General features: G+C 33.4%; 5 protein-coding genes, 1 long non-coding RNA gene and 3 other non-coding genes across 13 annotated transcripts; 7 read left to right on the top strand and 2 right to left on the bottom strand.

Annotated features, from left to right (window-relative positions):
- Positions 1-16,246: 16,246 nt before the first annotated feature.
- On the top strand, positions 16,247-22,319 carry LOC108479557 (putative DUF21 domain-containing protein At3g13070, chloroplastic). The gene is made up of 14 exons (XM_017782237.2): positions 16,247-17,034; positions 17,883-17,980; positions 18,086-18,179; positions 18,382-18,459; positions 18,652-18,755; positions 18,917-18,998; positions 19,320-19,459; positions 19,538-19,616; positions 19,727-19,790; positions 19,977-20,068; positions 20,348-20,413; positions 20,803-20,919; positions 21,313-21,492; positions 21,840-22,319. The coding sequence occupies exons 1-14, from the start codon at positions 16,510-16,512 to the stop codon at positions 22,092-22,094; spliced, it is 1,974 nt and encodes a 657-aa protein (XP_017637726.1). The 5' UTR covers positions 16,247-16,509; the 3' UTR covers positions 22,095-22,319.
- On the bottom strand, positions 21,895-23,732 carry LOC108479558 (uncharacterized). Its single transcript, XM_017782238.2, has one exon. It carries the CDS (start codon positions 23,730-23,732, stop codon positions 22,359-22,361), a length of 1,374 nt encoding a protein of 457 aa, XP_017637727.2. The 3' UTR covers positions 21,895-22,358.
- Positions 23,733-27,706: 3,974 nt separating this feature from the next.
- Positions 27,707-30,607, top strand: LOC108478823 (uncharacterized). 2 transcript variants are annotated; one of them, XR_001870357.2, is made up of 3 exons: positions 27,707-28,308; positions 29,118-30,181; positions 30,279-30,607. It is a non-coding gene; the product is annotated as an uncharacterized LOC108478823 (long non-coding RNA). The 2 variants fall into 2 exon arrangements; XR_008274588.1 differs by having other exon boundaries at positions 29,159-30,181.
- On the top strand, positions 27,784-27,886 carry LOC128284937 (U6 spliceosomal RNA). Its single transcript, XR_008275355.1, has one exon. It is a non-coding gene; the product is annotated as a U6 spliceosomal RNA (small nuclear RNA).
- On the top strand, positions 28,218-28,320 carry LOC128284960 (U6 spliceosomal RNA). The gene has a single exon (XR_008275377.1). It is a non-coding gene; the product is annotated as a U6 spliceosomal RNA (small nuclear RNA).
- A 2,936-nt stretch (positions 30,608-33,543) lies between the features above and the next one.
- On the top strand, positions 33,544-35,923 carry LOC128284134 (uncharacterized). 3 transcript variants are annotated; one of them, XM_053021776.1, is made up of 3 exons: positions 33,544-33,719; positions 35,434-35,565; positions 35,662-35,923. In XM_053021776.1, the coding sequence occupies exons 1-3, from the start codon at positions 33,696-33,698 to the stop codon at positions 35,812-35,814; spliced, it is 309 nt and encodes a 102-aa protein (XP_052877736.1). In that variant the 5' UTR covers positions 33,544-33,695; the 3' UTR covers positions 35,815-35,923. The 3 variants fall into 3 exon arrangements, 2 of the variants coding, with proteins under 2 accessions (XP_052877736.1, XP_052877737.1); XM_053021777.1 differs by having other exon boundaries at positions 35,497-35,565; XR_008274461.1 differs by having other exon boundaries at positions 33,544-33,904; positions 35,497-35,923.
- On the top strand, positions 33,629-33,731 carry LOC128284949 (U6 spliceosomal RNA). Its single transcript, XR_008275366.1, has one exon. It is a non-coding gene; the product is annotated as a U6 spliceosomal RNA (small nuclear RNA).
- Positions 35,924-36,469: 546 nt separating the features above from the next.
- LOC108476616 (protein transport protein Sec24-like At3g07100) lies at positions 36,470-43,103 on the bottom strand. Its single transcript, XM_017778883.2, has 13 exons — positions 42,848-43,103; positions 41,261-42,347; positions 41,016-41,154; positions 40,312-40,502; positions 39,682-39,789; positions 39,373-39,576; positions 39,026-39,257; positions 38,770-38,919; positions 38,395-38,551; positions 38,133-38,260; positions 37,711-38,033; positions 37,439-37,627; positions 36,470-37,252 (listed from the first exon to the last, which is right to left on the bottom strand). The coding sequence occupies exons 2-13, from the start codon at positions 42,290-42,292 to the stop codon at positions 37,019-37,021; spliced, it is 3,087 nt and encodes a 1,028-aa protein (XP_017634372.1). The 5' UTR covers positions 42,293-42,347; positions 42,848-43,103; the 3' UTR covers positions 36,470-37,018.
- A 1,572-nt stretch (positions 43,104-44,675) lies between these two features.
- Positions 44,676-52,299, top strand: LOC108479061 (chloroplastic import inner membrane translocase subunit TIM22-2-like). 2 transcript variants are annotated; one of them, XM_017781487.2, is made up of 5 exons: positions 44,676-44,862; positions 51,473-51,537; positions 51,643-51,715; positions 51,800-51,853; positions 51,934-52,299. In XM_017781487.2, the coding sequence occupies exons 1-5, from the start codon at positions 44,676-44,678 to the stop codon at positions 52,176-52,178; spliced, it is 624 nt and encodes a 207-aa protein (XP_017636976.1). In that variant the 3' UTR covers positions 52,179-52,299. The 2 variants fall into 2 exon arrangements, 1 of the variants encoding a protein (XP_017636976.1); XR_008274462.1 differs by lacking the exons at positions 44,676-44,862; positions 51,800-51,853; positions 51,934-52,299 and adding an exon at positions 51,112-51,374.
- Positions 52,300-52,515: the final 216 nt, after the last annotated feature.

The raw sequence follows: 52,515 nt of genomic DNA on the forward strand, positions 1-52,515 counted from the left end.
ATGTCAAATATAAACCTCGTGTACCATACCCCAACGCGACAAGGAAAGACCGCTCAGATGAACAATTTGGTAAATTCTTTAAACTCTTAAAAAAATTACATGCTAACTTACCGTTTATTGAAGCCCTATCGCAGATGCCAAACGCAATAAAATTTTTAAAAGAGCTTTTAACAAATAAGCGGAAGTTGGACGAAGCGTCGTATATGGAGCTAAATGCAATGTGCTCAGCTATTCTGAAAAATAAGCTACTGAACAAACTAAAAGATCCAGGGAGTTTTACGATTCCTTGCTTAATTGCTAGTTTAGATGTTAATAATGCGTTAGCTAATTTAGGGGCTAGTATCAACGTCATGCCTTATAAAATGTTTAAGCAACTAGGTCTCGAAAAACCCAAATAGACTAGGATGAGCATTCAATTAGTAGATAAATCTATAAGATTTCCTAGAGGTATTACTGAAGATGTGCTAGTCAAAATCGATAAATTTATATTTCTCATTGACTTCATTGTCTTAGACATAGAGGATGATAGCAATACTCCTTTAATCTTAGGAAGACCCTTTTTAATAACTGCTAAAACAATTATTGATGTTGGCACAGGTGAACTCACGCTTCGCGTAGGAGACAAAACACTCACCCTTCAAGCTCTCAATTCTGACAACACATTGGAAATTGAAGGTGATCATCTAAACCATTCTATTAAAGCTGACCACATGATACAACCCGCTTTGCAGGAAATAAGTCTGAAGGAAGTACAAGAGCCACTCTCAAACAATAGTAGAGGATCTATTCATGAAGAACGAACGCTGCAAATAGAGGAGCTAGATGAATGGCGAACACATACACCGAGAACACACGATAAACCGAAACTACGCCAGAACGAACCCGATACCTCTCCAAATCAACTTAAGGTTGGTGATAAAGTCCTATTAGATGCTGCAGATCCCCACATTGTCACTACCACATCAAATGAGGAAATCCCTCTTAAGGTACTCAGCATTTTTCTATTCGGTACAGTGGAGGTGAGTCATCCCAAGTTTCGCACTTTTAAGGTAAACAACACCCGTTTAAAACCTTATTTTAAGATTGATAGCAAGAATGAGGAGTATAAACTCCTTGAACCACTATGATCATTCAACGAAGAGTTGAGTCGAGCTTAGACTATAAATAAGCGCTTCTCGGGAGGCAATCCGAGCACTAACTGTATTAACTTCTTTCAAAATTTAGTCTTCAACATCTAACTTACTTACGGAGCTCTTTAATACAGGTTTTCCAAAGAGACACGGCCAAGCACACGGGCGTGCTTATGGTCGTGTGAAAATAGGGCAAGGATTTTCCCAAGACGGGCTACGATAAAACGCTACGGTCGTGCGACATGGTCGTGGTCGAGTCTATCAAAACAACACGGGCGTGCGACACGCCCGTGTGGAAGACCCGTGGTTAAAACTGAGAAACTAGCACGGGCGTGCAACACGCCCGTGTCTAGCACCCATGGACCACACTGTCAGAATGATACGGGCGTGCGAAAACCTACACGACCACCGGAGAAGCGAATCACATCACACACGGCCGTGTAACATGATCATAAAGGCACATGCCCTATAAACACGGGCGTGCAAGAAGGCCGTGTGATGACACCACAATTCGCGATGATACAGACGGGACGCGAACCACACGAGCGTGTGCACCGACTGTACTACTTGAAAAATTAGAATAATTATCTTATTTTACTTTTTTTTATTAAGTTTTTAAGATTCACTTGTTTTCCTTTTAAAAATTGCTTATCTTCAGAGTCAAGCTTGCCATCCAGAGTTATCTCCAATACTCGATCTCGCCAATCCAAGAATATCATCCATTCTTAATACAGGAAGTTTCACTTCTCCCCCTATCTTCTTTTTATATTTTAATATCTATCTTTGTACATTGAGGGCAATGTACGTCTTAAGTGTGGGGGGGATATTTATTTCATTATCAGAAAAATCCCTGAATGATTGCCTTGTTCTCTTGGAAAGCTCTCATATCATATTTAGGATAAATTTTAATTAATTTATGATTTTAATTGATATATCTTAAATTAAAACATAGGCAATTATGCATCGATTGTTTAAACTTTAAGGCATTAGAGAATCAAGCATGATGAGTTGTTTTTTAAGAATTTAAATTCTTAGGTTGTTTCCCCAAAGTTTAGGTATTACTTTGGATTGGAATTTACAAGTTTTTAAAATCCAAAAGCCATAATTTTTGTGAGATTTTTAAACCTTTTGAGCATCTATTAATTCTTTCATGCTCACTTTTATTATTGCTTTGAGTGCGTCAGTATTGAACTGTTATTCTAAAACTTGCTTGACTATGCATGTCGAGACCACACCATTTGATTTGATATGTCAAAATGATTAAGGCACTTAGGATTAACCCACTCATGCCATGAAAAGCCTACCTCCACGATTAACCCCTATTAAACCCCGTTGAGTCTAACAAACCATTCTTTGTATTACCCTTAATATTAACCCTTAACCCATTATTGTTGAAATCCCCAAAATTAATCCCTATTTTTGTTGAGATTTGAGTTGAATGGATTGCTTAGCTATATTTTCTTCTTAATAGTTAGTCTATGTTATTTAACTTGTTCTTAAAAAAAACTATATATATTTATTAATAATTCCATATTCTGAGAAGAAGCTCTGTTGTATGCAAGTGAAAATTAACTCTTTTTTTAGTTAGGGAATTTTTCAATTTAATCTCGATTTTAACCCTTTCTTTCAGTTTGTGGCCACACTCCCTAACCAAGCCTCATTACAACCTTCTGAAGACCTTTTGATTGACGTATCATCTTAAATTATAGTGGTAGAGATTTGATTTTCATGCAAGCCTATGGTGATGACTTTTCATTATTGACTTTTGAGTGCTTCATTTATTGTCCTTAAACACCTTGAGTGATTTGAGTGAATCTTTAGTGAGGATGTAAAACTCTGTGATATTCTGAATCAAAAGTAATTACTTAGATAAGGGGAGACACATATGTTTGCATGAATAAAATGCTCAACTTGGAATGTTTGGAACTTTTATGTTCTTTTAGTTGAATTCTCAATGTATGATTACGTATGGATTAATGTGAGATATTATCGATAGAAATTATAAGTTGAGAAGAATTTATTTTGATTATAAGTTGAAAATTTTGCTTGAGGACAAGCAAATGCTTAAGTGTGGGGGTATGATAAACCGTAAATTATACATATTTTCACCCTATGTTTAATGCATTTTATGGATGATTTCCCATTAGAATTGGCGAATTTGATGCTCCTAATGCTTTAATTTCATGTTTTATACTTAGGAGAGCATAGGAGAGCGAAAAAAACGAGAAACAGGCCAAAAACAGAGAAAATGGGCCAAAGTATGAAATTAACACGGCCTGGACCTCCTCATACAGGCATACCACATGGCCGTGTCAATTTGGCAGGCTCGAACACAGCCTGAAGTAATTGAACACGGGCCTGTGCCACGAGCGTGTCCCGGCCGAGCCCAAGTTGAGTCCAATTCAGAAAAGGCTAATTTTGAGGGCTTTTAGGCATTTCAAAGCCTATAAATACACCCTAGAGGAGGAAGAAAAAGAACACGGAGAATAGGGAGTAAGGAATTACTCCAAGGAAGCCGATTGACCCATCTCAGAAGCTGGATTCATCATCAAAATTAATGATCTCTCCTCAATTTCCCTTCAGGAGTTTTGGGTTTTCTTTATGTTTTGTATTATTTATTATTCTGAGATGTTTTCTTATTTAGTTATGAACTAAAACCCCTAAATACCTAAGGAGAATGAAACCTAAGACGAATTTTGTTATTATTTTCTGAATCGTATGATAAATATTTAACTTGTTCTTAATTATGTGTTCTTAATTCTTGTTTTGATATCCCAAGATACTGATTCAAGATAAGCTCTTACTCAGAGGAGGAATAGACCATGTTTAAGAGTACATTTGTCATAATTAAGCGGAGTTGATTGCGCGCCTAGACATAGGGTGACAAGATTTTGCCGGATTAGGGTGAAATCTAATAGGGGGATCCATAGATCGAGTTAATGCAACCCTAGAGTGTTAATTAGAGAAAAGTCTCAATTATTCAATCTAGGGATTAGACGTTATTAATCTTGAATAGGGATAATAACATAACTTAGGGATCTCTACGGAACAAGTTGAATGAATAAATCGTCTGATTCGGAGCCAGAATAACAAGTAAAGTCTAGGTGGATTTTTCCTTAGGTATTGTCTTAAGTCAATCGATTTTCCCCAAAAGCAATTCCCCAATTATTTTCTTTGTGAGTTCTTAGTTTAGATAATTAGTTAATTAAAACAAAATCTTTTTATTATTAGGCTGGATAATAAAAGGATAGTCATTACTAGTACTTTTAGTTCCTTTGGGTTCGACAATCTGTGTAATACCCCGTACCTGTATTCATTGCCGGAATAGGGTACGAGATATTACCGGAGTTTACGAATTAAATTTTTTTTTAACTCAATATAACCCCTTTATAGATATCTAACCTTTCCTGCAATTTTAAACCAAAAACAATCCACATCAACCAATCCAATTCAACATATTTTGAAGATAGATTAACGCATATAGATTCACGCATATTTATAAGATAACATCATCACATACCAAAAACCAGGTTTGGTAACCATACTAATTGTAATGGCGTAAATTCAATGTTATCGGAACAGTGGTTTCGTAACCACAAATCCGATTTAAAGAGAAATTTATTTCAATATTTTTGCTTGAAAATTTATATGATAGGAAAATCGTATGAAAATATTGATAGGAAAATTTTATCAATTTAGTGATTAGTTAGAAAAAGAAATTATTGAAGAAATTGGGTAAAATAAGGTATCGGGACCTCTATCTCGTAAAACCGAGTCAAAAATAATTTTATAAATATTTATGAAATGTTATTAATGTGGTATTAAAATTTCGTTAGGAAATTTTAATGTTTGGGTAGTCAATTAAATGAAAAGGACTGAATTGTAATAGGTGTAAAAGTTGCTAGAGTGATTAAATAGCTTATTAGTCTAATGAGAAAGGATTTAAAAGGCAATTAGACCCAAAAGTTATTTGGGCTGGACGGCAAAGGTATGAAATCAGCAGAAAAATTGATAAATTAAGGGTAAAATTAGAATATTGCAAAATTAACTAAATAAAACTAGGACTAAATAGGAAATATCTAGATTTCTCTTCATTTCTCTTCAATTCCAGCAGCTAAAAACGCCATAGGAGGGTTCTATAAGCTGGTATTTCATAATTTTGCACCAAGTGAGTTAATCCTTGCCTTTTCTTGTAATTTTGTGTTTCTAAGACTTTTACAACTAGATCCTACTATTAAATTCATTAGTTTTTGATTTCATGGGTGAAATTTAAAGTCACCATGGTTGAGTGCTTTAAGTTTATGATGAAATAGAATGAAATTAAAGCTTTAATTTGTTTATGAGATGATTTTATTAGGCAATTTCAATGGAAATTGATTTTTGGGACCTAATTGTGAAAATGTTTGGAATTAAAGTCTATTGCTGAAATTCTGATTCCTAAAGGTTGTAAACTAGTTTAAGGTGATAGAATAAAATGTTAATTGAGAAAAATCATCTCAATTGAGAGGCTACTTGAGTAGGGACGAAATTATCATTTATTAAAAGCTTAGGGGAAAAATGGTAATAAATAGCTTGCACTAAAACAGTTTGGACAGCAGCAGTAGACTAACTTTGAAAAATCACCAAAAATTGTAGGAATCGAATTAGAAGATAAACAAAATATGGAATTAAAGCTTATTGAGTCTAGTTTCTCATAGAAGAAATATTGTAAGCAATGGATTTGTAAATTTTGAGATATAATGAATTTTGTGAGACAAGGTCAAAACGAATTCGGGTTCCCCTGTTCTGACTTTGAAAAATTATAAAAAATTGAATAAAAATAATTAGGGACTTAAATTTATATGTATAGAATTCTGAATGAGTCTATTTTTAATAGAAAGAAACAAGAACATCATTTGAATTCTGTATAAAGAGATAATTTATTTTAGTGAAGAAGAATCAGAACTGTTAGACAACAGAACAGGGGTGACTTTGAAGAATAAACTGTACTTATTGGCTAAACCAAAATTCTGAAAATTTTATGGTAAAATATATATGAGTCTAGTTTCAGGAAAATTAACGTATCTTAATTTGGAGTTCCGTAGCTCAAGTTATAAATAATTTAGTGACTATGACTCAAGTAGACAGCTTTGAATGAACTATAAATAATAGTTGAATTATAGAGAATGTTGCATTTGAACATGAAATGTATTAAATTGATAATTAAATTTATTTATTTAGATCCAGAAGATTCAAATCTGAAGCTAGATCGAGGAAAGGAAAAAGTTCGGATTAATAGATTTTTACTGTTTACAAACAAGTATCAAGGTAAGTTCATGTAACTTGAATTATATTCTTAAATGCTTGAAATGCATGTTTTTGATATGAATATGATTTGAATGTTCATTGTATGAAAATTTATGAAACATTGATATATTTGATAAAATGGGAAGAAATCCGTTTGAATGAAAGGAAAATTCGATGGATCTCGAAAAGGAATTGACGGTAAAAGTATCTAGCCGGACTTGTGATCCTATCTGATATAGCCCTCCAAAGAATATGTGTAAAATGGATTTATTCGGACGGGTAATCCAATTAGGTGCGAATTTAGCTTTGATGGTAATTCAGATCAAGCTCATTAAAGTAATTGTAGCAGGATTTAGCTTTGGGTGGTAATCCAGACAATACTCTATGAGTTTATATTGCGAGGATTTAGCTCGACCGTAATCCATTGCAAGGTTGAGGTTCATGAGTGTGCTCTCTGAAATAGAAATGTCGCACATGAATATGAATTGACGGACCGAATTGTACACTAAAAGTGTACCTCTGAAAATCCATCGAAATTCGATAAATTCAACGGGATAAATATGAAAAATAATAAGGAATGAAAATCATGGTATTGATGAGTACATCAATCATGGTATATATATATATTATTGATACATGGAAATTATTGTACTAACTTGAATGTTGAGTTTGTGCATGTTAGGGTAATAATGCATTGAATGGATATATGAATGTTTATTATATTGTATTGAAAATATTAGGTAAGTATAATTCTTGTTACATGAGCTTACTAAGCACAAAGTGCTTACCGTTTCCTTTTCCTGTTTTGTAGTGTTAAGAGCTCGGAGGTCGGATTTGGTGGAGACACATCACATTATCAACCTCGGGATTTCGGTATATAAAGAAACTTTATTTTGGAAATCAATGGCATGTATAAGCTAACAAAGTAAATGTTAACGTGAAATGAATGTAAAGTTAGCCATTAGTATGGTTAACAAACTTGGTTATAGATGTGTGATGACGTTATCTTATATAAATGCATGAATCTATCATGAAAATATGTTGAATTGAAAAAAAAAAAATTTAATTCGTAAACTCCGGTAATGCCTCGTACCCTATTCCGGCAATGAATACGGGTAGGGGTATTACACTAATGGCTAACTTTACATTCATTTCACGTTAACATTACTTTATTAGCTTATACATGCTATTGATTTTCAAAATAAAGTTTTTATTTATATACCGAAATCCTGATGTTGATAGTGTGATGTGTCTCTGACCAAATCCGACCTTCGAGCTCTTAACACTACAAAACAGGGGAAAATGAAACAGGGTAAGCACTTTGTGCTTAGTAAGCTCATGTAACAAGAATTATACTTACCTAATATTTTCAATACAATACAATAAACATTCATATATCCATTCAATGCATTATTACCCTAATATGCACAAACTCAACATTCAAGTTAGTACAATAATTTTCATGTACCAATAATATATACCATGATTGATGAACTCATCAATACCATGATTTTCATTCCCTTATTATTTTTCCATATTTATCCCGTTGAATTTCTTAGAATTTTCGATGGATTTTCAGAGGTACACTTTTAGTGTACATTTCCGGGTCTGTCAATTCATATTTATATGCGCACATTTCCATTTCAGATAGCACACTCCCGCGAACCTCTTCCTTACAAATGATTACCACCCAAAGCTAAATCCCATGTAATATAAACTCATAGAGTATTGTCGAATTACCACCAAAGCTAAATCCTGCAATGACAATTACTCTAATGAGCTTGATCCAATTACCATCAAAGCTAAATTCAGACTTGATTCGGATTACCCGTCCAAGCTAAATCCATTTTACACATATTCTTCGGGAGGGCTATATCAGGATAGGATCACCCGTCTGGGTTAGATCCTTTTTACCGTCAATTCATTTTCAAAGATCCATCGAAATTTCCTTTCATTCAATCGGGATTTCTTCCTCTTTTATCAAATATATCAATATTTCATTAATTTTCATACAATGAACATTCAAATTATTTTTACATCAATAACATACATTTCAAGTATTTAAGAATATAATTCAAGTTACATGAACTTACCTTGATACTTGTTTGTGTACAAAAATCTACTAATCTGAACTTTTCCTTTCCTCGATCTAGCTTCATATTTGAATCTTCGGATCTAAATAAATAAATTTAATTATCAATTTAATACATTTCATGTTCATATGCAACAATTTCTATAATTTCATTATTATTATTTATAGTTTATTCAAAGTTGTCTATTTGAGTCATAGTCACTAAATTATTTATAACTCGAGCTACATAACTCCAAATTAAGATCCATTAATTTTCCATGTAACTAGACTCATATATCTTCTTACAATAAAATTTTCAGAATTTTTGGTTTATCAAATAAGTATATTTTATTCTTTAAAGTCACCCGTATTCTGCTGTCTGACAGTTCTGACCCTTCTTCACTAAAAATTAATTATCTCTTCGTACAGGATTCAGATGATGTTCCCGTTTATTTCTCTTAAAAATAAACTCATTCAGGATTCTATACATATAAATTTAAGCCCATAATTATTTTTATTCAATTTTTTTATGATTTTTCAAATTCAGAATAGGGGAACTTGAATTCATTCTGACCTTGTCTCACAAAATTTATTATATCTCAAAATTTACAAATCCATTGCTTACACTGTTTATTCTATGAGAAACTACACTCAATAAGCTTTAATTTCATATTTTTTTTTATCTTCTAATTAGATTTCTACAATTTATGGTGATTTTTCAAAGTTAGTCTACTGCTGCTGTCCAATATTGTTTTAGTGCAAGCTGTTTATTACCATTTTTCCCCTAAGCTTTTAATAAATAACAATTTCGTCCCTACTCAATTAGCCTCTCAATTGAGCTGATTTTTCTCAATTAACAATTTATTCTATGACCTTAAACTAGTTTACAACCTTTAGGAATCAAAATTTCAGCAATAGACTTTAATTCCAAACATTTTCACAATTAGGTCCTAAAAATCAATTTCTATTGAAATTACCTAATAAAATCATCTCATAAACAAATTAAAACTTTAATTTCATTCTATTTCATTATAAAATTATAGCACTCAACCATGGTGACTTTCAATTTCATCCATGAAATCAAAAACTAATGCATTTAATAGTAGGACCTAGTTGTAAAAGTCTTAGAAACACAAAAGTTACAAGAAAAAGGCAAGGATTAACCCACTTGGTGCAAAAATTATGGAATACCAGCTTAGAGAACCCTCCTATGGCGTTTTTAGCTGCTGGAATTGAAGAGAAATGAAGAGAAATCTAGATATTTCCTATTTAGTCCTAGCTTTATTTAGTTAATTTTGCAATATTCCAATTTTGCCCTTAATTTATCAATTTTCCTGTTGATTTCATGCCCTTGCCGTCCAGCCCAAATAAATTTTGGGTCTAATTTCCTTTTAAATCCTCTCTCATTAGCCACTTAAGCTATTTAATCATCCCATCCACTTTGACACCTTTTACAATTTAGTTCTTTTCATTTAATTAACTATCCAAACATTAAAATTTCCTAAAGAAATTTTAATACCACATTACTAACATTTCATAAATATTTATAAAATTATTTTCTACTCGGTTTTAAGAGATAGAGGTCCCGATACCTTATTTTACCCAATTTTTTCAATAATTTCTTTTTCTAACTAATCACTAAATCGGTAATTTTTTTCTATCAATATTTTCATACGGTTTTCCTATCATATCAATTTTCATGCAAAAATATTGAAATAAATTTCTCTTCAAATCGGATTTGTGATTACGAAATCACTATTCCGATAACCTTGAATTTAGGCCATTACAATTCGGTCTTGCTAAAACTATACTACTGTTCGATAGGTACACTTGCCTACATCGCGATAATAGTTAGTTCAAGAACGAGCAATTATAAATATTTAAAACCTATCACGAAATCATGCTGTAACGCCCCTAACCCGAATCCGTCACCGGAATAGAGTTACAGAGCATTACCGAAGTTACCGCTTTATTTATCAGATATTTCATTTCATCTAACGTTCATATTTGAAACTAATTAAAATCAAACATATTGTCACTTTACGTACTTATTTTTCTCGATATGTTTTACTTGAATTTATTACTCGTCTCAATTTACTTAATTTCCTTATTTTAACGTATCAAAGATAATCACATATTTACATGTCATGATAAATATCATTCTCTTGCCATTTCTCTATAAACATAAATCAGGTAATTCATTATATCGATATTTCATGTATTTAAAAAAAATACAATTAAAGTTACACTAATTTACCTCGTTGCTTGTTCATGTTTATAATTTCATTAATCCGATATCTTTTCTTTTCCACGTTCAAGTCTCGTATTCGAGTCATCCGGATCTTTATAAATAAATTTGATCGTCATTTTCATTTATTTCATATTCTAATACATTCAATTAATGCTCTAAACAAAATTATCATTTTACCCCTAAACTTTTAATTAATTATGATTTCATCCTTCGGTTAAAAAAAATAAAATAAAGTTTTTGCAATTTTTTTCTTATTTCCAGGTGTTATTCTCATACAAATTGATAACAACCCATGAATTCTATAAAATATCAGAATTTTCCATAATTTCAACAATTTTTAATTTAATCCTTAAAACATGTTTTTCCCCGATCTTGAGCTAAATTAATAATTTCATTCAATTTTGTAATTTTAAATAATAAAATAATCCATTTCATGCAAATTGGTCATTTCTAACATTTTTACAAAATTACCCATATACTTTTATTCAATTTAGTCCTTGAGCCTAAAACATACAAATTAGCCATGCTAGCTAAATATTCATACATATTTTCCTCCCCCTCCTCTCCATTTCACATCCTTAATTTATATAACATGATACAAGTAACATTATCAATAATTTCACTATTTACTTATATGTATATTCAAAACTGTCCATTTGCGTCGTAGTCACTAAATTATTTATATCTTGAGCTACAGAACTCAAAATTAAGATACGCTAATTTTCCATGAAACTAGACTTACGCATCTTCTTACCATAAAATTTTCAGAATTTTTTACTTATCCAATAAGTAAATTTTATTCTTTAAATTCACCCTTATTCTGCTGTCTGACAGTTTCGATCCTTCTTTACTAAAAATTAATTATCTCATTGTACAAGATTCGGATGATATTATAGTTTGTTTCTATTAAAAATAGACTAATTAATTATTTTAAACATATAAATTTAAGAACCTAATTATTTTTATCCAATTTTTTATGATTTTCTAAATTCAGAACAGGGGAACCCGAAATCATTCTGACCTTGTCTCACAAAATTTATTATATCTCATGATTCACAATTCCATTGCCTACACCATTTCTTCTATAAGAAACTAGACTCAATAATATTTAATTTCATATTTTTTTCATACTCTAGTTCGATTTTCACAATTTATGGTGATTTTTCAATTAGCCTACTGCTGCTGTTCAAAACTGTTTTAGTGCAAGATGTTTATTTACCATATTTATAACACCCTTATTTTCTTTCTCTACACTATTTCTGATTACTTTTTCTTATTTTCTCTTCACTAACATATCAAGAACATAAGACCATATATAAGAAAACTCTACATTAACATCAATTCCATGCTTTTTCAATAATATTAATCTTAAAAATATATTGAAATCTTGATGTTCTTACCTTGTTCCATTGATTTCAATTTTTAACTTGATTTTCTTTCTTCTCCAGCTTCTATTTCTTGAATCTAACTTGATATTCTAACTCCCCATAGTCTTCTTGTCATCTTTCTCTCTTGATGGCTATGGAAATTCTTTTGATTTCTAGGTGAAAATGGTGAATTTTTGGTGGAATGACCAAATTGTAAGAAAAGGAAAACTTTCTTTCTTCTTCTTATTCTCATGTTAGTTGCATGAGAAAGGTGATCATCCTCCTCTTTATTTTATATATATATATATTAAATAAAATAATAATAAAATAATAAAATATCATTTAAAAATCAATTTAAAGTATTAATAAACTAATATTTATTTATTTAATTTATCTAAAATTTCTCCAACATCATCATTGTCTCTAGATTTCTCTCTCTTGCAATTGACCATTTTTCCTTTTGTGATCTTTTAAAATTTCATTCTTAAGTCATCACTTAAATGGGTAAAATTGTAATTTAGTCCCTCAAGATTCTTCACCTATTCAATTAGGTCCTAATTCATCAATTTTCCTTGGTTTCTAGATCATTCCACCCTTAAAATATTTACACTATTATTCCTTCAAATTTTTATATTTACACCTTAATCCCTCAAATTTTGAGTATTTACTCTTGGCCACAAAACTTTTCTTACTTTTACAATTTAGTCCTTTCTTGAATTAATATGTCATAATATACTTCCCAGTAGCATAACTCAAATTTTCCTCTTCTTGTCACTTTATTTCCTTATTTTACGATATTAAAGATAATATCTTACTGTAGAAATTTTCAGGGTGTTACACACGCGATCAATAGTACCTAAACAATAATCAGTAACAGTAGCAGTAACAGTAACATTATTCGACACACAAAGTGCCGAATTGATAATAGTAATAGTAACAATATTCGACACATAAAGTGCCGAATAGATAACAGTAACAGTAGCAGTAACAGTAAACGACACACAAAGTGCCTAATCAGTAAAGCCGACTAATCCTGTACACTTTCATATCCTATGGCATGCGAACTATATCCGACTAGCCCGACTAGTTAATAGGGTATTTAATTCACTATTTAGTTCAATTTCCAATTCAATTCAGTATCAATCACAGTTTCCTTTCTTCGATTAACTTTACAGTATTACAGTAATTCAATTCATCAATAATTTCACAATTTAGTTCAGTTCCATTTCCACATACTCAGTCATATATTTTCATTTCAATTTCATCATTTCCCAAATCAATATATATATAAATATTTAATATAACTTACATTCATATTCAATTCCACATCAATCACATTTATCCATATAAATTCAATAAATTTAACATATACCAATTAATCCATTTTAATCATAAAACACAATAATTCTTACCTTAACATTTGTCATATACTTTAGATAAAAATATAACAATCAATAATTAAGCTCAGATTATAGAAATACAAACCGTAATTTTCGAGCTAACCCCCGTCGACTTTGCCTTTTTCTTTGCTTAGCCGAAATTTTCCGGCACAATATTAGCTATTAAAGTTTAAAGCTTCAAAACCTCTATTTCTCCATTTTTCTTTCTTTTCCCTTTCTTTCCCCCATTTTCGTTTCTGTTTCTTTATTTTTGTTTCCTTTCTTTTTCTTTCTTTATTTACTATATATATAATATAATAATAACAATAGAAAAAAAAATAATATATAGAAACAACTTCTGACATCACCGCAGCCCATTTTAAAGAAAAATATCAAAGTTTCGGATAGCATTGACAAGGCGTTGGTAAGGCCTGGTATCCCTCGTTCCTAATCGGGCAATTTCATTTAAATAAGCCCGGTATTATTATTTTAATAGTTTATATTTTTATAAATTTTAAAAAATAAATCAAATTCTTATATTTTTAAGGGTTTAAAGTACAATTTTATTTTTCTAATTTAAAATTTTAGAACTGGGTCGAGGCCCCTACCAGCCAGCTTTAATTTTGCCCCTAATGAAATATAACTTTCAAAGATGTTCCAAATTTAAGGAGAAACTTCGAAAAATTTAACATATTTGCATCCAAATTCGAATAAATTGGGAATGTCTAACTTTAAGTTTAATAAACTTCTAATAAACTTTTCCAACCTTTTTAGTCGAAGGGTAAAAGAGTTTTATACATTAGAAAAATGAGTAAAACGACAATTTTTATAATAATTGACAAAAAAATGTTAAATTTTATGAGATGAATTTATTTAATGATTTGACATTAAATTAAAATATAACATGGTATTTTAAAAGGCATAACTGTTCACTCAATTTATTATATCTTAAAATTTTTAAACAATTGAATTTTACTCGACCCTTCATATCCTATTCACGTGTTAGATGCAATAGTTCAAGTTTTTTAAACTATAATAGATTGAGTGAAAGTGCCATGTTATGTTTTAAACTAATCCTCATATATTGAGAGGAAGTCAATTTCTTTCGGAGAAGTCTTCTGAGTGCCATTCGTTCTAACCCCTCAATAGGTTTATATTATCCTTGAATCTAGTTAGAGTTTTGTCTCTCGACTCTTCAAAGAGTTCAAGTCGAAGATAAGGTTCATAGAACAAGAGCACCTTGTTGGATCATGTAGTTGATCAAGTAGTAGCATATGTGTCCTTAAATGCCATATAAAGGGTAAGGATTCAAATAATGCAACATTCATGTCCCTTTCGTAGGTGACCTAATCCGACGAAGGACATCTATTCTAAAAGACTAACATTCAACTCATACTTTCTTTAAAATTAGGAGGTAAAACTTAAACTCGAGAACCAAAATACAATGTGCATTATTTTTTTAGCTGGCTAATATAATTTTACTGGATTTTTGTAAATTCTATTATATTATATTACACTACAATTGAAGGTTAGTTGAAAGTACCATCAAATGTCGAAATGAAGAGTAAAGAGCATGCAAATGAAATCCGTGGAAAGTGGTGGAAAAAAAACCCCTACAATTACGGTTGTTCATTTTCAAATGATTTAATATCTGTTTTGGCCCCTGTACTATAGTAAAATTATCATTTTGACTCTTTTACTATTTTTTGGTCACTTTGCCCCCTCAACTTTCATTCCATCCATCACTTTAGCCCCTTGATCATTTCTATTTAAAAAAATTTCTGCGTGACCATTTAAGTTAATCAAATGTGAACATGTAGATAGCCAAAATGAGGATTTTGCTATAGTATAGGGCCAAAATAAGAATTTCACTATCGTTCAAGGGCCAAAGTGGGAGTTTTGTCTTAATAGAAATAGTGAAAGGGCTAATGTGAGGAACAGATTGAAAGTATAAGAAGCCAAATGATCTAAAGAAAATAGAAAGACCAAAGTAAGAATTTCACTATAATACAAGGGCTAAAACAAATATTAAGCCTTTTCAAATTCAATTAATTCTTGCTTTTCCTATTTTCTTTTTTTTACTTGTCCTGGAGTTTTTCAGTTAAGACTTTTTATATAAAAACTTATAATTTATTTTTAATTTATAAATACAAATATAATCATAATATATATTCAAATAATTATAAATATAATCAAATCAATATAAAATACTATGCATGATAACAATAGAATAAAAATATCAAAAATTTCCATACCTCAATTTTACTATCTTAATCATAACCTAGTTAGCAACAACTATTATATTAGGCTCAAACCCTTTTGTTTTTTAAGTTAGTCACTGAATTTAATAACTATTCTAATATTAAAGCATGGACTAGGAAATTATTCTCACATTGAGGCATGAGCTTTTTCATTTTATTTTATCCTAAGTTAGTATTTGGATTTGACAATTGTTCTCGTATTAGGACTTGAACTTTAAGGCTTTCAAAGAAATATCAAGGATTAACTTGAATAAAAAAAGTTCAGGCATCAATGTGGGAACAATTGTCAAGTTTAAGGAACAACTTGAACAAATAAAGTTCAAGCCCTAATGTAAAAATAATTGTTAAATTCAGAGACTAACTTGAAATAAAAAAGTTCAAGCCTCAATTTAAAATAATTGTAAAATTCAAGTCCCAAAAAATAGTCTTATACTTAAGATTTTAAGCTTACTAAATAATAAATAATATAATTATGTAAAAACATATTGATATTATTAAAATTAAAGTCTATATTTTAATTCCTATCACATTTCCTAGTAGGAGAGGAGAGTCAGTTTTAGGGGAGAAATGTAAATGTAAAATCAATGGGGCAAGTTTCGTGATTTCCGAAACACTAACTTGCCATCCCACTTGCAGCTAACTAGAATCTTTCCTTCACCAAACGACTCTTCCTTTGAAACCTGAAAATCCCTTCTTCTTCTTTTTTTGCTTAAACAAGTTTCGATCTTTTTTTTTTAATTATTGATTTATTCTTATTGATAAAAATGGCACTTGAATCCTCAATTTGCAGCCGACCCACTTTCATTTATTCAACAAAGTCCTCATCTTTCATGTTTTTTAATCGAAATTTGAAGAACCAATCAAAGTTTTTACCCAAAACCAATCACTACCCAACTCCTGTTATCTCCACCTGTTCAAATCCCAAAGCTTTCAAAGCTTTTGGAATCCCCAAAAATGGTAGTTTTGGTCACGTGGGATCGTTGAGGGAAGAAAATGAAGGTGTGGGGAATGATCAAAAATTGGTTTTGGTGAAAAGGGGTATTTTGGTGGCAATGGTTTGTGGTGTATTGGTGTTTGGATGCAAAAGAGTTTTTGCTGTAGATGGAGTGGCTAATGCTGGTTATGGAGTTATTGGGCAGTGCATATTGTTATTGAGGAATGCTTGGCCTAAGGCATCTATGATTCTTAAAGTGTTTAAGGAACAAGGTCTGGTTTTGACAGCTCTTTTGGGTCTTTCAGCTTTCTTCTCGATGGCAGAGACTGCTATAACTACATTATGGCCTTGGAAGGTAATGATTTCTTTGACCCTGGGTTTGATGGCTTTTATACTTATAAATGCATATTTGTTGCTATGGAAATCAAAATGAATAGGATAGGGATTGTTGCAAGTTGAAAAGATTGTAGATGCTTTAGTCTGTTTGTAAATACTGTCTTATGTTATACCAACTCTTTATGCCTGTGTTTGACTCATATATGGACACAAATATGTAGTATCATCGTCTAAATATATAGAAAAACTTTGAAAAAAATGAGTATACCTGTGTAAGGCACGTACTCATATCCAATGCTCACTTATCTTAGTATCATAGATTTTGTCTTTTGATTTTCATTTTTGTGACTGCTATGCAGATTCCTTGGTGACTTGAGATATCTGGCTTAAGTTAATATAAGATTAAATCTTGGTTTGCCATGTGAACATTCTATATGAATTCCATTTCTTATTATTAGTTTATCATGGTTGAATTTGGATGAAAATCATCTCTTCTAGATATGAGCTTAATCATTGTAACTTATAAAAGGAAGCAAATTGTTAATGGTGAGCAACAGTGGAAGAAAGATGGAAGCACCTTAGAGTGAAAAGGGAGAAGAAAGGTGATTGGAAGAAGGAAAACAAAGAAAGAGAATAATAGAGAAAGACAAACAATTTATAGAATAAGCCAGAGAACAACTTAGAAGTATTTACTATTTCCACTATTAAACCTAAGTCTACATTGGTTAAGTAGTATTGCATTTTGGTCAAGCCATCAGGCATGCCTTTTGAAGTATAGATTGTACTCTTTTTTTTTTTTAATTTTCATGTCATCAAACCTTTAAGAATTCTTTCGTTCATTGATCATCTGATGTTACTTTGTGTCAGGTGCGTGAACTGGCTGATAAAGACTCTGAAGATGGTGTTTTTAAAATGCTTTCCAGTGATGTAACACGCTTTCTCACGACCATTCTTATTGGCACCACGTACTCTTCTTTTTATGCCATCACCTTGACCAGTTCCATTTCCATTTTTCTTTTCAGGTTTAGCTTGAAAGTGTTTCTTATTGTGGATTTTATTTCTCTACTCAGGGTGGTCAATATTGGAGCTACTGCTTTAGTCACAGATGCTGCCACAGCTATATTTGGGGAAGCTGGTGTTAGTGCAGCAACTGGAGTAATGACCGTATGTACCAATATCTTTTTCTTAGATTTCTTTTTGGGGTTGTGTTGCGTCTGTGGCATGCATGCCATCTTTTTGTCTTTCTTATATCATAATTTTGTGAGAAGTCATCGAGGTGGTTGGTCTATATTTAGACAAGTAAAATAACATATCGACTTATGCAATAAAATATGAAAACCAGTTACCTTTTATCGTATGGTGCTAGGTTGCCATATTGCTTCTCACTGAGATTACTCCAAAGAGTATAGCTGTTCACAATCCCACAGAAGTTGCCAGATTTGTGGTAAGTTTCTTTATTCTGTCTCCCCTCTCGCTTGGTGTTTAAATTTTATTGCCATCCAGATATTTGTGAAAGCAGCATTGCCTTTCTTTCCTGTCTTTCATTCTTCCTGCTTCATTGCTCTCTTGATGCTTTGCTATAGTTATCATTACCAATTAAAAATTGGCTGACTAACTGTGGTTGAAATGTTTCTAGGTCAGGCCAGTGGCATGGCTTTCTGTAATACTATATCCGGTAGGAAGAGTTGTGACGTATTTATCGATGGGAATGCTCAAAATTCTTGGTCTAAAAGGAAAGAGGTGAAGAAAATAATTATTTGGATTTAATCTATCTGCATCTTCTAAATCATCATGCATTTTCTCTTCTTTTTTTTTTTTCAATGGTCTGTCAAATTCTCAACATATGTCTTCATTGTGTTATAGGCCTTCTAAATGACTTATGGATTATATCTTTATTTTAGTGAACCTTATGTTACTGAAGAGGAATTAAAGTTAATGTTACGAGGGGCAGAGTTGAGTGGAGCAATAGAGGAGGAGGAGCAGGTAACCATATATATCACATATATTATAAGTAAATATGTATAACTTTGATTGAGCATTTGATTAACACATAAAATTTTATATGGATATTTGTTGTTATCTTCTGTTCTGTAGCACTAGACCAGTATGTCTTCAATGAATCCAAAATGGATAAGTCCAGCTTAGCTATCTGCTACAATGCCAATGTACAGGCATGCTGCAGTCATTGCTTTCAATGGTCCCTGTTTATGTTTGACTATTGGCATAAATCTAAATGAATCATTGATTAGTTCCTCTATCTTTGTTTATGGTTCTGGTGCTCTTATTATTGGAATCCCTGTGCAGGATATGATTGAAAATGTATTAGAGATAAAAGATACCCATGTTAGAGAGGTGATGACACCTCTTGTTGATGTAGTTGCAATTGATGCAAGCTCAACTCTTGTTGAGTTCCACAATTTGTGGTTGACTCATCAATATTCAAGGTAAATAACCTTAGTGATTAATCTCTTTGGCTGTTTTTCCTTAAAAACACGCTAAGAAATTTGTAAACTTCTTTGCAGGGTGCCTGCTTTTGAGCAGCGTATTGACAATATAGTAGGTATTGCATATGCCATGGATCTTCTAGATTATGTTCCAAAGGTAAGACAAGTTTCTACTCTTTGCTTCTTCTTCATCGGTAAGACTTTGCTTGTTGATGTATGCAACAATATCATAGTATGCAGAATTATATAATCTGTTTGATTTTGAAGGGTGAACTGCTAGAAAGTACTACTGTGGGAGATATGGCTCACAAACCTGCATACTTTGTGCCTGGTAATTCTGTTGGTTTCAACCTTTGAATTAATTTTACCTTTTTATCTCACTATTCATTAGGCTACATGGTAGATATTGCTTCAGTTTATTTTCATTCATTAATCCATTAACATATTTTGACAAGGTGTGACCATAGATTATATTCTAAGAAGCTATAACACATAGTATTCTCATTTTTTTTTGCAGATTCAATGTTAGTCTGGAATCTTCTTAGAGAGTTTCGAATCAGGAAGGTTCACATGGCTGTTGTCCTTAATGAATATGGTGGAACAGTCGGGGTATGCGGTATACTTAATTTAGAATGATTTTGTTTTTACATTTTTACTCTTGAATGATTCTTGTTGGAGTTTTTGTTAAAATGCACTTTTTCATGGTTTAAGGTGTTTAATCGGAGGCACTTCTGTTGCATGTTTCTGTGCCTGCATAAAATAGCATTATTTTATCTGTAGGGCATAAGTTAATTGATTTACTATGCAACAAGCCAATGAGTAATAGTACATTTCTTCTTTTGGAATCCCACTATATATTCTTTGTCTCATTTTTTTTATGCTGAACAGATAGTCACCTTAGAAGATGTGGTTGAGGAGATTGTTGGTGAAATTTTCGATGAAAATGATTCAAAAGTAAGTCTTTTCTACCTCTTTGATTGCTTTATTACTTAGTTTCTTTGCTATAAACTTCATATTCCTAAATATATAGGTTTATTCAAAATGCACTTTCCGTTATTCCACAAGGGGGGGACGGTTACGATTGTTATGCTTCAAATTTTTTGCTCACTTGATATCTGGTTCTTATATTTATCTTTCAATCTCTTCGCTTCTCAAAAATATTCTCTTTTTATCTATTATGTTGGCATTGCATATCTTCACTTCCACAAAATTTAGAGACCAAATGAGGAGGATCAAGTGAGATATTAATAATATGCTATCACTACATGTGTCGACCTTAAAAGCTATGGACATTATTTTCAAGTTTATATGGTCTTAGCCATTTCTGTTTCTTGCTATGACAGGAGGAGATCCAGAAGAAAACTGGCTATATCGTAATGCGGGCTGAGGGTATCTTTGATGTTGATGCTAATACATCTATTGATCAACTTTCTGAAGATCTAAATATCAAAATGCCAGAGGTTTATTACTGATATAAAGCCTCATGCATAAAATTTCATTCTATTTACCAGCTTGTGCTAGTTTAGTTGAAATAGAAATGTTTATGAATATGCATTCAGATGTTAAAAAAAGGTCTTAAAATCTATGTTGCTTGGGCTCGATGTGAGTGTCTGATACATGTAGTATTTTCTAAGTTTTAGCGTGTATTTGAATTATTCTTGGAGGTCATATCCCCATATTTGTGTGTTGGACCTGTGTGTTGAACACAGGTACTTTATGAAAAATGAAGAGTCCGAGTTATATAGCTTAAGAAACTACATACCTCACAGCATGAGGAACTGTATCCACATTTGCAAAGTGTCTGTTTGTCAATTATACATGTATTTTCAACATAATTTATTGTTGTTTTATAGGAACATCAATACGAGACTGTGTCGGGTTTTGTATGTGAGGCATTTGGATATATACCAAGGACAGGTGAGAGTGTCAAAGTAGAGCTTGAAAGGGGTAATCAAGAAGAAGAAGATGAGAATTCCGAAGCTGCATCTGATCGGCAAGACCTGAAGGAAAGGCGTCAAATATATAAACTCGAGGTACAGTTCGAACCCCTGTTGAGATATGCACTTATATTGAATAATGTAACATTTACCAGTGACTTCCCTCAAGTCATTTACTTATAATTGCGTCCTAATGATATTATTTTTATAACGCGGCGTGTTCTACCTTGATGGCGAAAGTGAGGTGATCCATCTCCCATTTCTTTCAGCCAAACCACTCAAATATAGATATTCTTAGATTTTATGAGACTACTGTCAAAATGGAAGTGAAAATGGTCATAGAGCATGTTTGCATAGAGGCTTCGATGAGGCCAAAACTTGATCTTCTATATATGCCTGCATCACTGGAAAATCAGTTTGAGCATATATTGTCTTTGGTGCAGATATTAGCAGGAAATGCTCGAAAAGTAAGTGCCGTTCGATTCGAACGAGTAAACAATGAGGAGGCACTATTAGATGTCATGACAGTAACGCCGATGGTACCAAAAATCATGAAGAAATGGAGCAAGGATGAAGACTCAAATAATGGTAAACACAATGAAGATACATTTGAAAACAAGCAAGAGGATAACCTCTTGGACGATCATTATGTAATTGCTGATCACAAAGAGGATAATGAGAGCTCCAATGGACAGTAATCATATTATACTAATTGTTTTTTCTTTTCTTTTTCTTTTTTTTTTTTTTTTTCCTTTTTTCTCATTTGTGATTTCCCCCATGGACACCCCATTTCTAATTCTTACAGCTCCATAGGAAGAGGCAAAAGACTTGTAAAACGGAACTATGAAACAAAAAGAATATATGAATAGACCAACATTGTACAAAATTTTCACAGATGAAAGTGCCAATGGCTTTGAGGAGAATGGCCTATTTTTACTTCGATGAAATTGTTGAATTTTTCACTAATCTCTAGTAGGCTCTGCTTGATTGATATTCATCTGTCTCATAGAACTAACTGTCTGATTATCTGAAGCACCTCGGATTCTACCGAGTCTGTTCTGCATGCTCCGAAATGAAGGATGGTCAACTACTTGAGATATTGTCTCATGCTGCAGTGGATCATCAAAGAAATTGATAAGTGCCTCTGCAGCATTATCTTTCAGCTCCTCTGAATCATCATGTAACAAATCAAGCAGAAGAGGGACAGCCCCCGATTCGTTTAACGCCTCTCGATCTGCTTGACTATAGCTCAACTGAGCAATAGCTCCGGATACTGTTTCTCTTACTTCGCTGCTCTGAGAGCTCAAAAGCTCAACCAAAAGGGGAATTGCACCCGAGTTTCGGATGACAGGTACTGTGTGCTTGTAACCTGAAAGATCCCAGAAAACATTAGCAGCTGCAGCTTTTGATTCAGCATTGCCTTCCCTAAGGATTCTCACCAAATGTTCAGCTATTACAACTGCATTTGCTTCTCCAACAGCTAATAGACAGAATGCATCCTCCGCGATCTCCTGACCGACTGATTCAGATCCTTGAATAAGCTCGGCAAACAACGGAATAGCCCCAGATTGAGCAACCAAGTCAATGTAATCAATATTAGCCAAAATCATACCAAGGGTATTGCCAGCCACAACTTTTAAAGCACCGTCTCCAACTCGAAGCAGCTCCATGAGAACATCTATAACACCCAAATCAACAAGCATACGACGAACACGCCTCGTAATACCAAGTAACCCGATCGCTTGACAAGCTCTTTCCCTAGATAACATGTTACCAACCCTAGCTGCCTCAACAAGAAATCTAAGTCCGCCTAAACTAACAAGTCCTCTCCTTACAACTCTCACCAATGACAATGCACTCAAAATCTCTAACAAGTACCTTCTAACACCATCCATGGATGAACTCAACATGTTCACAATAATCTCCAAACCACCATTCATGGCAACAATGAGGCGATTTTCATTACACAAATTCACAAGGCACCAAATACATTTCAGACAAATTTTTTGAACACTAGCATTAGATTGTGGCAAAAACCTTAATATGGAACATAGAGCACCAGATTGGCCTATCTCAGTTGCTAATCTACCATCATCTCCTTGCCGAGCAATACATTTTAAGCAATGAATAACCAGTCCTTGAAGAGGACTCGAATTATGTGAACTATCATCAGCTATAAGATTACTAAGAATCGGTATTGTTTGACTCAGTATATACTCTGGGGCTTGATTTGATAGTTTAGACAATTTGATCACAGCTTTTATACGCATGGACTCAGTCCCAGAATCAATTATTCGTTCAAAGTGATTCAATGATTCTTCCCAATTTGGGTTCATTTTTTTCCTGGATTCTTTGTATCAAAATCACCAAATTTGGCTAAAAAAATTCAGATGTTGAAAATTCAAGAAGGGTTTTTTGGGGGTATATAACAAAACCAATTCAACATAGGAAAGAATCCAAATTTGATGATTAGAAGGAAGGGGGACAAGCGTATAAAATTATATACAGACAAAACATTAAGGAAAACATGTTTAAAAGGGGAGGAGAAAAGCAGAAAAGTACCCTTTCAGAACAGATGATGAAAATTTGAAGGTTTGGGAAGACAGCCGCCTCTAGATTTGTTTATACGAGCTTCAGCTATGTCGATACGAGGCAATCATTTTCATAGTTCGTGAATTGTCTTTTTCGTCTTTCTTTTTCCCTTTCCTTTTTTTACCCGAGTTGAGATTTGTTTGTAAAATTGAAGGTGTTTATAATCCTAGAGTTCGTTGGACCCATCATATCACCGATCTTCAGTTCGATTAATTGATCTAAATTAATTAAAAAATTATTAAAAAGGTTAAATTTACTCTAATTGCACTCAATATAATTAAGAAATGACAATCAACTCCATCAATACTCTATAGGAAAACTGCCAGAAAGACAAATATAAAACCCGTTTCCCTCTTAGGTTTCATGTATTTCAAATTTTGTTAGCAGATATGAAATTGGTATCAAGTGGCCCGATCTATTTGGCTCGGCTTGAAGGCTCACCCGAGATGTGAGAGGATTTAGACAAAAATATAAGCTCAAAAAATAGACTTGGATAAAAAAATAAGGCCCGTTTTAAAAAAGAGTTGGGCCTCGGGTAAAATATTTTTTGCTCGGGTCTGGCCTGGCCCTAATTCACTGAAAGACAAAAAAATTTACTATTTTTTTCGTTTTTTAATGTTATTTTCTTGTTGTTTTCTTCCTATTTTGCTACCCTTTTACTATTTTATTGTTACCATTTTATTGTTATTATTTGGATATTGTATAAAACTTATTTTATTGTTAATTTTGTTATTATTTCAAAGGCATTTGTTAATTTTGTTATTATTTTAGAGGCATTTACTTGTTAAGTTGCATTTATCTTAGTATTATTTAAGTCTACATTTTTTTAAAATTTATTTTTAATTTGTTGAGAAATATTTATTTTGATGTTTTTAATATTTTTGATGTATTATATATATATTTAAAAATTATATAAAATAATATAAAAATTAATATGAGCGGACCGAGTTAAGCTCGGGTTTCAGAATTTTTATCAAGGTCGAACTTGGGCAAAATTTTAAGTCCATTTTTACGGTTGGGCCTGGCCCAAGCCTAATAAAATGGCCTAAATTTTTAATTGAGCCCAGCCCGTCCTGACCCATGAACACCTCTAATATGAATGGATACTAGCATATTATATATCTGGTCTTTCACTTTCTTTTTTCTTTTGGTAAACCCTTTTACTTTCATACTTATAAGAATTAATTCATCAAATTGTATTTCATATAAAGCAATGCTAAATTGCCAATCCCATTAGGTGGCTATTTCCTTTGTGAGGACAAAACTGAAATCGAATTGGTTGGAATTTGTGTTGTTGGGGCGATGGAAACTTTGTCAATAGGTAAGGTGAGGCTAAGGCAATTTTATCTGTGGACCATCTCTACCCATTCATGAACTTTAACTGATTTTATATACCTTTGTTAATGAACTTGTGGTGTTTGGTTAACCCCACAAAAGTACGGTTGAATTAACATTTTCTTTTCTCCCATTTTCTAGCTCATATATTTAATTTTTAATTTTAAATTGCTTTCTCAATAATGATATGTTGAACCATTCATTTCTTTGAGAAAATTATCATGAATGGAAAGAAAAAAAAATGATTTTCTTCTAAGTTAATAGGATAGTGATAACAATGACATACATAACTTTTTACAAACATAAAAACAAATGAAAACAATTAAAAAAAAAACCATCACAACAAAAAAAAAAAAACAAAAATTTTGAGTGGACGATAGTTGGGCCAATTTAGTTATTAACTAATAGCTAAGATCCTTGTTCTAACTTATGATTAGAAGTTAAGTCTAAACATGGTTAAGAAAACTCCCTCGTCATTAGTGGTGGTAGAGTGAGAAGCATAGCCCCATCATCAAATTTAACATATGAATCTTTTGGTTAAAGAGGCCTAAATTATTGAAAGGAAAATTGTTAAAATTTTAGGATTCGTTTGTTAAATTGAAAATTGTTTCAAGAAAATAATTTCTAAAAAATGATTTATTTTTATGAAAAAATTAATATTTTTTTATGTTTGCATGAATCTGTCTAAAATATTTTCTGTTGTTTGATAAATTTCACGAAAATATTTCAGTAAAAGCTGTTTTCAATAAATCAAACATACATTTGAGATTTTCTTATCTTTTCATTGTTTGATTGAGTTTATTTTAAATCTATAAATTTATATGTTACATTTTTTGCATATATTGCGATGATTTATTTATTTATAAATAAAAACATCAAATTAAATATATAATATTACTTAATTATTAAGCTAGAATATTAACAGTTATAAATTAAAAATAACCGAAGAGAATAGATGATTCATGATTGAGTTATAAAAAAAAAAGATAGAATAACAATAAATTAATAGTTCATCATATAATAGTATTTTCAGTGCATATTTAGTACTACACCACATAATTAATAGCTCACCACATAATAATATTGTCCAAGTGCATTACTAGTACTACACCATATAAAAACATCGATATTTTAACCTTGAGAAAATTTTGAAGCCAAATTTTTCTATGCTTCATACTTTTAGTTAAATTTTGCTTTACGTGCAAAAACCATATGAAGACAATTATACAAAGTATTAATGTGATTCATGAATAATTTTATTAACTTATCTATTCAAAAAAATTACAAGTGTACATAGATGAAAATACTACACTTAGGGTATCGGATCCAACACTTTATAACATATTTTAACCTTTATACTACAAAATATTTTTATCAATATATTTATTAATGTAATAAATATTTATTATTAAAATATTAATATTAAATATTTTGTTAAGAATATTATTTAAAATTATTATTTTTAAAATTTATTATTAATATAATAATATTAAGTTTTATTTAAGTTATTTTTATATAAAAATAAAACTATCATAGAAGACTTCTTTTTAGGAAAATGATTTATGTTTTTCAAAATGGTAAGTTATTTTACTGGAAAAAATGCTTATTTTTCATTGACCTATAAATCATTTTCTGTTGACCTAATTATTTTCTGTGAAACAAACACAAGAGAATGCAAAAAAAATTTTCGTAAGTCATTTTCCATGAAACAAACACACCCTAATTCAATTGATTGATATTGATTCGCAGATCAATTAATTCAATCTCTTTCTCAAAACCAACATTTCCATTGATTCTCGATTTAATCAATTTGACTGATCGGTCTGATTCCAATAACCTTATTAAAACCTATAGCTAAATCTATACTATAAGATTTCCATAAAGTAAGAGTTATATTATTATTAAAGTAAGTATTTGATACGTTGACGATATACTTTTTATTTCATAAATAAATTTATTTTTAAATATTTTATTATACCCTTATAGGACACTTATTTACTTCTTGACCTTGGTTGTGAAGTTTACTCATTGTACAAAATAATTTCCTTTATTGTTATTTTTAATTTTTATAAATTAATAAAGAATTTACATTTGATAAAGTTTCAACCAAAAACTTCATGAATTTAAAACCATTAATTTTATTATTTCAAATGATTTTAAAATAAATGTTGAATAAATATATTTATTATATAAATTTTAGCTAATCATATTTAACATAATAAAATTTAACAAGTTATTAGTTCATATTTTAGCAAATGCAAATCTTGCATAGTCAATAAAAGGCCACATTTGTATTCCACGACCATAAGCCCATGGCCTTTGTTTTGAGCCCATACATTGGGACTTAGTCAGAGTGCGGGAGGCTGGTTCATGATTTAGCTGGTATCCACTAAATATCCCACATCGCTTAGCAACAAAATAAAGTAACCTTTTATATAGCTGAAGCAGCTCCCACGGGTTGTCCCTTCGGGGACATCCGATAAAATTGGAACGATACAGAGAAGATTAGCATGGCCCCTGCGCAAGGATGACACGCACAAATCGAGAAATGGTCCAAATTTTTTTTTAAAATTTTTGGGTGTTTTTAGTTTCTGTTCTCTGTTTTCTTTGGTTTTCTTTAGTTTTTCTGGGTTTTTTTTTTAAAATTCATGTTTTCTTTGCATTTTCCGATTTTTCCTGGGTTTTTTACAACTGCGATAGCTGGTAAATGTAGTAAATGTTATTTTTCTGATATTGAGCATAAGCCCATGGCCGTTGTTTTGAGCCCATACATTGGGATAGTCAGAGTGAGGTAGGCTGGTTCATGATTTAGTTGGTATCCAACTAAATATCCCACATCGCTCAGCGATACAATAACTCAACCTTTTATATAGCTGAAGCAGCTCCCAGGGGTCGTACCTTCGGGGACATCCGATAAAATTGGAACGATACAGAGAAGATTAGCATGGCCCCTGCGCAAGGATGACACGCACAAATCGAGAAATGGTCCAAATTTTTTTAAAAAATTTTTCCCTCTGTTTTCTTTGAATTTTACGATTTTTTTCTGGGTGCTTTTAGTTTCTGTTCTCTGTTTTCTTTGGTTTTGTTTAGTTTTTCTGGGTTTTTTTTTAAATTCATGTTTTCTTTGCATTTTCCGATTTTTCCTGGGTTTTTTACAACTGCGATAGCTGGTAAATGTAGTAAATGTTATTTTTCTCTGTTTTCTTTGCATTTTTCGATTTTTTCCTGGTTTTTTTACAACTTCGTTATCTGGTAAATGTTAATTACTTGTAGTTGACTATGTCTAAAGGAGACTTTCGTTTTTTTCGAGTTTAACAGCTGATTTCTTTATAAATGGGTTGTGGAATCATTGATCAAATAATTTCCCTTGAGCAATCACAGTTGGTCAAATGAGAATGATTGGGAAAAATTTGGGTTTAATATGGTGCTTGCTGAAAAGTATTATTTTATGTTACGAATGCTGATGTTCAATTCTTCTTGTGTAGAAATTGGACTTTATTTATTTATTTTTATCTCTTTCCATAGCCTTGCTACTTGATTTTCTTTCTATTCAATAAAGCAATGCAATTTGAGATTGCTGATATTGACCAGAATATCTATGCATCATATATGCTAAAAATCTGTAGTTAGAAGTACCATATAATATAGTGAAGGATTAAATTGGTTTAGGCAACCATTGATGAATGAATTGAATAGGAAGTTCTAGATTCACCTGTAGTTAACATGCTGAAAGGGGTTAGAATGACCACAATTTCATGCATTTTTTTTGTAATTCAAACTCTAATGATTGCTAGGCTATGTGCTACTCTATTACCATGCCTGTGGATGAATGCAGACTCAAATAAGGGCATCAATGCTCATGTCTCACTTATATAGATGTCAACAGAGGACAGGTCCATAGTGTTGCTCGGAAGCCTGGAAATGATGCCAGGTGAATCACTTTTGATAATAACAATTTGAAGCCTGGAAATGATTGTCAGTTTCTCACTTTGAATCCATAAAGGTTGTCCCTTCAAAGAAAATCTTAGTGGGAAACATGACCTAATTTGCTTCAGCCTTTAGTTGTTGTTTTCTATCATACAGAGGCCTTGCTCGGTGCGACATGAGCTAAATTTTGCAGGTTTCTGTATCTGTTTACTTTTGTATTTGTATGCTTAGCTTGGTGCTCGACTTCATCGATTTTACTCGCTTGATATTGCAAATTAGAATGTTTTTACAGGCTGGGTCTATTCTACTCTATTAAGTAGTAAATTCGATACGAGATGTCTTTTTTCGGTGTTTTCTGAACGAGCTTCTGTCCCCTTTTTTTTTTTTTTCTATTTTTCTAACTCTGATATGTGGTGTAATTGGGTTAAGAGATCCTTTTACAATTTAATTAAAAGATTTTACGTAGCTGGTTTATGCTTGCCGTACAAGTAAGTATGAACCTTTATGAATGTTGAATATTATGGCTTCATTTATGGATTGAAATTATCATTTTTATCTCACGTCTTTATATATATTTAGTCACAAAATATTCGTAGTCTATCAGTGCTAATTTTCTGGTACATTTATAAGAATTGAGGAGCGAGTTTTAATAGGAAGGCACAAAGATTAAAGGTCAAGTTGACAACTTGACATGCTTCCATAGAGGGAATCTTTGCAACGCCTGAAAGAGAATATTCATACAGTCACGCCTGAAAGAGCATATTAATACAGTCATCTAAACTCTGATGGTGTGGTTCGGGAAATCAGTCGTCGTACTAAATCTTTTATTTCGAAGCTGCTTGGTCGGTGCATGTACAAGCAGGGTTGGCACCTTCGAAGGTTGAAGTCTTTGTGTGGCAATGAGTTGGCTAGACATGGGATATGCTTTTCGGTAGGTGCAGCAATGTATTCATTCCTGTAAGTGTGAAAGTGAACTGGTTTCATCACTTGATTTTTTCTCATGTAATGTGGATTGGCTTGTACGGCAGGAACACTGGTGCTATGTGGGAGACCCCATGTCGTTCGTGGTTCTTGATGTGGCCAGATGCTTGCCTTTCGCGGCTGAGTGTAACAGAGGAGTTTGGAATATGATGTTACTTGCAATTGTTTTGGTCCATGCGGCTTTACAGGAACAACATTAGTTTTAGTGGTGAAATTGTGGACAGTTCTGCAATTGTTTTAATGAATGTTCAAAACTCAGACTTGCCTGCTGGATTTATATGCCAAATGTGGTGATGAAAAACAATATTGAGTGAGCTTTGTTATCTATTTAGAGTTTTGACCTGGTCTGACTATGCATTTTATTGGGGTTGCCAAATGGTGGAATTGCTATTTTAGATCCTCTAATTAAGTAAAACAGTAAATTTAAGCATTTTAAGTCTTTCATTAAGTGATTTTTAAAAAAGAAATCTTTCATTAAATGAAAATTTTTAATTTAGGCCAATCTAAAAAATAAATAATTTAATTTTTAAGTATTTTTAACACAGTCTTTCTTAGCTTTGGTCCTCTCAAAGTTTTATAATTTTACTCAAGTCCCTCCCTAAGTAAAATTCTTGACTTTGTCCTTAGATTCAATGTATTTATCAAATATCAAGAAAAATCCAATAATTATTGGGTATCCAGAAGTCTCAAACAACAAATAGAAAAACATTATTGTATACTACATCAATCTTTAATTTATCATTAATATTACTATATATCAACAATGGACTAGTGTTAAAAGACTTGTTGAATTTAACTATTTACCAAGAAATAAGAAAATAAAACATAGCATTTAAAGTTCCAAAGTACGTTAAACATTTGGTAATTGGTCACCTCTATAAACAAAAACCCGAAAGTTTTTTTTTTTTTTTTCTTTTAAAAGGCAAAAAATTGGTGGGAAAAATTTAACTGTGTACATTTTACCCATGAAAGCATTGCAATCTCTAATCCACTAGTTATTGATACATGTACTAAAAGTATTTTCAAAAAGAATAAAAAGGCAACTTTCTTTGTGGGCTATCTGACCATTCGTGGACTTTAATTGACTCTATATATCTTTTGTTCATGAGCTTGTAATGTAGGGTTAACCTCACAAAAGCACGGTTGATTTAACATTTCCTTTTCTCCCCTTTTCCAACCCATATCTTTAATTTCTAACTTTAAATTGTTTTCTCAACAATGATATGTTTTATTTGAGAAAATTGTCATGGATGAAAAGAAAGAGAAAAAAAATTTTCTTCTAAGTTAATAGGGCAATAACAACAATTACATACATAACTTTCTGCAAACAGTAAAATAAATAAAAATAATTGATCAGGTATGGATTAAAAATAAACCAGCACAGCAAAGAAAATTTTTGAGTGGACAATAGTTATGCCAATTTAACTAGTAGCTAATGGCTAACATCCTTGTTTTGACTTATGATTGGAAGTTAAGTTTAAGTATGGTCAAGAAAACTCTCTCGTAAGTGGTGGTAGAGTGATAAGCATAGGCCAATCATCAAATTTGACCTATGGATTTTTTTGTTAAAGAGGCCTAAATTTTTTAAAGGAAAATTGTTAAAATTTTAGGTTTTTGTTTGTTTAATTGAAAATAATTTTAAGAAAATGATTTATTTTATGAAAAAATTAACATTTGTTGACGTTTGATGATTATGCGAAAATATTTTATAAAGTTATTTTCAATAAAATAAACATCTATTTGAGATTTTTTTTATCTTTTCATTGTTTGTTGAATTTATTTTATACCTATAAATTTTTTTTTACATATATTGCAATGATTTATATATTTATAAATAAAACATCAAATTAAATATATAATATGAATCAATTATTAAGCTAAAATATTACTGTTATAAATCGAAAATAACCAAAGCGAATAGATGATTCATGATTGTGTTATAAAAAAAAGACTGAATAATAATAAATTAATAGTTCATTATATAATAGTATTGTTCAAGTGCATATTTAGTACTACACCACATATTAATATTGTCCAAGCGCATTACTAGTATTACACCACATAATTAGTCTTGTACCACATAAAAACATCGATATCTTTAACCTTTAGAAAATTTTGAAGCTAAATTTTTCTATGTTTCATACTTTTAGTCAAATTTTACTTTGCATACAAAAATCATATGAAGACAATTATATAAATTATTAATGTGATTCATGAATAATTTTATTAACCTATCTATTTGAAAATTTACATGTGTAAGATGAAAATACTGCACTTAGAATACTAGATTCAACACTTTATGATATATTTTAACCTTTATATTACGAGATTTTTTTATCAATATATTTATAAATGTAATAAATATTTATTATTAAAATATTAATATTGAATATTTCAATAATATATTAATAATATTATTTAAAATTATTATTTTCAAAATTTATTATTAAAATAAAATTTATTATTAATATAATTATATTAAGCTTGATTTAATTTAAGTTAATTTTTATATTAAAATAAAATTACTCATAGAGGAGTTCTTTTTCGAAAATGATTTACGCTTTTCAAAATGGTAAGTCATTTTACTGGAAAAAAAGCTTATTTTTCATTAAAGTATAAGTCATTTTCCGTTGACCAAGTTATTTTCTATGAAACAAACACAAAAAAATATTTTCTGTAAGTCATTGTCCGTGAAACAAACACACCCTAATTCAATTGATTGATATTGATTTGTAGATCAATTGGTTTAATCTCTTTCTCAAAACCAACGTATTCATTGATTCTTTAATCAGTTTGACTGATCAGTCAATTCTAATAACTTTAGTAAAATCTATAGCTATATCTATACTATAAGATTTCCATAAAGTAAGAGTTATATTATTATTAGGGTAAGTATTTAATACACTGACACTTATTTATTTCTTGACCCTAGTTCTGAAATTTACTCTGTGTACAAAATAATTTCTTTTATTTTTATTTTTTATAAATTAATAAAAAAATTACAATTGATAAAGTTTCAACCAATAACTTCATAAATATAAAACCGTTAATTTTATCATTCCAATTGATTTTAAATAAATTTTGAGTAAATATAATTCTTATATGAATTTTTAGCTAATCATATTTAATAATATATTTACATAATAAAATTTAACAAATTATTAGTTCATATTTTAGCAAACGCAAATCTTGCATAGTCAACAAAAGGCCACATTTGTACAAAGGAGACACACTCTACGACCATAAACCCATGGCCTTTGTTTTGAGCCCATACATTGGGATAGTCAGAGTGAGGTAGGCTGGTTCATGATTTAGTTGGTATCCAACTAAATATCCCACATCGCTTAGCGACACAATAACATAACCGTTTATATAGCTGAAGCAGCGCGAGTGGGTTGTCCCTTCGGGGACATCCGATAAAATTGGAACGATACAGAGAAGATTAGCATGGCCCCTGCGCAAGGATGACACGCACAAATCGAGAAATGGTCCAAATTTTTTTTAAATTTTTTCCCTCTGTTCTCTTTGAACTTTACGATTTTTTTCTGGGTGCTTTTAGTTTCTGTTCTCTGTTTTCTTTGGTTTTTTTTTAGTTTTTCTGGGTTTTTTTATAAATCTATGTTTTCTTTGCATTTTCCGATTTTCCCTGGGTTTTTTACAACTTCGATAGCTGGTAAATGTAGTAAATGTTATTTTTCTCTGTTTTCTTTGCATTTTTCTATTTTTTTCTGGGTTTTTTACAACTTCGTTATCTGGTAAATGTTAATTACTTGTAGTTGACTATGTCTAAAGGAGACTTTCGTTTTTTTCGAGTTTAACAGCTGATTTCTTTATAAATGGGTTGTGGAATCATTGATCAAATAATTTCCCTTGAGCAATCACAGTTGGTCAAATGAGAATGATTGGGAAAAATTTGGGTTTAATATGGTGCTTGCTGAAAAGTATTATTTTATGTTACGAATGCTGATGTTCAATTCTTCTTGTGTAGAAATTGGACTTTATTTATTTATTTTTATCTCTTTCCATAGCCTTGCTACTTGATTGTCTTTCTATTCAATAAAGCAATGCAATTTGAGATTTCTGATATTGACCAGAATTTCTATGCATCATATATGCTAAAAATCTGTAGTTAGAAGTACCATATAATATAGTGAAGGATTAAATTGGGTTTGGCAACCATTGATGAATGAATTTGAATAGGAAGTTCTAGATTCACCTGTAGTTAACATGCTGAAAGGGGTTAGAATGACCAAAACTTCATGCATTTTGTTTGTAATTCAAACTCTAATGATTGCTAGGCTATGTGCTACTCTATTACCATGCCTGTGGATGGATGCAGACTCAAATATGGGCATCAATGCTCATGTCTCACTTATATAGATGTCAACATAGGACAGGTCCATAGTGTCGCTCGGAAGCCTGGAAATGATGCCAGGCGAATCACTTTTGATAATAACAATTTGAAGCCTGGAAATGATTGTCAGTTTCTCACTTTGAATCCATAAAGGTTGTCCCTTCAAAGAAAATCTTAGTGGGAAACATGACCTAATTTGCTTCAGTCTTTAGTTGTTGTTTTCTATCATACAGAGGCCTTGCTCGGTGCGACATGAGCTAAATTTTGCAGGTTTCTGTATCTGTTTACTTTTGCATTTGTATGCTTAGCTTGGTGTTCGACTTCATCGATTTTACTCGCTTGATATTGCAAATTAGAATGTTTTTACAGGTTCGGTCTATTTTAGTCTATTAAGTAGTAAATTCAATATGAGATGTCTTTTTTCGGTGTTTTCTGAACGAGCTTCTGTCCCTTTTTTTTTTTTTTTCTATTTTTCTAACTCTGAAATGTGGTGTAATTGGGTTAAGAGATCCTTTTACAATTTAATTAAAAGATTTTACGTAGCTGGTTTATGCTTGCTGTACAAGTAAGTATGAACCTTTATGAATGTTGAATATTATGGCTTCATTTATGGATTGAAATTATCATTTTTATCTCACGTCTTCATATATATTTAGTCACAAAATATTCGTAGTCTATCAGTGCTAATTTTCTGGTACATTTATAAGAATTGAGGAGCGAGTTTTAATAGGAAGGCACAAAGATTAAAGGTCAAGTTGACAACTTGACATGCTTCCATAGAGGGAGTCTTTGCCACACCTGAAAGAGCATATTCATACAGTCGTCTAAACTCTGATGGTGTGGTTCAGGAAATCAGTCGTCATACTAAATCTTTTATTTCGAAGCTGATTGGTCGGTGCATGTACAAGCAGGGTTGGCACCTTCAAAGGTTGAAGTCTTTGTGTGGCAATGAGTTGGCTAGACATGGGATATGCGTTTCGGTAGGTGCAGCAGTGTATTCAGTCCTGTAAGTGTGAAAGTGAACTGGTTTCATCACTCAATTTTTCTCGTGCAATGTGGATTGGCTTGCACGGCAGGAACACTGGTGCTATGTGGGAGACCCCGTGTCGTTCGTGGTTCTTGATGTGGCCAGATGCTTGCCTTTCGCGGCTGAGTGTAACAGAGGAGTTTGGAATATGATGTTACTTGCAATTGTTTTGGTCCATGCGGCTTTACAGGTACAACATTAGTTTTAGTGGTGAAATTGTGGACAGTTCTGCAATTGTTTTAATGAATGTTAAAAACTCAGACTTGCCTGCTGGATTTATATTATATGCCAAATGTGGTGATGAAAAACAATATTGAGTGAGCTTTGTTATCTATTTAGAGTTTTGACCTGGTCTGGCTTTGCATTTTATTGGGGTTGCCAAATGGTAGAATTGCTATTTTAGGTCCTCTAATTAAATTTAAGCATTTTAAGTCTTTCATTAAGTGATTTAAAAAAAGAAATCTTTCATTAAATGAATTTTTTTAAATTTAGGCCCATCAAAAAAATAAATAATTTAATTTTTAAGTATTTTTAACACAATCTTTCTTAGCTTTGGTCCTCTCAAAGTTTTATAATTTTACTCCGGTCCCTCTCTAAGTAAAATTCTTGACTTTGTCTTATCAAATATCGAGATTAATCCAATAATTATTGAATATCGAGAAGTCTCAAACAACAAAAAGAAAAATATTATTATATACTATATTAATCTTTAATTTATCATTAATATTACTATATATCAACAATGGACTAGTGTTAAAAGACTTGTTGAATTTAAATATTTACCAAGAAATAAGAAAATAAAACATAGCATTTAAAGTTCCAAAGTATGTGAAACATTTGGTAATTGGTCACCTCTATAAACAAAAACCCTAAAGTTTTTTTTTTCTTTTAAAAGGCAAAAATTGGTGGGAAAAGTTTAACTGTCTCGTACAAAAATTTAACCTGTTGTACATTTTACCCATGAAAGCATTGCAATCTCTAATCCCCTAGTTTTTGATACATGTAATAAAAATATTTTCAAAAAGAATAAAAAGGTCTACCCAAAATCTTCAGGTTAATCTTTTCAATGTATTCAACACAAGATTTGAGGGGAACCCCCCGGATTAAATACTGATGAACAATTTATGACATGCGATGGGAATAGATCGGGAAGATGATGAACCCCTGCGGAATTGAAGTTGTGAGAAGCAAAAGCAAGTTACGGTGCCTTTCAATTGATGTTTTTCAGAAAAAGGAGCTCCCAACCATATATGAGGCCAATATTTAGAGTGACTAAAGAGCTATACCGTTTCCCGCTTACTCGAAGAAACTGCTTCTCATGTCTATCCCGGATTCAAGGAGTGGTTGTTGAGCTTAAGCTGAGGAGACTGGATGAAATTTAGCAACCTCTAAAACTACCTGTAATATCATGTGTTTTGCTGGACTTGCCGGTGTATTTGCATTATCCAATCAACATAACCACTGGTGCCACCCATCTGGTCCTCAATAAGATTTACGAGAAGCAGCAAGCCTTCCTTGGGTTGTTCACCTTGTCTTACAAGATAAGGAAGTTGATAATATGAAGGGTCACTCTCTCTTAGTTTCTTCAATATCCTCATCAGCCTTCTTGACATTTCATTATCATGCTCAGTAAGGATAACCTGAGTAGGAAACATAAAAGAACCCGGTGAATTAAGTACAACCTCATCGTGGCGCAGCACGCTGAGAAAAGGTCTTAATCCTTCAGAAATACAAAGGAACCAGCAAAACAAGAAAAGCATATTCGGTAAAATTCTATTTAACAACCTCGTCGCCACAAGAATAGCTTCATTAACAAGAGATTGTACCTTTGATACTTCTGCTGCAAAATCTGCCCCGAGTAAATTCTTAGCTACATCAGGCGAAAGCATTCTACCAAACCATATAACAAAGCGGAAGCCATCATCATATATATAGAGGCCTCTTGAATCTAGGCTTTCAGCAACCAAAGGCAATCTCTTCATAATGTTTTTGAAATCCTCAGTTTGAGCAGATGGCTGCAAATATGAGACAGAAGGGATGTTCAGTTCGCAAAATCTGCATCTTTATTGAAATTTATCCAAAGGTTCAAGATCTTCACCTTCAAAAGATACTCATCAATTCGAATCAAGCTAGGGTATAAAAGCTTCAACAACCTTTTAACAGGCAATGCCATCATGGTGAAACCTGCTGCGCAACGCTCATCAAGTTGAGCATCAGCATATCCTCCTTTTAGAGGTACTGATTTAGAGAGTGCCAATCCATACGAACACAGGAACTTTAGAGAATCTGGATAAATCATCCTAGATCCCAAGCGATGCTGCACAGCATAGAGATTGCGGTATTCTCTGAGTGCTTTTACAATCCTTAGTTGCAAAGAATTTCTAGCATCTTCAAGTTTATTGGTCAATGTTTTCTCAATTGCTGCAAAACATCAGTGGATTAGAAAATAAAAGGACCCTTTGAAACTGAAATCGGCCAAAACAAAAAGCATCTCTTGCACAGGGCTTGGTTAACTTTTACCTAATCTACAAAACAAAGAAAAGATGGCACCGGTGTCAGCCTGTCGGTACATCTCCCCTAGATCTGTAACAACAGGGGCAGCTGCTGTATGCACTCTGATGCGCCTCTCTCCGCAGGATGCAGTGTATCTTTAAATTGTCAAAGAATCATTAGTAACCCATATCCTTTTCCACTTTCAAAAGCAACCCGCGAGTTTCAGCAAACAAGCAAATAACCCAATAAATTAGCATTGATACAGTAAAACAACCCGCTTAAAGGATACAGTAGAACAGCTTGGAAATATACTGTCTGAGTTGTAAGCAGTGTCTCCTCAAGGGATAACTGCACTGCATATGCTTTATCACAATCTACAGTCGGAAGTGCTAATAAATCTGTGGATCTCAGCATAAAGTTCCCATGATAAGATGTACATCGAATTCCTGGTGTAAGTACCAACGAAATGGATCAACTGCTTTGTAATCACAAAATCGTAGGGGAAAAAACAAAAATATATATAAATAGTGGTTCTATATGCACACCCATTTCAACATATATTGAGGAGAAAAAAAATCAATAATCTAAACAAACTGCATTGGGATCATGGCTTAATAGCATTGTATTACAAATGGATTCAAATAAATAAAGAGAATCAGAAAACCTTTTCCACATCTTATGCGCATAACTGCTTCCCAGGCAGTCTCCCTAGTAAGATCTCTGGCTAGTTCATGCCTCAATTTCTCACCATGAATGCTTGATTGGAAGTTCGGATAATAATATACCTGACCTCCAGTATACTTTGCCAGGGTTCCTACATTGAAATTCAAAAAGGAGACTTGAAGTATCATCAAAAGTTCCTCTATACTTCAATGTTATTTTTAAGCCTAAAGTCAAAAGGAGGATATGGATTTTTGTACCCAAGGAAGCTATGTCAGTGTATTTATCACTAAAAGCATAAACATTAACCCCTATCTGGTACTTTGTAAGATCAGCTGCCATTTGCTTGTAGAAGGAACCTTCCGGTAATCGCAATAAATGTTCCTTATCAGTTCCATATGCACGAAGATCATCTCCACGCAACTTCAAGCGTCCAACTCCCAGGGAAGGCAATGTGTTCTGGAAAATTAGCAACTTACCTCCGAGTTGACTCTGCAATAAAGCGATGGTCAAACAACTATTATCAAATGCAACCATCAGCAAGATACTAAAAGGTGTCCCATTGTTGTAAAAGATCATAATAGCAAAGATGGATAAAAAAACACACCATAACCATGAAAGCTGCCTTAACTGCAGGACCAAAAGCAGATTCCACATTCACATTGTCCTGAAACATAGACGGCAAGCTATCCAGGAATGTTTCAACAACATTTCTTGATTCAGATAAGTTGACAAGGAGATCATCTGGCAATGGGACAAATATATCATCCAGATCTGAAACTACCATCATTTGAGGCTGTGCAAGAGACGACTGCAGAGAAGAAAACCCAGAAGTTACTCAGGAAAATTGGGCTAAAATGGAGAAAATATGAGGCGTCTCAGAAGAACTTTTCTACTGATTTCAAAAGTTACTTGCCTTCATGTTGTAAAAATGAATCGTGCTGTCATAAGTAATAAAACCAATCTGTGTTCTGGGGAAACCAGGCAGCTCATCCAAACACGAACGGATAGTTTGAGCAACAACCTATACAGATATGTTCTAAGTCAGCAGAAACCATTAACATGCGTGTATAATGAGGAGAGACAAAGAAAAGAGCAGCATAGCCTATCAAAGTACTTTTTATCACCACAAGGCCAGCGCAGAACCTATGCACACAAAATCATTTATTGAATCAACTATGACCCAGCAATACAGACAACAGCCTGATCAAAATATTTAAACAAGTTTTACAGTGTTGGATAAACCCTGTAATGATAGCAGCAAGGCTAATTCCATAATTCTTTTCTCTTTACTGATGCCATAAGAAGGCAAAATAATCTTGCAGGCCTTACTTCATAGACATGTTTGAGACCACAGCCAGCCCATCTACCACAATCAAATAGCGATAAATATATGACACTCACACACTAGATAACTCAAGCCAGCATTTTATGTAGGATATCTGAAAAGCTCCGATATTGTGCACCAAAAAATAGCCTGATCAAGATTTATTCACATTGCAATACGAGATGGAAAATAATCAACTTCTTTAAAGGAAGTGCTTACCCCAATCATGCCACTTCTTACTGCAGATATTGAAACATCAATGAGAAAAAAATATAGTGGCGGCATTGGTGGCCGATTCATGTAATCAGTTGGTGCAACAAATTCCACACTGCCTTTTAGAAGTTCAGGCCGCTGATCCAAATCAATTCTTCTGCCAGTGGCATCCAAGTTGGCAAAATAGTCACCAGGAACTGAACATGGAAGTTGAATCAAATCAGCACAAATACTTTGTAATTCCAAATATTACCAGGCAAAAATATCAAATTCTGGCACACAATATTACCGATTGGATACAACTGAAAATAAAACAAAATTACATTGCAATAAAAAACAGTTAGTTAACATGCTATGTTAAATTCCATTCTACAACTGACATTAGGTCAATTGAAAACATAAAATTTTCATTTGCACTTTAACAACGATTTGAGATAGTTCAAAGTAAATGTAGAGGTAGATGGCCAAAACAAGCAAGCTTGCGGAAAACTGACATACTGTTAGAGCAAGTCAGTATAAGTGAAGCATGAGCTCATTGCACTTCAATAGAATTGAACATTCCAAAGAGGAAAACGAGTGCTGATAACATATAAAAGAACCTACGGCATGGAAAAGGATTTTGTACACATTAGCCACGACTAAGTAACTATTTTACTTTCAAGTTTCAACCATTGAGACATATTTTTGCTTCCTAAATTAAGTGAGTTTACCATCATTTAGTAAAGCGCAGATGTTGCAGCGCCACTTTCTTCCAGCATCCGTAAAAGTGACATAGGGATTCACATATGTGCGACACCTTCTACAGCGAATAATGCCAGTTGAAATATAATTAATGACTGGCAGTTCCTCCTGAATAGGAAAAAAGGTAATCGACAGGAAAAACATTAGTCTTCAACAAAATACACTTATTGTAAATCTAAAAAAGGAAATTATAATTGGATCTTGAGACACTTACCCCTTCAGGATCCTCCGCAAGAGGACAGACAACAGCTCCAAGAGTCAAATGCCATCTTGAAGCTAAAGACTGAGAAGATGGTATGCCACTTGTAGTAAGCCGTAGGTATCTGGGATTGCAGTTCATAGGATACATCTTGGTGAAAGAACTTGGCTCCACATCACCATCCAATGGCCTAGGAAGTGTTCTATGATCGCATCCAGGATCAATTGATCCAGGTAAAGATGCAAGAGAGAGTGAACTAAAATCTTCTGTCAAGCTTTGGATGCCACCAATAGGAGGTGCAGAGCTAGGATGCTGCATTTGGCCCCTTGACTGGTAGCCCAAGGAAGCAGCTACTAGTGGAGGAGGAGCATAACTTCCTTGCTGACTAGAAAAGGGAGAAGATGATGCTGGTGGAGGAGGCATAAAACTTCCTTGCTGAGCAGGAAAAGGTGAAGGTGTTTGAGAAACTGCAGATTTCTTGCTTGGATATCCAGGAAAAGGTGGCTGGAAAGTGGATTTGGCGGCAGAATAAGATGAATCTGGAGGGGAGAAAGTTGGCTGAATATTGGGTCTAGGCCCTGAAAACAATGAACCTGTTGGAGGTTGAGGAACATTCACACCAGATGGAGAAAAATTTACAGATTGTGGTGAAGATCCCATTGGCACTGGTGGTACTTGTGATTGTGGAGGGAAAGAAACAGATGAAGCAGATGCTTGACTTGCACGAGGTTGAAATGGTGGCTGCCCCTGGGGTGGTGCACGTATGGGGGGGGCTTGAGCTGTTGAAGGAGACGGTGATGTTGGAAATTGCTGATAAGGTCCCCCAGCAGGTGGAACAGATGTTACGGGTGGAGGTGGTACTGATTGATCGCCAAAACGAGCTAGTGGTCTAGGTCCAGCTGATGAGAAAGGAGTCATAGTTGGGTAAGCACTTGGTGGGGTAGGTCTAGATGATGAAAAAGGAGTCATAGTTGGCGGAGCAGAAGCAAAAGGGCCAGGGGGAGGTCTCATGGGAAAATTCGGACGACCAGGGTTTTCAGTCCCCATGGTTTTCAATAATATGTCTATGTCTACTACTTAAAGAGTGATCTCACAAGCAAACCTGCCAGGAAAAGTACAACTGCATTGATAAAGTAACTTCCAACTGAAACAGTTACGAGTATGATGATTTAAAGATCACATATAACATAATTGAAATTGAAAAGAATCTGATTTTCTTCCTTCTTTTTATCAAAATCTTAAGCATTCAGTCTTTGCAACATAACTATAATACATAGACTAAAAATCAAAACAAGCTTCCAGCACACTAGAACAATCAAAATTCAATTCCATTCCAACAAATTTCCACAAACTTAAACTCTTTCAATCCAAAACCAATCTAAATTCCACTAAAACAGTTCAGATTCAAAAATATAAGTATAACCACCCATTAACTGAATTTCAATCAACTAATCCAAATTCAATTTCCTTAGCACCAGCTTAGCTTCAGTTTTTTTACTAAAAACTACTCTTTTTCAAGACCCAAAACTACCATTCTCCCAAATAAGCAAAAACCTTACAGTGTCCCAACGAAAAGGAACGTAAAACCAATCAAAGACTAACCGGCGCCGTCGTATTCAGCAGCGTACAGCTTCGGCAGCAGGCCAGTGAAGATCTTGCCGAGGAATTTCAGAAAAAAAAAGAACTGGAGATCAAATTAATAGGAATTTGTCCAAGCCAAGATCTAAAAAGAAAGAAGGATTTGTTGAAAAATTGAAATTACAGATCGATAAAAAGGACGTTTAGAAACATAGTAAAAGAACATGAAGCGTATCTTTACGTCCTTCTTTGATGTAATTTTATGTATGTATATACAGTACATCCTTTTTTTACTTAGGCTTTAAAATATATTATTTTATTTAATTTTGGGTAAACTATTAAAATAGTCACTTTTGTTTGACTAATGTTACATTTTAGTCATTTATATTTAAAATGTTACGTTATGTTATAATGCTATAATATTTTAGTCTCTAAGCCGTTAATTGTTATTAACGGTGTAACTTAAGCTGACATGGCATATTAAATCATCATTTTAAATGAAAATTTTAGGTTAAATTATATAATTGCTTCCTATATTTTTTTCATTTTTAGCTTTTCCATTTGGTTCGGGATTCAAATCCGATAATGATTCCAATCTTATGAGTCTTGCAATTACGCTTGGTGATTGCTATTTTTTATCGTTATCATCCACCTCATCTTTGCATTGGTTCACAAATAATATAGAGGCATTCATACGGATCTCTCGGGGCTTAAGGCTTTGCTATTTTTTAAACGACGGCTTTGGTATCCAGAGAGAGGCTTGGAGCTTCCTTGAAGAATTTTCATGGCGACCTCGCGCTACCTTCTTTGTACTTGAAAAGGGGAAGGGGGAAAGATGAATTGCTCTGATTACCAGTATGTGTGGAAAGTTTCGATGCTGGAGATTAAAGATCCGATGTAATCGGAGATTGCTTCGAATGGTCCGGTGACATTGTTGCTCGGCCTTGTGGTTGCTTCTCTAATTTTCTCAATATTGTTGGTGTACTAATAGTCTCCACTTGCTCCTTTTTTTGTTCACTCGCCTGAAACGAATTTAAAAAAAAACCGATAAAACAATACAAACCAATATAAAAAAAGAAGAAGAAGACATAAATGAGAAATAAAAACCAACCGATGTTTTCATGGGAGGGAAGCGCTTAGGAGAGTAAAGGCATTTGTTAGAAAGAAGCAGATGACGATCAAAGATATAAAAGAAACCAACCATGCATCCCATTTGTTTCCCTATTTGCTTCTTGAGGAGTTGCATTGAGGGATTGACCCTCGTACAACTTAGAGTCCGATGAATTCTCTTAAAGGGTTTTCTTAAGGAATTGCACTGAGAGTTGACCACGAGGAGTGGTCCTTAGGTTTGGCTAGGAGTAGGCATATAACATATGGTATGTGCTTGTTTTATGTGAGTGGTCTTATATTGGTTTGTTTTTTCAGAATAAACTCTCTTTTATGTATTTGCAACAGAATAACTAATTAATCATTAACGGAAGGAAAACTCCATCATCCAATTCAAATTGACAGTTATGAAAAAATGAAACTGTAGACAAAAAAAGGAATGGGAGTTTTCGATTGGTTCAAACAATACGAATAGGGAAGGCCATACAATAATGATTTTAACAACCTAGTGACTTATATGAAAACTTCGGATAGTCAAGTGACTATTTTGTAACTGTTTGAAGTTGAGTGGCCAAAACATAAACTCACTAATAGTTTAGTGACCTTGGAAGCAGTTTACCCAAAAATCAAATAAGGGAGGCAAACGATGCCGTATTGATAAATTCAAAATTAAACATCGGGCATTTCCTTTTTCCCGTTCAAAGAAAGCCAAAGCATAGAAAGAAGCAAGTATTTTTGAACAACAATGGCTGCTTCGGATTCATCAAGCTCTTCCACTGAAACTGAAGTTGAAACAAACCCTAGCCCTGATCCTAATTCTTCAAAAGCTATAACCCCAAATCTTCATATTTTCAATCCCCCCGCCGTATGTCTCTTCAAATTCGCAGGAGACTCCGCCGCTGGTGCCTTAATGGGCTCCATCATCGGTTACGGTATCTTTTTTTTTCCTCTCTAACTTGATGCCTTATATCTCTATTCTTTTGAAAAAAAATTTCTCGGTGATTGATATTATTCGTAAATGGAACTTTGAATACAGAATCATTGCGTTTCTCTTTAAAAATTTGGCTTTGTTGTAGGAGAATTTTATCATATTATTACGCACTAAACATATAATATGAAACTTGGAAGTGGAAGTTTAATGTTATTGGAACCCACCATTGTTTGAAAAGTCAAATGGGGTGGGCATCGAAAGTAGAAAGTAATATTGGTTGGCAAGTTGGGTTAAAAGTTGGCATGGGATAATTGCAATTTTGGTCCCTAATTGTATAGGGACATTGCAAGTTGATCCTTGAACCTCAACTATAAATAGGCCTAACCATTGCTTACTTTCTTCATCCCATAATTGCCATTCTCTACTTAAGGCATTATTCTCTCTCTCTATTTGTAAATTTCACTTGTAATTTTGGAGTGAAATATATTTGGTAGTGCCCGAGGGGCGTAGGCAAAATTTCTTTGAACCTCGTTAAAATTCGGTGTTCTTTATTATTTGTTTTGCATATTTTGTGAATGTGATTGTAGTGATTTATTGTGCTATTAAATTACGATGAGGATATTCTGCTAGGAAAGACTTGGTATTTAAGTGATCTTCGTGATCTACCTCTCTTTCCTGGGAATTGAACTTAGTGTGATTTTTCAGTACAATAATTTTACTCTTTCACACGCTTCCGCGCAATAATTGGTACCAGAGCCAGATTCGTACTTGGGGAATACGATCGTTTACGGTACTATTCACATATATGGTACTATTCACGATACGGTACTATTCACGTATCAGATCTGCTCACGATATCATGATGTTGGGATTGAGGAGAAAATGGCGGCGAGATCGCCATCGCAAGGACTCATGTGACAAATGCAAAATTTGAAGTAGAGAAATTTGACGGTACCAATAATTTTGGTATGTGGCAATGTGAGATCTGGATGTCTTATGTCGCAAGAGCTAGATATAGCCCTTGAAGAAAAACCCGACAAGATGGATGACAAGGAGTGGGCCAAGATCAATAGACAGTGTGTGGTACAATCCGCCTATGTTTGGCCAAAGAGCGAAGTACTACATCATGAGGGAGACATCAAGAAGAAGTTATGGGATACATTTGGAAGAAAAGTTTCTAACGAAAAGTCTTGAAAATAGGCTTTATATGAAAAAGAAACTTTATCGATTCACGTATGCACCGGTATGTCGATGAATGACCATGTGAACTCATTCAATAAAATTTTAGCAGACTTGCTAAATTTGGATGAGAAATTTGAAGATGAAGACAAGGCATTATTGTTGTTGAATTTCCTTCCTGATGAATATGATCATCTTACCACCACACCGCTTCATGGGAAGGACACGATCACATTTGATGCGATCAGTAGTCGTTGTATAGATCTCGGACTCGAAAGAAAGATAAAAGAGATCACAGAGATACAACCGTAGAAGTCTTAACAGTAAGAGGTCGTTCACACAACAAAAAATCGGTAGAAGGGAAAGTCCAAAGGAGACCCGCCAAAGATGAATGTGCCTTTTACCGTGAAAAGGGCATTGGAAAAGAATTGTCCTAAGTCGCAAAAGGGCAAGGCTATTTCTAATGCATGTGTAGAGAGCATGATGAGGAGTCGACTTTAGCTTGGTTGGCATGGCAATGGCATGTCAAGCAGATGAGTGGATTTTGGATTCAGGATGTACTTACCATATGTGTCCTAATAAGGACTGGTTTTCTAGTCTTAAAGAGCTAAAAGGTGGAATTGTTCTTATGGGCAATGATAGTGCTTGTAAGACAATGGGAGTGGGTACAGTCCAATTCAAGAATCACGACGGCTCAATCCAAGTCTTGACAGATGTTCGCTACGTACCTAGCCTGAAGAAAAATCTCATCTCATTAGGGGCCCTAGAATCTAAAGGGCTCACAATCACTTTGAGAGATGGATTACTAAAAGTAGTAGTCAAGCAACCGACGGTGATGAAAGGCACAAGAAGAAATAACTTGTATTTTTTAAATGGAAGTACATTTATTGGATCAACATCAACAGTTTCTACAAAAGATGTAGATTCAGAGGCTACCAGATTATGGCATATGCGATTGGGACATGCTGGTGAAAAAGCTTTGCAGACATTAGTGAAGCAAGGCTTATTGAAAGGTGCAAATTCTTGCAAAATGGAATTCTGTGAACATTGTGTTCTGGGCAAGCAGAAGAGGGTAAAATTTGGTCCAGCAATTCACAATACGAAAGGAATTCTGGACTACGTTCACAGTGATGTGTGGGGACCTACCAAAGTAGCTTCTTTGGGAGGTATGCACTATTTTGTTACTTTTGTTGATGATTATTCAAGAAAAGTATGTGTGTATCTAATGAAAAGAAAAAGTGAAGTTTTGGATGCATTTAAAATGGAAGAAGATGGTGGAGACTCGACCGGTCGAAAGGTCAAACGACTTCGATCGGATAATGGTCTTGAGTACAAAATGATCCATTTCTACAAGTATGCCAAGATGAGGGCATTGTGCGACACTTCACTGTTCGGGATACACCACAATGAATGGGGTGGCAGAACGCATGAATCGAACTATCTTGGAGAAAGTTCGATGTATGTTGTCCAATCTTGGATTGGGCAAAGAATTTTGGGCTGAGGCGATTACATATCGTGCCATCTAATTAACCGCTTGCCATCACCGCAATAAATGGAAAAACTCCTATGGAGATGTGGATGGTAAATCACTCGATTATGATTCTTTGCATGTATTTGGTTCCACCGCATATTATCATGTAAAGAATCTAAGTTAGACCCAAGAGCAAAGAAAGCATTATTCTTGGGTATAACGATGGAGTAAAAGGATATCGTCTCGGTGTCCCGATACAAGGAAGATTGTTTTCATAGAGATGTGACTTTTGATGAATCAACCATGTTGAAATACAAGGATTCACAAAGGATGACAAAACCAAGAGTACTTTGCGGCGGTGGAGCTTGAAAAGGTTAACGATGATCCAGCTAATATTGAAGGGACAAATGATGAAGAGGTTCCTACCCAAGAACCTCTACAGCAACAAGATTCAATTGCATATAGAAGGCCAAGAAGAGAGATTCGTAAGCCTACTCGCTTTGATGATATAGTGGCCTATGCACTTCCAATTGCAGATGATGATGTTCCTTCTACTTACACAAAAGTAATAAGTAACCCTGATGGTGTAAAGTGGAAGCAAGCAATGAATGAAGAAATGCAGTCTCTTCATAAAAATAAGACCTGGGAGTTGGTGACACTACCCAAGGGAAAGAAGGCAATTGGATGCAAATGGGTATATGCAAAGAAGGAAGGATTTCCTGATAAAAATGAAATTCGATACAAGGCTAGATTAGTAGCAAAGGGTTACACTCAGAAAGAAGGAATAGACTACAATGAAGTGTTTTCTCCAGTTGTGAAGCATTCGTCTATTCGGATTTTGCTAGCCTTGGTTGCGCAATATGATCTTGAACTAGTTCAGCTTGATGTTAAGACCGCGTTTTTACACGGTGATTTGGAAGAGGAAATCTATATGACTCAGCCAGATGGATTCAAGGTTGCTAGAAAAGAAAATTGGGTTTGCAAACTGACAAAGTCGCTTTATGGATTGAAGCAATCTCCGAGGCAGTGGTACAAGCGATTTGATCAGTTCATGAAAGGGCAAAGGTACACAAGAAGTAAATTTGATCATTGCGTGTATTTTCAGAAGCTACAAGAAGGAACTTTCATATACTTGCTCTTATATGTTGATGATATGCTAATAGCATCTAAGAGCAAAGTTGAGATTGAAAGATTGAAGACTCAACTCAATCTTGAGTTTGAGATGAAAGATCTAGGAGAAGCTAAAAGATTCTCGGCATGGAAATATGAAGAGATAGAGCTCATGATAGAGTTAGCTTGTCTCGAAGCGATTTGAAAAAGGTACTACGGCTTTGGCATGAACGAAAGCGGACAAAACACAGTAAGTACCCCATTGGCTTCTCATTTCAAGCTTTACGCACAACTATCTCCTTCGACGAATACGAACGAGAATACATGTTGCAAGTTCCGTATTCTAATGCAATGGGTAGCTTGATGTATGCAATGGTGTGTACAAGACCGACATTTCACAGCGATTAGTATAGTGGCGGTATATGCATAATCACGAAAAGGACATTGGCAAGTCAGAAATGGATTCTACGGTATATTCAGAAGACCGTGGATGTTGGATTACTGTTCAAGCAGGATAATACACTTGGTAAAAGTGTTATTGGGTACGTTGATTCTGACCATGCTGGTGATTTGGACAAGCGAAGATCAACCACCGGTTATGTGTTGGAGGACCAATAAGTTGGAAGTCTACACTACAGTCTATAGTTGCATTGTCAACCGCATAAGCCGAGTACATGGCTGTAACAGAGGCTGTAAAGGAGGCTATTTGGTTACAAGGTATGGCTAAAACCTTGGGGTTGGTTCAGGAGCATATTAACGTGTATTGTGATAGTCAAAGTGCTATTCATTTAGCAAAGAATCAAGTCTATCATGCACGTACAAAACATATCGACGTACGATTCCATTTTGTGCGGGAAATTATTGAAGAGGGGAAAATTTGTCTTCAGAAGATCAAGACTGCAGATAATCCCGCAGATATGATGACCAAGGTGGTAACAGCAACCAAGTTCGAACATTGTTTGAACTTGATTAATATCCTGCAAGTTTAACAGTTGAAGAAGGCACTATCAAGTATTGTTGTCAAAAGCAGAAAGAATTGTGTGAAGATAAGATTATCGTAATCAAATCTTCAAGGTGGAGATTATTGGAACCCACCATTGTTTGAAAAGTCAAATGGGGTGGGCACCGAAAGTAGAAAGTAATATTGGTTGGCAAGTTGGGTTAAAAGTTGGCATGGGATAATTGCAATTTTGGTCCCTAATTGTATAGGGACATTGCAAGTTGATCCTTGAACCTCAACTATAAATAGGCCTAACCATTGCTTACTTTCTTCATCCCATAATTGCCATTCTCTACTTAAGGCATTATTCTCTCTCTATTTGTAAATTTCACTTGTAATTTTGGAGTGAAATATATTTGGTAGTGCCCGAGGGCGTAGGCAAAATTTCTTGAACCTCGTTAAAATTCGTGTTCTTTATTATTTGTTTTGCATATTTTGTGAATGTGATTGTAGTGATTTATTGTGCTATTAAATTACGATAGAGGGATATTCTGGCTAGGAAAGACTTGGTATTTAAGTGATCTTCGTGATCTACCTCTCTTTCCTGGGAATTGAACTTAGTGTGATTTTTCAGTACAATAATTTTACTCTTTCACACGCTTCCGCGCAACAAATGTGGTTACGGGAAAATGGTAGCCAGTTGAGTGGATGAGATGGTCATAACGTTGAAAAATGGAATTTTCAGCATCTTAAATTGTAATTTAGATAGGATAATTTCCTTAAAACAAAGCATCCGAATTTGAATAGCAGTGACTGCGGTTCATCGATGGTTAGGGATGTAAGTGAAATAACCTTAATAATTCATAAATAGTTCGATTTCTATTCGTTTCTTAAGCCAAATAATAGAATATGAACTGGATTTTGAAGCGTGTTTGTTTAAGGAACCAAATATGAATAATGCATGTTCAATTCAATTATGTTCAGGATAAGCTTGTTCAGGGGCGAAGCCAGAAAATTTTTTTAGGGGTGGATAAAATTTTAATTTTTTATAGTTTATATTTTTATAATTTGTAAATAATTAAATTGAATTTTTATAATTTTAGGGGGCTAAAGTACAATTTTACCTTTACTAATTTAAAATTTTAAAAAAATTTTAAGGGCCTAAAATGAAATTTTTCATTTTAGGGGGGGCCGGGGCCCATGCCAGCCCCCGCTGCGCCCCTGCTTGTTTATGTTTGATTGAAGTTCGTTTAATAAATTATATAAACCTCGTTTAGAACTCATTTATTGTTTGATTATTATAAATAATCTTTTATAAAAGTAAGAAATATGTTTATTGAAGGTTTGTTTGTTTATTATTCATGAACATTTCTTTTATCATCCTAAATATGATCAATTATATGTTAATAAATATATTTGTTTAATATCCACAAACAGGACATAATATACTTAATTTTAAATAAATAAACACAAAGGCAATTTTGAAATTCTTAACGAACAAAAAAATAAAACAAGCTTAAAAATAAATAAACGACTATGAATAAGGATCCTTGTTCAAACACTCTTTATTTACAGCCCTATCTATGGCCCTCTGTCTTTAAGCTTGAAAATTACTTACTGGAACTTTGGACCTTGAAGAGATGTGAATATTTTGTATGTGAGCTTTAGATGACTGAGAAGTCGGATTGTAGGCTTTTTTTCGTGTTCTAGGTTGCTGCATAGTGCATGTTTAATGCCCTGAATTTATTTCTTTTGGTGGCAATTCAAGGTTAGGCCGCTTAACCTATAGTCACTGAGCAATCATTCTCGGCAGGTTCGGGGCTTTTAATTAACATTTTGATGCAGCTCATTTGTCTGCTTAGAAATCAGGTCTACGCTTTCTTTAAATTTCCCATTTTGCATTTGTTGCAGGTTCAGGATTGATTAAGAAGAAGGACTTCAAAAGCTCCTTTGTGGTGGCAGGTTCTCATGCCAAGGTATGAGAATCTCATGATTGAGAACAATGTGATTAAATTGTAGTTTTCCCCCTCGAGTGAACAAATCTCTAGCTTCTCTTATATATCTAATTTTCCCTTTTACAGACATTTGCAGTTTTATCGGGCGTATACAGTTTGGTCGTTTGCTTTTTAAAGAGGCTGCGGGGAAAAGATGACGGTATGCCTTGTAAAAAACACAGCAGCACCGCCCTTTTTTCATGATTGGTATGTTGATATACGGCAACACTGTCTTTCTCTGCAGTTATTAATGCTGGCATAGCTGGATGTTACACTGGACTTGCTCTATGTTTCCCTGGTACGAGAATCTTAAGGTTCAATCGTTTGCTTCCAGGGTTCCATTTGAACCTTATTTTTTTCATTGAAATGGTTTTGCAGGTACACCACAGACACTTCTACAGAGCTGTCTCACATTTGGGGCATTATCATTTATCCTCGAAGGGCTTAACAAGCAGCAACCAGCAGCACTGGCACATTCATTTTCTGTGAGAAACAAGAACAAAACTCACCCTTTGGCACTCCCTATTTCACTCCCTCTTCCAGATGAGCTCAAAGGACCTTTTTCTTCTTTCTGCAAATCCTTAGTAAAACCAAATAAAGGCAGCTCTAGGTCAGCTAACTGATGTGGGGTGCCATTTTTATGTTTTTTGTTTTCTGTATATCGTTGCGAGTGCGAGTGCGAGTGATGAGACTGTACACGCAAAGTTTTGTTGCATAAATATGAAACTGTTTCTTTTATGTTGCATTTCATGTCCGTTCTCGATTCAATTATATGATTGCTTGAAGGTAAAATTTTCCATTTTAATGTATGGGAAGGAAAGGGATATCCCAAGCATTATATTCCTATATGGTAAGATTCTTACAAATTGATTTATTACCATATCTCCATATGTTAGTAGTTATTGTTAAAGATTTTACAAAACATGCCTTATTTGAATCCCAAATCATTGATTTGCTTAA

This window comes from Gossypium arboreum, chromosome 11 (genome assembly GCF_025698485.1).
Source record: "Gossypium arboreum isolate Shixiya-1 chromosome 11, ASM2569848v2, whole genome shotgun sequence".
Classification (NCBI taxonomy): domain Eukaryota; kingdom Viridiplantae; phylum Streptophyta; class Magnoliopsida; order Malvales; family Malvaceae; genus Gossypium; species Gossypium arboreum.

Excerpts from the sequence above, each read along its gene's own strand:
- LOC108479557 (XM_017782237.2), top strand. The coding sequence starts at position 16,510 with ATGGCACTTGAATCCTCAATTTGCAGCCGACCCACTTTCATTTATTCA. Across the intron at positions 18,460-18,651 it reads CAGAAGTTGCCAGATTTGTG|GTCAGGCCAGTGGCATGGCT; the intron begins GTAAGTTTCTTT and ends AAATGTTTCTAG. Across the intron at positions 20,414-20,802 it reads TCGATGAAAATGATTCAAAA|GAGGAGATCCAGAAGAAAAC; the intron begins GTAAGTCTTTTC and ends TTGCTATGACAG.
- LOC108479558 (XM_017782238.2), bottom strand. The coding sequence starts at position 23,732 with ATGAACCCAAATTGGGAAGAATCATTGAATCACTTTGAACGAATAATT.
- LOC128284134 (XM_053021776.1), top strand. The coding sequence starts at position 33,696 with ATGACACGCACAAATCGAGAAATG. Across the intron at positions 33,720-35,433 it reads CACGCACAAATCGAGAAATG|GAAATCAGTCGTCATACTAA; the intron begins GTCCAAATTTTT and ends GGTGTGGTTCAG. Across the intron at positions 35,566-35,661 it reads GACATGGGATATGCGTTTCG|GAACACTGGTGCTATGTGGG; the intron begins GTAGGTGCAGCA and ends CTTGCACGGCAG.
- LOC108476616 (XM_017778883.2), bottom strand. The coding sequence starts at position 42,292 with ATGGGGACTGAAAACCCTGGTCGTCCGAATTTTCCCATGAGACCTCCC. Across the intron at positions 40,503-41,015 it reads CTGCGCTTTACTAAATGATG|TTCCTGGTGACTATTTTGCC; the intron begins GTAAACTCACTT and ends TTCCATGTTCAG. Across the intron at positions 38,920-39,025 it reads CACTGACATAGCTTCCTTGG|GAACCCTGGCAAAGTATACT; the intron begins GTACAAAAATCC and ends ATTTCAATGTAG.
- LOC108479061 (XM_017781487.2), top strand. The coding sequence starts at position 44,676 with ATGGCTGCTTCGGATTCATCAAGCTCTTCCACTGAAACTGAAGTTGAA. Across the intron at positions 44,863-51,472 it reads GGGCTCCATCATCGGTTACG|GTTCAGGATTGATTAAGAAG; the intron begins GTATCTTTTTTT and ends CATTTGTTGCAG. Across the intron at positions 51,716-51,799 it reads GCTGCGGGGAAAAGATGACG|TTATTAATGCTGGCATAGCT; the intron begins GTATGCCTTGTA and ends CTTTCTCTGCAG.